Here is a 72089-nt window from a genome sequence, read left to right as displayed (position 1 = left end):
CTCTTTGCCATGAGTATGGACACTTTGAGAAAAGTTGTCCTAATGCTCAAGCAACTCAACCATTTTATATTCCAACTCCAACTTCTTAAAATAATGATGAGCAAGGATCATTGAAACAAGTTTCAAGAAAGAAAAAAAATAATGGTCTAGGAGGGCTCAACCTGAAATCAAGCCTAAGTCACACTTGCTTTCTCCCTCCAATAAGAGATTTAGACCCCTATAAATTATGGGGGAAGAAGATGAGGATTTAGAACCCTGACCTAGATCTCTTCTAGACCTATAATTTGACCTAATAACATTAGATCAAGTGAAAACAAAGAACATCAATCATCATAATGAGGAAGAGATATCATATGGGGAAAATCAAGAATCTTCACAAGATGAGGACCCAATTTTAGAAAAAGAGGAATGAAAAGATGAAAAGGAGAAAGAGGAGGAGGTCAATATTCCCTCTTCTTCTCCTTCCTTTATAGGTGTTTTAAAAAAAATCTTGTTCCTCCCCTCCATTAACAAGATTTAGGAAAGATTGTATAAAGAGATCTCCAAAATTTGGTACCCAACATTCTCTTGACTCCATTGGATCTAGTGGGGGTCAGTCTCACTCAAATCTTAGAAATGTTTTTTTTGCATCATTTTGTGCAAGCAATTTGTAAAAATCTACTTTTGTACTCAATAATTTGTAAGATCAAGTTATAGATGGTTTAGTGTTGGATCTCTCCCCTTTATCATTCTATCAGGAGGACTGTTTTGTTGTTTTGATGTCCTTTTCTTTTTAGAATCTCTTGAGAAAATATTCCTTTATCATTCTTCCCGATGTACCTCAACGACATGCTCCACAATTTTTTTATTAATATAAATTTCCCTATTATGGTTTTCAAAAAAAACTTTATAATACAATTTTTTGATTATTTTAATTATTTTACACAATATTTACTATTAATTTCTTCCTATTTCACAACATTTATTATTTTCACTTTATAAAGCTTAATCCCACCAATTTTTCTATTATTATTTTAGCTTTATGTGCCCTTGACTATGGGTGGAGTCTCTATTTGAAATGTTGGACATTCAAAATCTTGTACATAGTTAATCTCTAAAAAATTCAAGCATTATTATGACTAAATGTGAAAACCTACACTCTTTTTTCCTTTTTCCCTTTTTGTATAAGAGGATTTTAAATGAAGTTTTCTTCATCATGAAATTTATTGAAAAATATAGAAAAATGTTATAAATAAGAAAGTTGCTTTGGAAGTTAGAAAATCATTCAAAATTGGAAGATTAAATTAATGTTATTTAAAAAAAACCTTAATTTGGAGTGGTAGGTCTAGGACGGGTTATCACTAACCCTAGAGGAACAATTGAATATATCTATGCTTGGAATCTTGGAACATCTACTCATAACCTCACTAAAGCTTATGTGCATATATAAGGTTTGAGATTACTTAGCACCCTACATATTTAGTGTTTGGTTGTGGTAGGGAATTAAAGAATGTTATCCAACACATAGTTTTGGGTACAAACCCTTAGCACTTCATTTTAGATTCTATGTTTATAAAATCCAAAAAGCTATACCCTCATCCCTAGTGCTAAGTTCTATCACGTTCTCCGAGAAAATAATAAACTCACTAACAAGTATGCAAACAAGGCAACATTAGGAAAGAATAAAGCATTTCCATTAATGATAAGATCTACCATAAACTTATCCCAAGATCATGAATGTAAACTCATGCACGTTCAAATTGAATGGACACATGGGCCATAGCTTGGGTGATGAAACAAATGATATTCCCTTTGTGTGAAGCTACTACTCCCATGTCACTTGTTGACCCTCATCTCCATTTTAATTATGAATTGGTGCTCCAAATCCCACATGAATGTGGTGGGATAAAGGATTAAGTTATGGAGCTCACTCAATTATGACAACATCATTTTTTTTTCAGATCTAGTTCGTGGCCCTAATTTTGGCTCCTAAAATCATTGAATGGTGGTTTTTCTCTTATACCATCTCAAGTAAATGATCGTCCTCTTTAAAATCCACTTGTGTTATTGGAAAGAGTTAGGGGATGACTCTACCCTTTTGTCTTAAATCTATTTTGGTTGTATTGAGGATTTAGGTTAACCTTTGGGACGTTCCTTTTCCCATTTTGTATTTTTGGTTTGGTTAACATAGGCCTAGCTTTTTCTAGATTTATGGTCACTTGGGCTATTTATAATAGTATTGATTTGATTGTGGGGGATGTTGTTACTTTAACCACCTCTCGTTGTAAGAGAGGAAGAGGGTTCCTGCTTCAAATTTGTTCTTTATCTTCGTTCCACTCAGTTCGAGTGCACTGTTGTTCATGGTCTTATCTCTTTCGTTCTATCATGGCATCATGTGATCCAGGTGAAAATGATTACCGCAGTTAATAATTATTTTCTACAAACAATTGTTAAAACGATAGATAATGCATGACAATAAACAAAATAAATTATAATATCAAAGTGAGAGTCTAATCACATTATGATTTCAATTTTACCATCATAATTATGATACTCACCCATTGTATTCACCCATGGATTTTGTAAACCATGGTATTTATCCATGGTATTTTGAAATGTAAAAGGGAATAATTCTCAGTGGAAAGACACTCGTAAAAATTATAAATGAGCAAAGCATGTTTTTTTCTCATAATTTAGTCTCATGGGATATTATCAATTTAATAAATATTTGAGTTTGTTTTTATTGCTTGTGCATGTGCCATATAATGTCAATATTTCTTTTACGCATTGTGTCATATTCTCAATTATTTTTATAATGCTTTTCTACAATATTTATCTCACGCATTATGACATATTCCTTTGTCACTCATGAAGTTGCATTTCTTAAACAACTTGGATCATGTCAACATTAATGTATCTGATTGGATGAGAACTTTGCAGTTAATCGCACTCAAAGAAGAGTAGTATTGAGTTTTAGTTCTTATTATTTTGTCACTTTCCTTGGTCTTATTCCTCCAATGATCTGAATCATCGGGGGAGGACAGTCAATGAATGCTTTGAAGGTATGAAGGTCAGATAGAAGGTTATAGTACCTTAATTCAAACAGTGTCTAAGCAAATTCAATAACATGAGTCTAATGTATCAACTCAATTGGAAATTATCATGGGGATATTGATGCAACAATGGAGGCATATTAGAGCACTAGAAAAAGAATGTGTGCCTCTATGCGACATCATAATACATTTGTCTCAAGGGAAGCAAGTTTCCCCTTTATTTTAGATGCTATTCGTGAAGTGGAATGATGGTAAATACATGGAAATTTTAGTACATCAAGTTCCAGATTTGAATATGCAGTTGTAGAAGTTTGACAAAGAAAAAACTTGAGATACCATTAGTAATAATGTGTTTGGTTAAGTTTATATGTATTTCAAAATTGTAAGGCTTTTAGGAAGCTCTTGTAGAAGCAATTTTGTCTAATATTTTTTTTTGAAACTTTGTATTTGAAATTACTTATACATTATACATGATAGCTCTAGTATTTTTTATTTATTTTTTTGTATTTGAAATTACTTGTACATGATAGCAATTGGTTGAACCAATATTATTTTTTTAATAGGATTCTAATAACACTAGTCTTTTGATGTAATCTTATTATAAGAACTTGTTACGGCCTTTTATTTAATACAAAATGCCTACCACTTATTGTTTAAATATTAAGAAAATGTTAAAATATAAAGCCAATTAGATTGAAGATAAATATAAGATTGGAGATCATTTTGAAATGGAGAAATGGATTATAACTAATCTAATAAAGTGGAAATAAGGTGAAGAACGAAAAAATAGTAATATATTTAAATTAAGAATTTAAAATTATAAAAGGAAAAAAATAGTAATAATGAAAGGAAATTTAGTGTAATTGGTTGTCATTAATGTTAATTTATATTTGGTTAGTTTTTTTGCTAATAGATCCCTAGTTTGAATCCTTCTAGGTGAAGTGCATTAGTTTATGACAATGTGCTTACTAGGTATTCCATTTAGGAATGTGGAGAAGCATTCCTTAGGTTTACCTGTTTGATTTTCCTTTGAAAGAAAGGTCAAATGGGTTAGCTCAAACAATTATTTCCATTGCTATTGAGAATTTGGTGAAATTCATATTAGCAGTTGCTTGAAAAAATTGATGATCTGCATGTCAACGAGTGCTTGATTTGAATCCCCATAAACTAAACATATTAATCTACATTAATGGATTTATTAGAGATGTTATCCATTGATGTGAAGAAACATCTTTTAAATTTCTCTAAAATTTTCTAAAAAAATAAATAGTGAAAGAAAAAAGTTTATATTTTTATTTTTATTTTAAAAACAATGTTAATCCCTACATTGAAACTAGGGAAAGGAAATTGGACTTAGGAGTATAAATGAAAAAATGAAATAAGGAATGGAGGAGAACATTATGAAAATAATAGAAAGAAACAAACATAAATTTAGGAGTATATGAAAGGAGAAATAAGGAATGGAGGGGAATAAAGTGAAAATAACAGAAAGAATTAAACATAAATTGAACCGAAACGATGAAATTATTAAAAAAAAAAAGAGAGGAGAAGTAGGGAAAATAAAAATATAGAGAAAGGACCACATAAAAGATAAAAAGATGAAGAATGCAATCAAATTAAAAAGTGGAGAGAATCAATAAAACAAAAACAAAAAACAATAGAAAATGGAATAAGAAGAAATTTGAGAAAAAGGAATCAAGTTTGAAATAACAAAGTAAGATGAAAAATAAACCCAAAGAGAAAGGAATTTGAGATTAGTAAATCCATAGGGAAGAGGAGAAAATAAGGAAGATAGAAGAAAATTATCAAAATTATTTTATGTTTTATTTCGATATATGTGTGTTTATTTTCATGTACAACATTTTAAACTTTTTTCATTTATCATAGTTAAAGTGTTTATTGGAAACCCTGAATTAAAAATATTTAGTTTATTGTAAATAAAATTATAATATAAAATAAATAATTTAAATATGTGACAATTTTAATTTTTCGAATAACTATTATGTATTTGGTCATGTAATTGTTGGTGAAAACACAAATTCTCATTACTTAAATTGTATTTTTAATACATAAATAGATTCAATGCCTAAAAAACCTTTAAAACATCTTAATTTTACAATTTCAATAACTTGTTTACAAAACCTTTTTTTTCTCTAAAAAAACCAATAAACTTTATATTAAAATACGAGAGATTGTTTACATTTTCATAATGCCACATTATATGCACCATAATTCATCATATAGAAAGAAAAGTAATTGTTCCTCAATCACCGATAATACAAATAACTATTCTAGCATAGCTCAAAAATTAAAAGCAAATTCTCATCATTAGTCTAATACCTATAGTACTAACAGTGAGGTAAACAAGAAAAAATAGCCCCATATACAACATTAGCAAAAAATAAGTAAATGGAAATTTCCCAGATCCTTTAAATCAACCATTGGCAAAGTAGGCATAGTTGATCTCCCTCGAGTTGAAAAGATGTCATATCTTTGATAATTTGTCTGCCATAACATTTTGCTCCCTATAAATGTGGGCAAAGTGTACATCATTGAAGTTGTTATCACTGAAAAGATTTCAACGGAAAAGGGTAACGTAAGGGAGAATTGGTCTTGGTTATTCTCATGCTCCTTTCATGCATAAGAAGCACATGGCAAAGCTCAGGTTCAACATACATCAGAGTTTTCCATTTAAACTCAAGTAAGGCAGTTAGCACTCAAGAAGAAGAATGTAGCTTTGAGGAAGTCAGAAAAGAAATTGATGTCTACCAACCTTGAGATTGCCCAATTCAAGGAAAAGGATTACTTACAAGGTATAAACATCAAGCAAAGGAGACAACATGATCAGCATAAGGATTCGAAGACAAGCATAAGAATGAAAAGCATAAAAAGGGGGAACTTTCTCTCCTTGTTTTTAACCAGTCAACTTCTAGGAGCGTTTCTGAGCAGTTAAAAAACTCATCTCTAAAAAGTGAAAGAGGTTTTCATTCCTAAGATACTTAAGTACAAAAACCTCTTCCACTTTCTCCAAATACATTATGATCTGAGAGAAATTAATGACCAAAGTTGCGCTACGAAACTGCTGTAGGTGCAGTTTTTCATCTCCTGTTTTACACCTGTTTTTCAAAGACACATTCTGGGCAGTAGGAAATATGTTTCAAAAAACCAAGAGAGGTTTTTGTTAAGCATGGATTGGTTCACAAAAGCCTCCTTCATTTTTTCCAAATACAGCTTTTATGAGAATATATGAACTCTGTCCCAAGACCTATGTTTCAGCCAGAACAGTTGCAATGTGGTTGCTATCAGTGATTGATTCCTTTAATAGTGAAAGTAAAGTGGCCATCATGGAAGCAGGGGAACACTTCTTGTGGTTGCAAATTCAGGAGCAGCTGGAGGTATATTACAATTTAAATCCTAATCGAAAAGGAAATACAAGAAATGAAGACATATACACGTGCTCAACCTTGCGCTGCGAAATCACTGAAGCAACGTTTTTCAGGAAAAAAACTGTTTTAGGTGGTTAAATTCCAGGAGGTCTCTAGAGAAACTGAAAGCATATTTTTGGAAATTGAAAGAGGTTTTTATTCCTAACACATTGAACTAGAAAAACCTCTTTCATTTTCTTCAAATTGATTATGAGCTGGGAGAAACGGGTGACTAAAACTTGCGCTACGAAACTGCTGTAGGTGCAAGTTTTTCACAGGCATATTTCTCTGTTTGACACAGGTTTTTCAAAGACACATTTTGGGAGGTAGGGAAGGTTTTTCAAAAACCCAAGAGAGGTTTTTGTTCAGCATGGATTGGTTCACAAAAGCCTCCTTCAGTTTTTCCAAATACATTTTGTACGAGAAGTTATGAGCTCTGTCCCAAGACCTATTTTTCAGCCAGAACAGAGCAAGGGACAGTCTCCTAGTTTCTAGGAACACCAAAAGGATGAGTCATCAAGGGCCAGCTGGAAGGTTATGGGCTTCATCAAATTCGACTTCATGGATTTTTGTTTGTCAAAAGGAGTGTTTAATTCTTAGATAAGGTTGTTGTAATCATGATAAGGAGATACACTCCTAGTTGTATTAGGTCTCTAGGACTGCTTGTTAGGTGTCATTTGCATTTAATAGTTAGTTTTGAGTGTCATTAGGTGTCAGGTCAAGTAGAATTCGAATTTTCCTCATCCTAGAAGAGGAATATAAGTGGTGTAAAGAGATCTATATATAGCAGAAGAGCTGATGTACAAGGGGTTGGAAAATGTTAGAGAAAAAGACTACTTTTGTAAATGATATGCAGGGATTGATATATACAGAAGCAGTTGGACTTTTCTGAAGCTAAGATTCTTAGTGTACTTCAGTGAGCTTCATCTTTTATCTTTGAAATGCTTTACTTCCATAGTCTTAATGCTTACTTCTCAGGATTCATGAAGGATTTTTTATGTTCAGAATATGTGATGTTGTCCTTTCCTTAATTCTTACAGTGGTATGGATGTATAATCACTCAGAATTCACTGAATGTGCTCTGACTTCCTGTATACATTCATAAACTGTGTGGTCCCATATGAGTTTATGTTCTGAATGTTTAAATGTTGAATGCCCTGACTTCCATGTAGGTATTAAACTCTGATCTATCACTTTAAATTCTTTCCTTTTGAATACCTTGATGTATCATTACTCAGAATTCATGCCCACATGCTCTGACTCCTATGAACTTCAAGTTATTGAGACTTTCTTGAATGTGTCACTCTTTCATTGAAGTATATACAAGCCTCAGTTTTATAAGAAGAGCTATTTGTTATCCTTATCTCTGTCACTGACTCCATAGCCCAATGGTAGCAAGTCTCCATCTTCCAATCTACAAACATATAAAATCACAAACCATAGAGTTAGCCATCTATCCATATCTTTAATCAATATCATTAACCCTTTGAGAGAGCCCTCTCAGGCTAAGGAGGCTAAGCCTTAGCTAAAAGATTGGTTTGAAATAGTTACTTGAAGTCTTCCTGGTCTGCAGCCTTCCAGGGCCTGATTTTGAGATAACAGAAGTGTTCAACCAACTTCCTAATCCTCGACATCCAACATAAAAAAGAAGGAGGTTCAAATAAAGACTGCTTCAGTACCCAATTAATCGCCATTCTTGATTCACAAAAAATATCCAACTTCGTGAGAGAAATCCATCTAGCACAAAATAATATGCTCCATAATGCAATGACTTCAACCTTATAATTTGTACCACTGCCACTAAACTAGCTGAATTAGAAGTATTGAACAGGTCTAATGACGATGTAGGCCCCACATCCACAAAATTTATTGCTTGAAGCCCCATCAAAAAACTCCACAAGGTAACATCCCTAAATGTTCACATGATGGATGTTCTGCAAGGTACCTGAAATTGCCACACGACCAATTTCATTAAAATATGAACAAATTTTGATGCAAGTGTTATAGATATATGGTTTTTTATGATCAAAGATATATGCATTCCTGCATCTCCGAATTCCCCACGTGATGTAGAAAGGAAGAGCATAAAAAACCTTATTTTCCTTTTTTCAATCACATATGCAAGCTTCCAAAGACGTCTAATTCCAATTATTCATAAGTTTTAAAACGTTTAAAACACCATACCAAATTGAAATGGAAAAGGGACAAAAGAGAAATATATGAGACACATCCTCCTAAGCATGTAAACATAATATGCACCTATTAGGACCCATGTATCCACGTCTACATAAATTGTCCCATGTAAGTATTTTGTTCAGGCAAGCTAGCCAACCAAAACACGTCCATTTGAGGGGGAGATTCCATTGCCAAATTTTATGGAACCAACCCACACCCCCCACACAGGAAAACGACCTTGTGATAAATTTATATGCATCCTTAACCCAGATCTGATCCTGAACAATCTTCCCATCCCAAATAAAATTATCCCTATGATCATCTAGAGAAATACTAGTCATAATTAGATGTTAAATATATTGATCTGATTCCATAGCTAAAGCCTCATATAAACCTAGATCCCTTGAGCATATCCAAGTAGGATATCAACTATATGTACCAATGGCTATATGGATCTGAGTGATATAATAGATGCCAATATTATGAATATGTCAAATGAGAGTTGGAGACAAAAATGGCCATTGGTAAACCCAATAATAGGGTTCAAACCAATCTCCACACTAGAAGCATCCCCAACCAACCATTTCAGGTTGCCCATTAACCACTTCTTAATTGTCATCAACCCATTCAGATGTATGATGTCAAGACGAGGGACCTAGTCCCATCTTTAATCCATCATGATAGGGATTTTTTTTAAAGATATTTCTCCTTTATAATAGACTTCCATATACCAGCATTAGATAAATCCATCCACAGGCTTTTTACCCCCAAAGCCCAACCAAAATTTTCAATGTCCATAATAACCCAACCCCCGTCCTTAATGTGTTTAGAAATATCCTCTAGCCTGGTAAGATGTATTTTTAGTATCAGAAGAGCCAACCCAGATAAAACTAGAAATTATAGAATTGATGTGCTTGATAATGGAGCACAGTAATATGTACAGGCGCATCCAATATAGTGAAATGCTTTGAAGGACAGATTGAACCATAATCAATACACCACTAATGGATAACCACTTATGCGACCAGTTGTGCAATCTGCATTCAAACTTATCTTTTAACCAACACCAAACCCAAATACCATAGTTTGGTTTCAAAATGAATCCAAGATATTTGAAACTAGAATCCAAATGAACCACTTCAACATTAAAAGCAACAACAATCACTTGAACATCTACACACTTTTGTGTTGCATCAATGAGAATAGATTTTGCACAGTTCATGTATAAACTAGAAGCGAGGCCAAAAGAATAGATAATTTGGTGTAAATAGGTCCAATCAACACTCGATGCCTTACCAAGAATAAGAACATCATCCATGAAAATGAGATGGGAGGTGGACGTGGCCCTAATGATCTAGAGCCCATAAAAATGACCCAGTTGTTTAGCATTTTAGATCATCCGACTCATCCCATTGATAACTAGACAAATAATAAAGAGGATAAGGAACAACCCTGCCACAATCCCTTGGTGGCCCAAAAGAATTTTTTCGGAACCCCATTGATAATTATGACAAAATTTGCTAAATAAATACAAGCAATAATCTAGTCGACCACGTCCATCGTTAAACCAATTTTGTGTAAGATCAACCTCAGGAAACCCCAATCAACACAATCATAAGCCTTATGTAAGTCTAATTTCAACAAAAAAGCCTCTATATTCTTCGACTTGATTGTGTGAACACATTCATGGGAAATGGCAACAACATCCTAAATCTATTTGTTCTTCAAAAACCCAAATTATTTGAGAAAAATATGTCTCGACAGGTCATCCTTGATGCGGATGAAATAACTTTCGATATCATTTTATAAATGATATTACACATTGAGATAGGCCTAAAACCTACAAAATATTTAGCCTGGGAGACTTTAGGTATCAAAGTAATAAATGTGGCGTTGAGGGCACTAGATATTTGATAGTTCTTCCTTGATTATTCAACAACTTGTAATAGATCCATCATTAGAGAAATTTTGAGGTCTAAAATGGGCACATAAGGAATATTATAAAATAACAGTGGGAATAATAAAATAGAATTAGATTACCTCATCAAGTTTTGGAGGGAAAAATTAAGAACTATTTTTTCAACTCGTATTTTCAACTTATCTCCCGATGATTTTACTCAAATTTTGAGCAAGAGCACTCATTGGATATAGAATTTAATTTTGTATCCAAGGAGTACCCATGTTGCATACTTTTGATGGACCCTACTACAAGAAAAATGTGAAATACATGAAAAAAACACATGTTTTCATGTATTTCACATTTTTCATGTAGTAGGGTCCATAAAAATATGCAACATAGGTTCTCCTTCAATGCAAAATTAAATTTGTATCCAACAAGTGCTCTCGCTTGAAATTTGAGTAAAATCATAGGGAGATAAGTTGAAAATACAAATTGAGAAAGTAACTTTTTTTTTTTTACTCCAAAAATGGTGGATCATCCCTCATTGTTGACATCATCATATTGAATCTTATTGGTTCTTATAAATTTGGTTTTTGTTGTACATTTTGTTTTGAGGACCATTTTTTACCTCAAAATTTCTCTAATGCCTCATAAGATCCATAAAATGTATGAACATTTCAACAACCCAACCATCTAAGCCAAGACTTTTATCTTTGATGAAATATTTAAGAACCAATGTCAATTCCTCATAAGTGATCGACCTCCCAATTTTATCATTATCATCAGCATATAACATGTTAGGATATGAATGAATAATATGTAATTGATTGTCAATGTCAATCCCCTCACACACCCTATACAAGTCGCCAAAATGTTTCATGGTTGACTCATGCAAATCTTACAATGTACGATATGGTGACCCTCTATATCCTCCAAGTCCCAAATCATGTTTTCACACCTCCGATGAGAAGCAGAATTATGAAAGAATTTTGGCATTTTTATCATTGGTTAGGATCCAAATGGCGCAGATTTTGAGCCGACATTCGTCTTCTCGATGTTTGAGAATCAACCTTTTGCGACCTTCCAACTCTAAAACCCATTGCTTTAAATGTTCGGAGAAGTAGTCCAGCCAATTGGGATCTGCATAGTCCCCAAGTTCCCAATCAATATCCTTTAGTTCAATGAGATGACTTCTCTTTTTCTTCTTGACCCATCATCGGACCAACATTTTAAGCTTACTAAGCTTCCAGCTAATCCCTTCCATATAGGAAACCTCCTTATGAATTGTTAATTTTGGCCAAAAATTCCTAACCATTCGATCCAATTCAAGATTTTTTTATCCATGAATGGTTGAGTTTAAAAGGGATACCTATCCGCACATTTAAACCCCTCCATTGTAAGAAAATAAGGACATGATCAAACATATTCACAAAGGATACCGAAGAGCACATCATGCCTTGCTCTTCCAACATATTTTCGTGGACCATAAATTGATCTAGTCTTTTGGCAATGCATTCATTACCCGAACGCCCATTACACCAGGTGGGGAGAATTGGATTCGGCTTAACATCCACCAAATTATTCAACCCAAACATGTCTTTGAAATATGATCCCATATTATCCATTTTGCCTTTCACCCCCAAATTTCATCTGTTTCCATCGTCAAGTTTAAGTCCCCAGTTAAAATGAGGGATATGATCTTAGGAATTCTGCATCTACTTAGTCGGTCCCAAAAATCCATTCTAGCATCATATGGAGAATATACATTAAGGATATGAAAATGATGTGTAGTTCCCCTAACGTAACCTGTGAGGAATATACAAGCAAAAGTTTTAAAAACCTAGAATTTAACAATAGGGGATCCCATAGTGCCACCAGACCCCCGATTGACCAATGGCATTGATCGAGCAGAACATCCAACCCATACAAGAAAATATTTCTTCACTTTATCCCCACAGGCCATTATCTCCTAAATAAGTATAATAGAAAGCCCATGTATCTAAATAAAATGTTGAAGGGAAATCCATTTTAGAGTGATTTCCCAGCTCCCTCATATTGAATGACCTAATAATCATGAGGACAATACATGACAAGGCATTTCATCTCTAAGAGCTTGAGAATCAGAATTATTACTCAACAATATTTTAAAAAACCACAAATTTAATTACATTAATTTAAAAGTCATACATATAAAATAGAACATATATTTTTAGTTTTTAACTAAATAGTATCAATTTTTTTCTATTTACCTAAAACATAGTCTTTTGTGTAAAGTAAAAGTAATATTGTAAATGTTGACTTAAAATCACACTATTATAAAAAAACAAAAGGTGATTGTATTTAAAATGTAACAAAAAGAGGTCATCAAATTATAATATAAATATAACATTACAAAATTGTGTGGAAGTAAGAGAGGCCATCAACCTTCTAGTACTTCATTTTTAATTAATTGAATAATGGAGAAGTGGACTTAACATTATAACATATTTAAATTCTAAAGTCATAGATATGTAGGTGAAAAGTGGGGGAACATTGCCACATGTCCATCAGAAGAATAAAGGGATCAAGAAGGGGGACAAACATGCTTAGAGCAAGGCAATGTACAATCTGGCAATGTTGGCCCATCCCATCCCATTTTGCTTTGGTTGCATAAACCAAGAAGTTGTTAACGAAATAAATTAGCAGCATGGGCCCACCATAACTGAGGCCGAAGAAACCAAGAAGTTGTCCAAGAAAATAAATTAGTGGCCAATGGGGCCAGTTGCGTCCTTAAGCCTATAGAAACCCACAATTGTGGGGTATAGGCATGGGGCATCTAAAGAGAAGAAACAGAGCATGAGCTATATATATGTTGAAGTTTGGATAAAAGATTATATTGGCCTGCCAGAAAGATGCTTTTAAGAAACCTCATCAAAGCCCACTTAGGCAGGAGATGATTAAATATAGATTACACTTTTCTATAAGAAAGTGAGAATGGCATATGGGTGGGGGAATACTTTTGTGCCCACTGAATATATATTCTATCTTCGTTATATAAAATATGTATATATATTAAGGTTTTGGGTTCTCCACCTTCAATTCTTTATTCATGTCCCCCTATGTCAAAGGCATCTCCCCTTCCCCAGACATGGTCCCTATGGGGGCACAAGCATAAGGCAATATAGCGTTTGACATAGCGTAAAATGAAAGCAGGTGGCCATGTTTTTAGGATGAATTCATAACATGGTCATGGCATCATACAATACCATGTTGTCATGGTCACAATGACTTAGGTCTACACATTTAAAAAAATTCATTCCCAGTGCCATGGAATATTAGCGAGACATTGCTATCATACACCAAATATCTTTCGTGAATTCAATCTACAAAGAATCACGCTAACTGCAACAAAGTGTAGGGCAATGAATATAAGCCACAACCTTGTCAAAATCGGCCACCATATGAATATATTCTCTTGTTGCCAGGGAATTCCTCACATGTAAGTATCTCCGAATTCGATGCTCATATGTTTGACCTACAATTATTATACCATTTTTTTTATTTTTAAGTTTACCTAAACTTTTGGTATTGGATATCACTACGGTAAATAAAGTTGTGTTTGATAATATCGGGGTAAGTGATTAATTTCCATTGAAATTTGGATTAATTTTCATTGAGATTTGGGTTAGACCATAGGATTTTCTATTAATAGGATATGTATTATTTGTATTAATATATGATGGTCCATTAGAAGTGGTGAGAGTATTAGGAAAATTTTAAATTTGTTAATATAATTGGTTTTGGATAGTGTTATTTTGTATAGTAACATAAATTTGTAATTTTTTTTTAATAAAGAGAAGATAATCAAAAATCTAAAAATGTTAAGAGTCAGTGTGATTTAAATTTGTTGTAATTCTGAGTGGTTTTCATTGCTCAAATGTTTTTAAATTATAATTCATGAGCTAGTCTCACAAGTTACCAAAGCCCTAGCTCAATAAACTTAAACTTTCCAAATATATTTAAAAATAAACTATCATATATTATGATAAAATTCATTGAATTCATTACGATGAAATCACTTTATTTACTTTAATACTAACCATTAACATCTAACTGTACCATTTGAATAATGGCTAAATGAAAATATACTATTTGAATAATGGATAAATGAAAATAATGAAATTATTTTGAAATTGACATCTAAATGTACTATTTGAATAATGGTTAAATGAAAATATCCCATTTGAATAATGAGTAAATGAAAATAGTGAAAGTATTATGGAATTTCAAAATATGTTTTAGAAAAACAAGTTATGTATTAGATGGAATTTATTCAATTCGTTTTCATAGAGTCACTTTGATACCTAAATATATTATTCAATTGATTTTGATATTTTAAAAAATGTATTGGATGATTATCAAATGAAGGTTGTGAAAATAATGTAAAATTTTTCAATGTAAAAAATATATATAATTATTTTTGAATAATAGGTAAATGAAAATAGTGGAAGTATTATGAAATTTCAAAATATGTTTTAGAAAAACAAGTTATGTATTAGAGTGGAATTCATTGAATTTGTTTTCATAGAGTCACTTTGATACTAAAGATATTATTCAATTGACTTTGATATCTTAAAAAAGTATTGGATGATTATCAAATGAAGGTTGTGAAAATAATGTAAAATTTTTTAATATAAAAAATATATATAACTATTTTGTTTATTTATAAGTAAAAATATTATTTAATTTATATTTATTGAAATGAATATTATTATAATAATAATAATAATTTAATTTTAATACTATAATTAAGTGAGATATTATATTGGTGTATGAAACCTATTGTTTATAGGAGAAATGACCCATCTCTATTTCTACACATTGATTTGACTATTAAATTTTAGAAATGTATACATATTCTATCTCTTTGAGTTTGAACATGTAAACTTACAAAATTATATACTCTTAACCATTAAAAATGCTTAAATAAAATTATTATATATATATATATATATGAAAAATAATTTATATATAAATTTTCTTTTGAGCTACTTTATTTATTTTATTATTTAAAAACTAATCATATGGTTTCGTGTTTCGGTTTGGCAATGATTAGGTTTGGTTCGAGTTCGAATATTTTGATGAGGTTTGCCATTAGGTTCGTCTATATATATTTTCTATATATATACATATATTATTTTTAAAATGAAATATAGGATAAAGTAGTAAGATATCAACATCAGTAAACATAAAAAATGTTATCACAAACATGGAAATTGCAAGGATTGATTACAAACTTGAGTTATGACATGAGCTTATGAATTTTGATCCATGGACTTGGTTAATGGCTATGAAGTTCGTTGAGATTTGCCAAACCTCAAATTATTTTTAAGATTCACCAAAATTCGAACCTCAAAGTTGAAGTTCAACGAACCTTGTGACATAGTTTAAAAATATTGTTTTATATATTTTGCTTACTTGTATTTAAAGATACCATTTAATTTATTCTAATATCTAAAGATCCCATGGCTAAATAAAAGTAGCAAGAATGTGATAAAGTTTTTACATATAATTCGAATATAGGTAGTGACAGTATTATGAAAAATTCCAATTCATTCTAAAAGACAATTTATAATACAATTTATTAATTTTTTAAATAAATTTGTTTAATTTAATTTGATAATTAAAAAATAAATTTTACAAACATGTAGATGTTGATATGGATTGGTGATGAAAATGAAGATATGTATTTATGTCAAATAAAAATATTGTGAAGATTATATATATATATATATATGTAAAATTGGTGTGTTATATGAAATTTATACAATTTATTTTTATGAAATTATTTAATTTAATTTGATAACTAAAAATATCACTTAATTTACTTAAAGTAAAATAAAAGTAATATTTTAATTAGAGTGTTTTTCTAAGTGAAGATGTACATTTATATATACCACGAATTGGCCTTTGAAAATGAAACTATACATTTATGTCACAAATAAGATGACTATCCTATTATAAAGATTTCCAATGTGTTTTTACAAAACAACTTATGTATTCTAGTGAAATTCATTGAATTATTTTTGGTGGAGTCATTTAATTTGCTTTTATATTTAAGGATATTGTTTAATCTACTTTGAACATAGCATTTTGATAAAAGTTTGTGTTTTATTTTTATTTATTTTTAAGTGAAGATGTATGTCATATATAAATGTATTGGCATTTATTGGTGATGAGAATGAAGGTATATATTTGTGTTAAAAGTAGAAATAATGAGTGTATATTGGAGATTTTAAATATATTTAAAAAAAAAAAAAAAAAACAAATTTGAAATTTATTTTTATGGAACTTTTTATTTATTTGGATAACTAAAGATATTATTTTGATAAAAATATGAATTTTCTTGTAAAAGTGAAGATGTGTATTTGTATATGTTTCACATATAAGAATATTGATGTTTGTTAGCGAATCTAGTAAAAGTATACATTTGTGTTGAAGTAGATGTGATGAGTGTATTATAAACATTTCAAATATATTTTTATAAAACATTTTATGTAGATTTTATTGAATTTATTTTTGTGAAGTGATTTTATTTATTTTAATACGTAAAGATATTATTTGATTTATTTTGATATCTAAAGATATCATTTTAATAAACTTTGCAAATTTTGTAAAAGTGAAGATGTATGCCACATACATAAATATATTAGCATCAATTGGCTATGAGAATGAAGATATACATTTGTGTTAAAAGAAGAGGTGATGAGTGCATTATGAATATTTCAAATACTTTTTTACCAAACAAATTATGTATTATGGTATAATTTATTGGAGCCACTTTACTTATTTTGATAGCTAAAAATATTATTTGATTTACTTTGAGATGTAAAGATGTTATTTTGATTCAAGTATTTTTTGTAAAGTGAAAATGTGCATTTATATATGGTACATATATAAATGTTTTATTATTAGTTAGTAATGAAAATGAAAGCATACATTTAGACCGAACATAGAGATAATAAGTATATAAGGAAGATTCCATATATGTTTTTTTTAAAACAAGAATTTATGTATTTGTAGTGGAATTCATTCAAATCATTTTCGTGGAGCCACTTTATTTACTTTGATAGTCAAAGATACTACTTGATTTACTTAGATGAGTAAAGATGCTTTTTTTATAAAGGTGTGCAATTTGTGTAAAGAAGAAGGGATATATTTATGCATGTTGCATACATGAATGCATTGGTTGGCGGTAAGGGTGAAGATAATATACATTTGCATGAGTGAAGGTGGTAAGATTTTTATTATTCTTCTTGTTCTTTCCCACCTAGGTTGAGCCTAGGTCAAGACTATTCCCAATGTTGAAAGCAAGTATGGTTTGTCCACTTGTGGGATGTTGTAACAAGAATTGTGTGAGTCTTGGTTGAGCCTTGATGCCCCATGTGGAAATTTTTATCCCCCATAGATGGCTCCCACCCTTAATCCCTCCCCATGAGATTTGAACCAATGACTTGATGGGGACTAAACCCCACACAAACTAATTTATCTACAATGCATGGGTGTGAAGATAATAAGCATATCTTGAAAATTCAAATATATTTTTATGAAACTATTTATGTATTATTTTGGAATTCAATCAATTCATTTTGTGGATCTTTAATAAATAACGATACCACTCAATTTATTTTGACAATTAAAGACACAAGTTAAAAAAAGGTGTACACTTTCTATAAAGATATACAGGTACATTTACGAATGTAATATGCACAAATGTATTGATTGGTAGTGAGAGTGGAGGTATACATTTGTGTTGAAGTTGTGTGTTTGTATATTGAGTGAATGTGTACATTTCTATTGCACTATATAATATTCATCTCATGTACAAATGCAAACCTTCACCCTACATTCTAATGAATGGAGGTATGAATATAAGATATAGTCTAGTGGTTAACCCAATTGATTTGAATGTATTATTTCAAACTAGAGTTTGTCTAGAGGCCTCTTATTCTAATTCAACTAAGGTTATTGCCCAACCAAATTTGGTTGGCTTACTAAATATTACCATGATTGATCATTCCACCATCCTCTATTCGAGGAAAAGAAGAAGATATCACAATGTTTTTCTTGGAAAGAAATATGAAATTTTCATTCAAGAAAAAATATGAATCCTAATCAAATGAAAACTTCACTATTTTCATATTCAGTTTATTCTAAAAGTTATTACTTATTTAAAAATTATGAATAAAATACTACATTTTTACTTCATTATCACAAAAGGTTTTATTTTTAATGTTATTTCTATTGTAAGATTTATTTTTGATTTAGATATCCTCATATTTTGAGAGATTTGATCACTATAAAGATTATAAATGTATTGTGTATTGGCTCGTTTTTTTGTTTTTTTACATACACATTTTATATTAAGTATGCTTTAGTTTAATTTATAAATATTACAATACAATAAATATAATCAACTTATTATTTTTTTCCACTTGTTATATAATTAATGTTGTAAATATTTTGTTGGTGAAAATATTATATGGTTCAGAAAGGAAATTATTAACAACGTTGAGAAAATATCATAAAATGTCTTTAAATATTGACAAAATTAAAAAAAAAATACAGAAAATATTGCTAGCGAGCGACATTTTTTATTGTTTCACAATGATATCATGATATTTTTTAGGATGAAAATATAGTGATATGTTTTATCAATATTATCATTGTGATGAAATTATTTAAAAAATCACAATAATATAGCAATGTTTGCACCACTACTTATAATAAGTGTGTTCCATTTTAATTATATATATATATATATATATATATCATTGTGATGATTTTTTTTTTAAATCACAATAATATAGCAATGTTTGCAACACTACTCATAATAAGTGTGTTTCATTTTAATCTAAAAATATTACAATTATATATATATATATATATATATATATATATATATATATATATATATATATATCAAAACTATTATTGAAGTCCGAGGGGGCAACTCAATTGGTGATCAAAGTAATGTGAGCCTTGAGAAAATTGAGAGATCCAAGGTTCAAATCCCCTAGTTGTGAACCGGTTTACGGAGAGAAGGGCAGGTCGTAGACCCCTAGAGGCTTACTGGTAGCTACATGTCAAGCGAGATGTTGGGTTCCTTTGGGATAAAAGAAAAATAAAATAAAATAAATTTTTGATGAAGAAAGGTTTTAGTTATGTTGAACAACATTAATACAAGCAAAATTGTACGTCTTCAAAAGTTAAACAATAAGAACAAATCCAAACCAAAATAGAGAGTTTATATATGTTTGCTGGAAAACATTCTCAATATTTACTACCATTGTAAATTTTATAAAAGTTATCTAATATGTAAATAATTTTAAAAGACATAGTCTAGTCAAAAGATGTGTTGATTGGTGGCCTCTTCCAAGTCCATATTAGTAGGCACTGGCTCTTTTTCTCTTATCTCCATGTCTTCAAAGAATGGGTGGACTTTATCCTCCTCTTTTACTTCTCGCTATCCATACTAACATCCTTTGATTTTAAGCCCATGAATAAGCATCTTTGTTTCAATGGACAATCAAATTTCTTAGCATAACACATTCTACCTTAATATTTGAAATTTTCTACTTTAATTGAACTTGAGTTACCATAATAGAAACTACTTGGGAGACTATCTACATATCATTTTCATGTTCCATGGTTGTAACAGTGAAAATGGAAGACCTATTACCTTGAATCATTTCCTCTCAAGACCTTAAGATCATACTCATTTCTTGTTCATCTCTATAATCCATATTTACAATGGTAATTTCAAGGAATCTCTGTGAAATAAATAATTGGAACCAACTAAGCAAGCAAAGATGTATTGGGAACCCTAAAATATCCTCTAAATAATAAATAGAGTGCTAGGTCCATTTAACCATATTTAGAGTGCTAGGTATATAGACTTCAAATGAAAATTTAGTGTTCCATAAGGGATAAAAAACATGACCCTAGAATGTATCTAAGTTAGAAAAAACAAAACAACATACACAAATAATCTACAAAATTTTGAATCCACAAACCATAAACAACTCAATTGAGAGTTTTGGATCCACCAATCTAGTAGTAATGTCACACTTAGAGAGAATTCCCAACGATTGGTGATGATGAGGAGAGATATCTAACAAGACCCCATGTTTTCTCCACTATGGATTGCCATTATCTCACCTAAATTGAGGTTTAAAACCAACACCAATTCAAAATCATAATTTCACATTAGGATGAGCATGTGCAAAGAGGGAGAAATTCTCATGTGTTTATGGCCAATATTGGGTTGTTGGGTCATTGTCTGATCAACATGTGTCTCATAAAGTTGATGGCACTTTCCATTAAGTGGATGGAATTTCTTAAGTATGCTTAGATAGACTAATAATCTATTAACCTTTAAAACCCCAACCACATAGCTTCATCAATAAGTAAATTAACATCAATATTGTTCTCCCTTAGGACTTGAAATAAATTTATTTTTTTGAACCTTAAAACTTCTTGTGAAATATGAGCCAATATTGAGATAAATTTGTAATCATCTGGAAGGAGATTTTTGTACATCCACTAAATGATGACATTAAAGTCACCTACCATTATGAAAAAAATTATATGATGATTTAATGTCAGACTCAATCTTTGCAATAACATAAGTCTTTGTTATGAAACCAACTCACAAAAAGATAGAAACGAAAGATCAACGCCTTAGAAATCAGCCTCTTCGAGGGGGCAACCTCCTTTACATTACACAAATGAACAATTCTTGGATGATACAAATGACAAAACCTCCTTTCTATATATAGGAGTCAAGGGGTCACAATATAATCAAAGTCGACATAACAATAATAATATAAGGGCACAACAATAACAATAAGGGCTACAATGACAATAGTAATGGGGGAATAACAAGTATTATAGGGACCTAACATGCCCTCTCCTAAAAAAAAGTGTTGTCCTCAATGCTTGAGTAGTTATGGATGCTTCTATATAAAATTCTCATCCTCCCATGTGGAATCTTCCACGGGTAAGTTCTTCCACTTGATAAGATACTCTGAAATTGATCGATTTCGCAGCTGTCGAGTTCTTGTTTCTGTGACTGCTTCAGGTTCCAATATGATTTTTCCTTCCTCGTCAAGTTCTGGCAATATTGTTTGAACTGGGAGCTTGTCACTAATAACCTTCTCTAAGCATGAAACATGGAAAATTGGGTGCACTCGGGAAGCTGCAAGAAGCTCTAATTTGTATTCCATAGTACCAATCTTTTGCAACACCTTGTACGAACCATAATACTTTGGTGATAATTTATTATCCTTCTTGGCTTGCTTGAGGGACATTTGTTTATATGGTTGTAGCCGTAGAAATACCTAGTCACCTATATCAAAACTTCTTTCGCTACGATGTTGATATGCCTGTTGTTTCATTCTATTTTGTGCCAAAGTTAGGTTATCCTTTAAGAGTTGGAGAACTTGTTGTTGATGCTAGATGTGATCTTCCAGTGCTTGAACCTTAGAATTTTCTCTTAAATATGATGTGATGGACGGTGGGTGATATCCATAAAGTGCCATAAAAATCCCTGTGGTAAGTTTTTAAAAATCCCGAGTGCCCTCCTGAGGGAGAGGCGTGCAATTCCATAAGAATCTTTTGTTTGAGTTGGGAATTATGACATAGTTATAAGTGATCTTTGTACCATAACAAATCATTTTTCCAGCTAAATGTATCAGATGTACTGGGATCTTGTTGTATCTTTTGAATGAATGCCCACACTTCTTTGTCATTCTTCTATTCATCCTTTGCTTTGTTATCCAATCTGGTTGGATAATATAAATGGCACTGTTATCACTTGGATTGAACCTCAGGCTGAAGGAAGGCAAGCCAGGGTAACCACAAACCACGCTTAGCCAAGTAGCTAGCCCTACTAGGCCAAGAGAGGGCTCTCTCCGTAAGGATCTCAATCAATATGACTGGATCAGGTAAAGGATTTTAGGCTAGGTATAGTAGCTTGAAAGGTTTTGATTGAATTTGTTGGTGTTTTGTTGGATCAGATGGAGTTGGGCAGTTTAGGTTTGGGAAATTAGGTCAGAAATACAGGGTGTTCTATGGGGCAAGGTAGGCATAGGCATTTAGCACTTTAGGCTTAATGGTGTGAGGTGTTTAAGACTGATGAGGAGCTGAGGAGGGCATGTAACAATCATGGGTCCTTCTCAAACAATAGAAAACATGAAATATTGAATGATTTCCAAAGGTAGAGCACTGTTACAATGGATTCTACCCATCAAACTTAATAACATTCAATAAGAAGCAAAGAAATGGATGATGGCATACATAAAACATGTAAACAAATGATTACAAAAGAAAAAATTGTGCTAAAACTCCATACCACAGGAATCCATAAAAATAGCTGCAAATCGTATTAATCTCCTTGCCAAACTGCTTACAATGATGTACAATCAAGCTCTGAGCATCCAAGTGAGTCCAACCTTTTCAAATAACTAAGAAAACACATGATATAGGCATCAAATCAACTCATCCTAGCCTCAGGGGTCGAATTCATGAAAAGAGGATCTGTTTCAACAAACTCTAAACAAGGAACTGGAATCTAGGCCACTAAACAACTTGCCTCTAAAAGAGGGGAAACTGATTCATTGCCCTCAAAACAATCTTTAATCTAATGAATCTACCCTCTATCACTATTTACCTACCATAATTACATGCCAAATCATCATTTACAATAGTAGATCATCCACCATGAGAGAGAATCCATGATCATAGTCGAAATCTAGAAAAATTGGCCTTCTGAGTAAAATTTGTCCTACGCGCAGCGCCACTGGCTCAACGTGTAGCGCCACTTTCAGGCCACTTTTGGAGGCCTTCCCATCATCCAAATTGAGCCCATGATAGTTCATTGGAAAACTCTTTGTGTCTAGTTATCATTTGACTCATCACGAAAGTCATTTGGTCATCCTAGGTAGGAGAACTCTTGATTTTCCCAAGGTCACTCTAGAAGTGCATTAACTCTCTTGAGGCAAATGATGTTTTGAACATTTCTCCCAAACCATGAGACCTGTGTAAAAATGGAAGGAGGTTTTTCTTCTTGGGTCAATGATGGACAAAAACCTCTCTCACTTTTGTCAAATTCATCTTCTATTTCTTAGAAACATCATTTGAATAAAACCTATCCTGATATGTGGAACAGGGGATTTGTAGAAATGAAGGGGATGAGGGGCTTCTAAATTCTTGAGAAAATTTTTGGAAGTAGGGAGGGATGTTAGGAAGTAGGGGAAAGTGGAATTTCAAATATTGAGTGAGGGGAAGGGGTCCAAAAGGGCAAAACACAAGCCTAACCTAGAAAAGTGTCAAATTGTAGGAAGAGGCTAGGGTTTGTGGGAAAAATGATGAATTTGAGGGATATCAATGATGGAAAATGTTTAAGAATGTATATTAAGGATAGGGGAAGGTGTATCGGCATCAGGATACAAGTTTTGTTGACGATTTTACCATCCAAGAAAAATTACCTTCAAAACCCTAGGAGAGGGAAATGAGCCTTACCTAAGCACAACTGAAGCACAAACAAGGTGTAAAATGACCCATTGGAGCCTAAAACGATGATGAAAACTCTTTGAATGATAGTACACTCAGCCGAATGGTGACATGAACCAATACTTGAAAGACTTTGGAAGGAGTGAGCACAAATCCTAGACCTAATACCTAGTGACCAAATTTTACTTGAAGACTCACTGAAATGACAAAAATTTGACTTTGACACCCCAATACCACTTTATAAGAGAATTTTTGATCACTGGTGGAAGGCTGCAAAGACTGACACTAACAGGCACAAAGCAATGCTTCCACATCCTCATCCTTTCTTGAGAGTATATCTCCCACAACATTTTGCTTCCCTTTTTTGTATATGATTTCAAAGTCATTACCCAACATCTTTGTGACCCATTTTTGTTGCTCTTCTAAAGATAATCTTTGTTCTAAAAATTATTTCAGACTATCATGATCCGTTTTTTCCTTGAAGTGTCTTCCCATTAGGTAGGGTCACCATTTCTTAAGTGCATGTAGTATCGCCAACATTTCCTTCTCATAAATAGCTTTGTGTAAATACTTTCCTTTGATTGGACGACTTTCAAAAGAAATTGGTCTTTCTTCTTGCATTAAAAAAACATCAATTCCATTTCATGAGGCATCACATTCCACAATAAAGGTTTTTGTGAAGTTTGGCATAGCTAAGACCGGTGCTTGGCACATTACCTCTTTAAAATGTTCAAAGGCCTTCGTTGCTTCCGGAGTCCATAAAAATGCATCTTTCTTCAATAATGTTGTTAGAGGTGCTGCTATTCTCCCATAATTCTTAACAAACTTGTGATAATACCCTATCAACCCGAGAAATCCTTGCAGATGCTTTATGGATGTGGGGATTTTCCATTCCTTAATGGCTTTAATTTTGCTAGGGTCTACCTTAACACCTTCATGAGATACAATATGACACAGATATTCCACCTCTTGTACTCCAAAGAAACATTTGGAGCTTTTTGCATATAATTGTTTCTCCTCCAATAGTTTGAGTAGCCTGTCAACATGTTGAACATGATCCTTCCAAGACTTGCTATAGATTAGTGTATCATCAAAAAATACTAACACAAATTTTATAGGGAAGGGTTTAAAAATGGAATTCATCAAACCTTGAAATGTAGAAGGTGTATTGGTAAGGCCAAAAGGCATGACCAAAAATTCATAATGACCCTCATGAGTTCTAAATGTTGTTTTTGAAATGTCTTCAGTCTTCATTCTAATTTGATGATATCCTTAACAAAAATCCAACTTGGTGAAGAAATTGATCCATGCAATTCATCCAATAGTTCATCAATGACAGGAACGGGAAATTTATCTTTAATAGTGAGCTTGTTGAGCTCCCTATAATCCAGACACATGCACCATGATCCATCCTTCTTGTGCACTAATACTACTGGAGAAGAGAAAGAACTTTGACTAGGTTGAATTATACCAAGCTCTAGCATTTCTGCAACCATACGTTCAATTTCACTCTTTTGGGCATAGGGATATCTGTAAGGCCTGATGTTTGGAGGAACACTTCCTGGAATCAAATGAATAGCATGATCATGATCACGAATAGGTGGGAGACCTTTGGGAGTCTCAAATACCTTGGAATGATTGTCCAAGATTTTTTGAGATCTAGAGAAATAGATGATTTTGATGTGGGAACCTCTAGCAAACATAATTGTGCAATTACGCTTCGTTGTTCTTTCTTTAGAAGATTTTTCATTCCATTAGAGTGGATTATCTTTCCTAGTTTCCCTGTGATACCTCTTAATTCTGCTTCCTTTCCTTTCAAAGAAAATTTCATGAAAACTTATTGAAAATTAAAAGCTTTTGTAGTCAAGGATTGTAACCATTGGACTCCTAGTACAACATCAACACCGCCCATTGGAATTGAAAGAATTGGGTTATTCAATACATATTCTCCCATGGATAGCTTGATATTGTGGCACTTTACAGAGCAATTTATGGTTCCTCCACTTGCAACCATCACTTGACACTCTGGTGCTGGATATAGGAAGCAATTCAATTCCTAGGCTATCTTACAATGAATAAAATTATGGGTACTGCCCAAATCAATCAACACTATTACCTTTTTCTTCTTGATATGTCCTTCTATCTTAATAGTTTAAGGAGTGGTAATTCCGGCTAATGCATTACAAGATATGGTTGGATTCATTTCTTCTTTCTCTAGGGTTTTTTCCTCGTGTATATCCTCTTCTTTTGACTTTTCTTGTTCCTTTTCTTCCTCCTCTTCACAATCTATGTAAAATAATTTCTTCTCAGCACACTTATGACCTTTAGTGTATTTTCTATCACAAATGTAACAAAGCCCTTTTGCTCTTTTTTTTTTTCCAATTTTTGGGGTTTCAACCTTGTAGGTTATGGAAGGCTAGGGGAAACAACACTTCCATCCTTATAGTTGTGAGTGGTAAGTTCCTTGTTGCCATAATTTTGATTTCCATTTTTCTTGCCAACCTGAATGCCTTCTCCAATGAGTTAGGTTCCCAAAGGCGAACCTCATGTTGGATGTTATCCTTTAAAGTCCCTATGAACACATCAATCCAATGCTCCTCTGGAATATCTTTTACCCTTATATTCAATTTGTTGAAGTCCTCAATGTGCTCCATCATTGAACCCTTTTGTTTGAGGTTTATCAATTGGCTAAAAAAGGTGTTTCTTTTTGTATCCTCATAATGTGATATCATTTCTTCCATAAAAATTGCCCAAGTGATAATTTTTTTACAAGAGGAAAGCCATCGATACCATACAAATTGATTTGGTACCAAATATAAAGTTGCGATGCGTACCTTTTGTGTGTTTTGCACATTATGGAGATCGAAATATTGCTCCATTTGTAGTATCCATGTTACGGGATCCTTGCCATCAAACTTCCTCATATCGATCTTTGGAACATGGTGGGTCTTCAATCCAAAATTAGAGTCTATGAAATCACGATTAACATTTATTTTGTTCTCATCATGAGTTTCCTTTACTACTCTTTCACCATTAGTAAGTGTTTCTTGTAGCAACTTAGTCAAATCTATCTTCAAATCTTCCATCTTAGCGTCCATGCCATTCATATTAGCTTCCATGCCATCCATCTTAGCTTCCACGCCATCCATCTTAACTTGCACACCATTCATATTAGCTTCCATGCCATTCATCTTAGCTTCCACGTCTTTCTTTAAACCATCAATCTTAGCTTCTGTTACCTTTTGTGAGAGTGAAATTTGTTGCACTTGGTCTCGTAATGTGGATATATCATGTTGCATTTCTTCCTCTTTTTCATGAGTCATGCCAAAGATTTTAGGTTGCTTACTAGGTGTTTCCATTTTCTTTCTTCGGGGCATCAACTAATGATAATTATGCTTCACTATTCCCTTTGAACTTCAACCTAGTTTTTCAACCCAAACTTATACAAAATTTTAAAAAGACTACACACCTTTTTTCGCTTTGTAGAAGTTCGATATTGAATCTGTTGTATCTTTGTAATTTTGTTTCTCCAAGGTTTTAAATTGCTTCCTGCGGTAGCCCTCTGAGTCCTCTTTCCAATGCCACTAGTCTGATCAAAATTGGATTCTCCAAGAAAGAGTTGTGCCCAATCTCCCAAGATGACCTTGATTATATAATTTTTCAGTAGAGAAAATTTGTATGACATGCCACGTGTCATTGTTTCGACCTTCAGATCTAAAAAGGATACATAGAAAACTATAGTCTGTCATCTTTCTGTAACTTCTTATGAAATTTCAATCTGATACTCAGAGAGAAAGTTATGACGATTTTCCCAAGGTCACCTGTTTGGAATGTACTTCGAGAGTCTACAAAAAACCTAACTTCCTCAGATCATATCTCCGAAGATATAGCAAGAAAAGACATGAAATTCAGGCCCGAGGTTCAGAACGATTTCGGCTCAAATAGGTTTTTTCTTTTTTAGCTTCTGAAACATCGCAGAAAAAAAGCTATAGTGAAAATGCCATGATGACCTGTTTAGAGCAGCGAACCTAGAATCCAAAGCTCTAATACCAAATGTTATGAAACCAGCGCACAAAAAGATAGAAAAGAAAGATCAACGCCTTAGAAATCAGCCTCTTCAAGGGGGAAACCTCCTTTAAATTACACAAATGAACAATTCTTGAATGATACAAATGACAAAACCCCCTTTCTATATATAGGAGTCTAAGAGGTCACAATATAATCAAAGCCGACATAACAATAATAATATAAGGGCACAACAATAACAATAAGGGCTACAATGACAATAGTAATGGGGGAATCACTAGTATTATAGGGATCTAATAGCCTTTTCCTAGTTATTAGTAAAGATTCGGAGTCCCCTAACATAAGATAGGTCTAATTTTCCTTTAGTGTCAAAGAGGAACCCTACATCTACCACCTCTGTTTAAGAAGATATTTTTAACTAAAAATAAAAAATAAAAAATAAAAAAATATTAACCAACCAATAATAAAGAAAACCTTATACTTTACTCCAATCATTCAAAATGGTTCTCAATGAGAGAAATTCATGGTTTATAATAATAAAAAACATATGGTTTATAATGTAACTAAATTTTGATTAACAATTTTTTTTGTAAGTTGGGCAACTTGTATTTTACTCAAATCAAAGAGATACAAAACCAATATGTTTTTTTGTGTCTACTGGTCTTCCACAAGGGAAGCTAGACTAGTAACACAACATGGTCTTCTCGGGCCATTCAAAAACTTCATACCGAGTAACATATCCTATTAGATACAAAAAATAATCGATATAAAGTTTATGCCTACTATTTGAAGCTTGTAAGCCTGCCATATCTAGCTTCATATCAAAAACATAAAAATGACTAAAAGTTAACATTAAAAACAGATTTACTAGCATCTAAATTCTAGGGGAATCCACCTATATGGTTTTTGGTGGATCAACATCCTCCCTAGAGTCTAAGAACACAATGTTAGACAGTTTCTTCACCAACATCGTCTAATTGTGATCCAATTTCCCAATCTATCTCTACAATTCATCCATAATTAATATGATCTCTACAATTTGTATTACTAATGTCTGAAATCCAACTTTCCCATTTGTTCCATTACATCCTCATCAGGAACAAACTAATGTTCTAGTTGAGCACTCTCCTTTGCATCCTTTTCCTTGCAGACCTAAGATGGGGCATTTTTTCGTAGCCTACTAAACTTGGGAGGAAGGAGGATCCCAAGAACATATAACCATTAACCCATGTATAAAACTTAAATATTTGCATTGTTATTAGCAGAATGCCCCTGGTTTACTACTTTATTAAAAAAATGGGAAAAACACATAAATCTTATCAACTCCTAAGATATCACTTAACATGGATTCTCTTTTACGCTTTAGAGTTAATATTTTTTTTGTCGGTCAATTTTTTTCTATTAATTCTTAAAAATGTCACATTGGATCATTGTGAAGGTCATTGCTCTCCTGGCCTCACTCTGACTAGATTTGTTGGGTAGAAGAGAAATGCAAAAACTAAGGATAAACTGTCAAGCTTTACATAATAATCAAAAGCAAAAAGACCAGATAGCCAACAAAACATGGAGAATAAGAAGACAACCAATAGTCATCATAGAGCATGGGGGAAATCCGGTGAATGACCAGCACTAGGAGCAACATGAGGTCCTGGATCCCAATGGGCATGGAATTCCAAGTGAGCTAGATGCGCCGCCATCTCATCTAGGTGGTCGTTGATGCGCCTTTGGCTTCTTCACATAGACGCCAAGTGGTTGAGAATATCCCAATGGTTTTATTGTAAATCATTCAGGAATGTGATGACTTCATTACAGTCATCGTGTCTCTGTTGTCTCATTTTCTCCAAAACTACCATTATTTTTTGCATCTTTAGGTCTAGGGATTCCATGGATGCTGGTTGGTCCACACAACTTGGTGACGTAACTCGGTCCTAGGCCAATTCCCCCACCAACTCAGTGCCCATAGCCCCCTCATCATCTATTGCTCCTGCATGTCCATCTCAACCCATTGGCTAGCCATGAGGCCCCATCTCCCCTACGAGCCTGACCTTTCTGTCTCATCATCTTTGTAATTACAACAAGCTATGAGAAACAAAGCCCAACTATGAATCGAGTGCTATGCCCACTCTAGCCTACGCCATGGGCACAACACACATTGAGGAGAATTATGATACCAACCCACCCAGGCTTCCCATCTACACAAAAAAACTATCGGCTCGACCCCCGCCCTTCTGGAACACCAGTGCCACAATCCACTAGAGAGGGTCTCATCTAGAGTATACCATTGCAACTAGCCAAAACACAATTTCCCACCTCATGGCCCCCAGGAAGCCAATGTCAATACTGCCTTGATTTAATTAATATCTCAACACCCCTCTAATGGAGAACATAGAAAAGGTACAAGTAACGCACCACTAGAATTAGAGCGAAGGAAAAACACTTCCAGACAAAGGTCCTCAAGAAGAAACTGACCAAAACCTCATCGAGTTTTCCAGAGGTTGGTTGTCGATAGGTCCATGCAAACTTGACCATTAAGACATCGTTCCCTACCAACATGAAATATAAGTAATTCAAACACCCATAAACCCTTTCCTTAGGATCCCATATTGTGCGGTTGGGCTTCCAAAAAGGAACACTCTGCAAATCAAACTGACCAACAACAAAAAAATAGCCTGAATTCACCAAACAAATGAGAATGCAGAGGTTGGTGGTTTATTCATACTCAACATTACTTACACCCCTCACTCTATCTTGCATAGCCTGAGACCGCAAAAAGCGTATCCAAATTGTCTCTAGGTTTTTAAACCTTCGACGCCATTTATCCTGGCTTACTTCTATATGTTTGAATCCTGTCATCCACATGGGTCCCATCCACATCAGGCCTCGCTACTTATACCATGATCGTCCACCGCCTTTGAGGTCTTCATGTCTTTGTTTATGATGCTTCTTAGTTGATCTACCCAATTGGAGGAGGAAGACGAGGGCCAATTATGGGTGACAGAAAGACTCTCATCATGGTTCTTCCAATTAGCAAGCAAATCTACAACTTTATTCCCTTTTCTCAGTTAATGAGTTTTTACGACACAAGGGAAGGAAAGCACTAGGGATTGGATTCTTTGTACCATAAGATCTAATCACCAACATTTGATGACTTTCTAAACTAATGAATCGTTAAGAAATTTCTTTATTATCGATACTGCCAATAGTGAGTCCCCATCTATCTGCAACCATTGATATCCCTTCTCTTGGGTGATGGTAAAAGCATGAGCCAAGGCGATGAATTCTACCACGTTGTTACTCATATTTCCACAATGTCCCGCATGAAAACTCGTGGGTATGTGGTCTAAAATTAAAATTGAAGGTTTAATCTAAAGTTTTGCAAGCTAGTTTATGTCTTATGGGAAATGGATCGAAATTGCAAAAGCACATAAACTAATTAAAAATTTGCAGATTTAAATAGTGAAAAAATAGACAACATGCAACATCACAAAATATCAATTTGATGACGGAGTTCACCCCTCTCGTGCTACATCTCTGGTCCAACTTCCAAAGTTGGCCCTTTAAATTGTATGCTTAAATGTCAATTTACATCAACATATAATGCTCAAATAACAAAAATAGCATTGCCATTGTGTCCATAACACCCCAAAACCCCTTATGTAGGCTCTTCTTGGGCTCAAAAAGGCTGAAAAATGGCCAAGTTAGGCCTCTTTCTTCATTACCTTGCTAACTGTTCTACAAAATCGACCTTCTCTCAAAACTGACAATGAATTCTGCTTTGGCGGCCTTGCACAACGACAATTTCACGAGGGTTCAGCCACAAATCTGCTGATAATGGTGTATATTTTTAGACAATTGGTTTGAAACCTGCAACCTATTTCTCTGCCCCCAGGTCGGTTGTATGGCACCCATGTGACCGGGGAGCATTGGTTGGAGGCTACGCACCCCGCCAACCCCACTTTTGGTCACATGAGGTGTCATATGGTCGCGGATAAGGTCTCACACGCCTGCGCCTCTATGCACCTATCATCATCAATTATGTGGTGACCATAGGGCCCAAGGCTAGGGCCACATGCCTCGCCCCTCTTTTCTTTGTGCTCGATCACACAACATATCATATGACTCGAGGTTGGGCCGGTCAGGTGAGCTCGCTAGTCCGCCTCCCCCTCCCCCTCCCCCCTTCCCCAAACTGTCAATTGTTACACAATAAAAAAATATGTGCCCCACTATGTATAACAAGGAACAACACATGGTGTAGTGGTAAGGCAGAGGTTTGTATTGTCAGAGGTCATGAGGTCGAACCCCGCCAAGGTCTGTTCGTCCATAACCAAATTTTTCACAAACTTCGAGGGCCACATGGTGCCCTTTGATTGGCCAAAACTAAAACTTGTCAACCAATAAAAACACACCAACTACCCTCGTATGATCATGCCATGTGTCCTCACAGGATTGGCCCGTCTGACACACATATTGCACAATCAACCTGTTGACATCAGTGCCACATCAGCATATGGTTGGGCGTTTGCCTAATCATTTGCCTAGTCAACCTTACAAGTTGACTTTTTAGTTGTTTGTTAACAACTTCATAACACAATAACTTTCTCATATGGTGTCAGATTGAGACAATTCAACCATTGTTGGAATCATAATGACAAGATATATGATTTGGCACTGGTTTCAGAAGATTTTAAGCACTTTGATTTTTGAGCATATTTTTTATCCCCTGGATCATTCCTCCCTACTGGAAGCTTTTGGACCACCAAAAGTATACGTTTACTCGGCAAGTAACTGAGGGTACAACTCCCTCATGTTACCGACCTCAATCCACCTTTCTTTACTTGGATTTTTACCTTTTAGTCCCACTTGAAGATACTCTACATTGCCTCTACGTGAAGTCCTGATCCTCTTGTCAAGAATTGAGTCTTCCTACAACTCATTTAAATATTCAGGGGAAAAATATTCTATAGATGGAATCTGAACACTATCTTCATCAATCATTGGAGGCTCATACAATCTCAATTTTTCCACATTCACAACAGAATAAATTTTCATGTAAGGTGGAAAATTTAATCGGAAAGCATTTTTGCCCATCTTCTCCAAGATTTTGAAAGGACCATATCTGATTGACTTGAGTTTTTTACCTTTGCCTTGTAGTATTTCCTTGTTGATGTGTAACCAAACTTGATCTCCCACTTGGAGATCATGATAAACCCGATGCTTGTCATGTCTTACTTTGTACTTGGTTTTTCTTTTCTCTAGTTGTTATTGTACTCTTTGATGCACTAGCTGAATTTGTTGAATGAAACGCTTGGCCTTGTCGACATCACTATGTCCATCTACTGCAATATATTTACCAAAGATGAAATCCAAAAGAGACTTTGGAAAATAACCCAAACAAGATTCAAATGGATATACTTGTGTAGATGAATTCTTGAAACTATTGTAGGCATTCTAGATGTAATGCAAATGATCATCCCAAAGTTTAGGATGCTTACCACAATATCTTTGACGGAGATGCACTATTGTTTTGTTCACTACTTTTGTCTGGCTGTTAGTTTGTGGATGAAATGCAGTGCTCTTCTTCAACTTTGTGTCCATGAGATACCACAAACTTGAACAAAAATTCTTGACAATCGAGAATCTCGATCAGAAATAATAGAAGTGGGTAACCTAAAGTGAACCCATACATTTTGGCAAAACATCTTTGTGATCTGTTCAACTGTACCTTATTTCTTACATGGCGTCAACACTCACTTTTTTTTTAAACGATCCACAACAACATATGGATAATCATGACCTTTCCTAGACATTGGGATTCCCCCTACAAAATCCATAGAAATACTTTCCAAGGACGAGAAGGAATAGGAAGTGGAGTGTACAAACCCAATTTCCTATTACTAGGCTTGTTAATAGCACACATGGAACATCCTCTCACATATTTTGAAATCGTGTCATTCATGCAAGGCCAATAATAATACCTTTGAATTTGTGCAACTATTTTGCCTACACCAAAGTGACCAACAATAAGAGAAGCGCAGGATTCCCTTATGAAATTGACTATTTCACCATGTGGAACACATAAATTGCCAAGATGATACAATAACTTGTCATGAACATGATAAACCAACTCTTCAACATGACTGCCTTGACTGAAAGTTGCATAAACATCTTTAAAATCTTCACCTTGGGCATATTGTTTAGTATAAATTTCATGTATGATTGAGTTATGCTTAAGAATGACAAATGCGTTAACAACAGGCCTTGATAACATATCTGCAAATTTGTTGTATATACATTTCTTATACCCGATTACCAAATGAAATTGTTGTAGGAATCCCATCCACCTGAAATATCTAACTTCTTATATCTTAGTTTGCGATTGTAAATATTGCAAAAGTTGATGGTTAGTATGAATAATCATTTCTTTACCCATTAAATAATGCTTCCAATTCTTCATGTTTTGTACCAAAGCATACAACTCTTTATCATAAGTTGGATAGTTAATTACTGCATTGGTAAATGTTTCAGAATGATAACAAATTGGATTACCATGTTGCACCAAAACTGCTCCTGTAGCATATTCACTTGCATCAGTTTGAATTTCAAATGGATGCTTAAGATCTAGAAGTGCTAGAACTGGTGTTATACCGATTTTCTCTTTCAATGTGTCGAAGGCTTTTTGTTGCTTTCCTCCCCATTGAAAGAATTGTTTCACACTTGTCAAAGCATGTAATGGTGTTGCAATGGGTGAGAATTTAGTGATAATTATTCTCCAATATTGGGTTGCTCCCAAAAAGCTCCTAACTTTTGTTACATTGTTGGGTTTAGGCCAATTCACAATAACATCAACTTTTGAGGGATCAATCTTCAATTCACCCCCTCCTACAATATGACCCAAATAAACCAAAGAGGTTTTCCCATATTCACATTTGGACATATTCAAGTAGAACTTCTCCTTTTTCAAGACATCTAGAACTTGTTTCACATGCCTGACATGCTCTTCACGAGTCTTACTGAAAATCACAATATCATCTAAGTAGACTATGAAATTCTTACTAGCATTTACAAGCCTTTTCATCTAACCAACATTTACAAGAGATAAGTTCATCTTCCTGTGTTGTGCTCTAACAATATACTCAACTCCATCTTTAAAAAGATCATGTTTGTTCTCATGATGATAGAATATGGCTTTTCGTTCATAGAAGTATGGACTCTCTAAAACAATTCCGCAAGTATTAATTGGTACAACATCAAGCTCTACCTCATCTATAAAATTTGTAGTGATAACAAATTTGAGTTTACACTTTCTTGTCACTTGTAATTTGGCATCATCACATACCCAACCCAAAGGGTAAGGTTTAATATGAGGTGTAGTTTCTAGATTAAGTTTATTAACAATTGGTTTAGAGATAAGATTGACTTGGGATCCATTATCAAACAATGTATTAACTTTTGTATGTTTTGTAATGACCTTGATATGAAAAAACTCACTTCTTTCTTTATCATTTTGAGATTCAATAGACTTACTAGAAGAACTAGTACTTGCATTAGAAGTTATACCTTTTATTCCCATGGTTGTGATTTTGGTTTCATCACCTAAATCAGATCCTAGATCTTGTTGAGTTGTAGCAACAATCTTTTGTTTCCCCTTGTTATTAAACTTCTTTGGTCTCATTTCTAGATGTAATTTCCAATAGTGGTCTCATCATGGCCTTCTTTTGAACAATGTTTACAAGTAAGTTTCTCTCCCTCTTTCTTGACTGTAGCATTTTTTTTCCTTTTCCCTTAAACTTCCCCTTTCCTTTGTCTCCAGATTTGAATGATTTCTTGCTAGTCTCTTAAGGAACATTCTTTCCTCTTGATTCTAAATGAATTGGTTGAGCACATACTTCATCTAGATTGGTGGGATTAAACATAAGTATAGTATGTCTCAAATAATTATGTAATCTACCTATGTATTTAAAGAGAGTATATTGTGAAGACAAATCAACACCCAAGATTAAAGCTCTTCTTCTAAATTCTTGTGTGTAACTTTGGACACTCTGACCTTTAGTTTGTCTAAAAATTTTCCAATCCACAATTGCTTTTTGCATGTAAGCTTATTATAACAACCCTAGTTGATTGTCTGTGTAAAAAAATAAATAAGACCAAGGTCATTGGACACATATTCCAAGCTAAATGGTGGGAAAAACATCCTAGTGGGTGTTCATTTCGGCTTATTATGGTTAAGGAAATTAGCAAAGACAAAGAGGCATTAATTGACATTTATTTACGAAAATAAAAGAAAATAGGAGAAAAGGAAGGTGAAAGGTCACAGGTTGCATGTGAGGAGGAAATTGAAGGAAAAATAGAGGAAAATGAAGAAAATAGAGGCCTCAAAGATAAAAATGCTTTAGAGGATCAATTCATAGGTTTTTGTCAGTTTTAGCTTGAATCTCTCTAATCTATTCTCTCTCTCATACCCTTGCATGCTTGGAGTTTTCTTGGATCACTCTTGGAGTATTGTGGCATATTTGGGGTTTGGAGAAAGAAGGAAAGGAAAACCAGGAAAGCACAAGGGGACATTGGGATCAACAACTACAACAGGTTTGCTTTTCAAGTATCGAGTTGCATGTATGGTCTCCTTGCTAGTTTTGACATGCATGGCATATGGATGTGGTTATTTGGTTATGATTTGTCATTGGTATGGAGGATTGCCTGGATTGAAAATAGTTTTTCCTAGCCTTTCCATTTCCTGGATAGCCATGGTGTTGTGGGTTTTCACATTTATTTTCTGGTTAGTGATCATGTTCCTTATGTATGTGGGTTGAGTTACTAGTTCCTGGAGCCTTGGTTGGACAAACGCTATGGAAGCCCTTGAACAACTTGGGTTGAGTTAGTAGCCATGGAAGCCTTGGTTGGAAAAGTGCTCTAGAGATCGACAACAGCTGTGGGTTGAGTTACTAGTCCTGGAAGCCTTGATTGGAACACACACTCTGGAACCCTAGACAACTTGGGTAGAGACCAATTTGGTGATGGTTAGTAATTTCTCACCGTGAGGTGGAATCACTAGTTGAGGGTTAAGGTGGTTTGGCCTTTGGAAGCCCTAGTTTGGTTTTTTTTAGTTATTACATCCCACATTCATGCTTGGAATATGGTATGGGGGTGGCTGGATGAAAGAAAGATTTGGTTCAACCCTGTCTATGGTCGAATGGTACGTGGAAGTACCTGATTTGGTTGGAATTTTCATATGTTAATAAGAGGTATTTTCTATTGTGATCTATGAGCATATGTATTCAATTATGATGGTGATATTATGGTTGAGTTGCCATGGTTCATATGTTGGTTGTTTGCTAGTTTCTATGGTGCTTATTAACTAGTTATATGATGTATAATGTCTATACATCAACCCATCAACCATGCAAGTTGACTTTTTAGTTGTTTGTCAAAAACTTCTGAACATGATAACTTTCTCATGCGGTGTCGGATTGAGACAATTCAAGTGTCGTTGGAATCAGAACGACGAGATCTATGATTTGGCGCTAGTTTTGAAAGATTTTGAGTACTTTGGTTTTTGAGCATATTTTTAATCCCCTCGATTAGCATGCTTCTGTCATCTCTGAAAATTCCTCCATACCCCACTAGCCCCGGGTTCCCTTTAGATGCTCCATCAAAGTTCAACTTTATGAAGCCATTGGGAGGAAGGAAAAGACTGAGGGATACTTCCTTAGTCCATCCACCTGCCTAGCAGAGCAATAAGCTACGAGGTTTTGGGAGATCTCCACACACACACACATATTCACTACAAAAATAATAATTTTTCCTCTATACGAAGTAATATTATACATAACATTTATTCCTTGATCAAAATTTAATGTTTTCTATTTTATATTTTTAAAATATTTCTAAATTTAACTAATTAAATAATTATTTTAATATAATGAGAAAACAAATTATAATTTATTTGTGAAATCAATAATAAAATGATTATTATTGATTCAACTCATCACCATTTAAAATTACTTGTTTTTTAATCTTTCCGACCAATTTATGGTTACTCCTCTAGAGAATCCTGGAGAAAGATTGAGCAAATCCAGAAGCGCTTTATAACGTATAACCTGAAAATTAAAAGCAATACACCCTACCTTATTCTCCTTATAGAAGTAGGTCTTTCCCCTATTGAGAGCCTAGCTATGACTAGGCCTCTGTTGTACAAGCACAAGCTCAATAACATAGGAGATCATAGACTTCCTAAGCTAGTTTTAAATTCCAGCCAATACCAACTAAGGCTCAAATGGGGGTGGTATAAAGACACGAGGGCCTGGTTAAACCATTGGGAGATCAACGAGAATGATGCATTCCAAAACATTAATAACATTAAAAATATTGTTACTTCTAAGTTCAAAGAAAAAATGTGGTGTGAGAAAGATTTAGCAGCTAAAAGAAAATTAAGCTATTATAAGAAGGTCATCAACCCCACCCTAGAAGATCAAAAGTATCTCTCTGTTTTAACTAGCTCAAAGAAGAAAATTAATATAGCCAAGATTAGAACCAACTCTCATGAGCTGCATATTGAAACGGGTCATTGGGCAGTTCCTAAAACACCATGGATGGAAAGGTTCTGCCATCTCTGTGAGAATACGAACATCGAGAATGAAAATCACTTTCTCTTAGAGTGCCCTGCGTACAACCACATTAGATCTCAGTTTCAAAATCTTTGTTGCAATACTAACCTTCCTAGCCTTTTACGATGTTAAAATTACAATGAGCTAGGGAGGCTTCTCTCCAAGCTTTTTGAACATAGGAATAAAATCTTAAATCATACTAAATAATTCGTTTCTTTAGGTCCAATAAACCAAAGTTTAGTCTCAGTAGACGTTAACCACCACCACCATCATCATCATAAACACAAAATGATTAATAATAAAATTTAGTAATTCATAAATATTAATATTAAATAATTTAATTAAATAAATATAAAACACAAAATGATTAATATTAAAATTTAATGATTGATAAATATTAATATTAATATTAAATAATTAAATTAAATTAGATAAAAATTACATGATTTTATCTTTTTCCATTTATTGTAACTTAAATAATAGGAAAATTTAATATTATATTTTATGTTTTTGCAATTTAGTATAACTTAAATTATAAATATGAAGAAATAATTTTTATTAAGCTATTTATGTTTTTGCAATTTATTATAACTTAAATTATAAATATGATGAGATAATTTTTATTAAAATTATAATTGTGGTTGTAAAAAGGGAATTATTTTATAATTATTTTATGTAATTAAATTGTTTGATGTTATCATTTTCATCAATTTAAAATAACAAATTTCATTTTCCATTATAAATATTTTAATAATAAAATAAAATTAATTCATAATATATTTACTATATTATTAAAATATAAACTTCTAAAATCATTTTTTTAAACAAAAAAATATTATTTTTAATTCAAATTTGAATAAATCTAAAACTAGACCGCAATTTTAATAAATTAAAATCTATTTCTTTATATAAAAATAATATTAGCGAATTATATTATATTATCATCTTCTTTGATCGGTTTGATATAAACTGTCTAACGTATGATGTATATCTATCCTAACTTATAATATAATTATAATTTAAAAAAGAGTCGTCTAGAAGCTTGAGTTAAAATTTATTTAAATCTTTATATTAGACCATTTAAAAGTAATTCTTTTTATTATTTTTTGATCGCGTAGAGTAATGGTGAAATATATATATATATATATATATATATATATTTTATTTTTTTAGATTTTGTTTGAAATTTGATTAAATTTTTTTTGAAATCATAAATTTGAATTTTGAAATCTCGGAATTTTTTGAAATCATAAATTTGAATTTGGAAATCTCCATCTAGTGATTTTTGAAAATATATTTTAATTTTAGTGAAAATTCTCATCCCACTATAAAAACGATTTATTTTTTATTTTTTATTTTTAAATATATTTTTATAATTAAATTAAGTAGTCTATAAGATTTGATATAAAGAAGCGTGTTTTGTTAACACATTCTTTAATGTGAAATTAATAATTGAATTTCTTATGCCAATCTATTGAAAATAATAAAAATATAGTCCCAACAAACTTAAAAAAAATTAAACTAGCGAACAAACCTTACTGTCAATAATAAATAAATTTTATTATCACCGCCCTTTGTGAAAAAAATGTGATACTGCTTCTGACAAATACGACCATACCAGTCTGCATAAATTCCAAGCTACCCAAAAGCAAAATAATATCCTTCGATCAATGCTATTACAGTTTAAATTGAAACCTAAATGCACGAAATAAACAAGGGTAATGGCATGATGGATGGATGAATGATGAGAGATATACATACATCCACTATCCATACATGGTGAACAAGCAACGTATGCCGCCAGACTTTTGCCGGGCAGCTTTCTTAAAACCCGGCAGGCATATGGGGCTGAACACCTACAAAGCTGCCACGCCCCGTCGTCGTTCCTTTCTCCACCCTCAGCGTCTCCTTGCACACACAATTCAATCAATCCCCTCGCCACGCCACCGCGTTCGCCTGTTCTTCCTCCTCTGGATCAACCCATTCCCACAGTCCTACTTCGCTCAATCCAACGGCTAATTTTTGCGAAATCTCTGTCTCTTTCTCTTATTACCGGTTTCTGATCAGAAACTGGCAAAAACAGAGGATTTAGCAGTACCCAACTGGGGAACAGAGCGTTCCGAATGATGGGTATTGTTGTTTCCTGTTGTCTGGTATCTCGCATGCGAGCTCTCTGGAGAAGTAGCTTCTTTCGCCACAAAATTCACATATCTCTGGGCAACTACTGGTTTTGCTAGCGATTCTGAGGTGGGCATATGCTCAGCTTTTAATGCTACTGGAGGACACCGTTTGAAGGAGTTTTTCTCTAAGGAGATGATGATGTCTGGTGGGAGAATGTATGGTGGGCCGAACGTCCTTGTCATGGGCAACGAGAACATTTCCCGCTCTGCAGATGCACTGGAAGCTCTGCTTTCTTCTCCTGTTTTCAATGGTAAGCTTTTGAATTCTGTGCAATTAGACGTAATCCTTGTTATTTATATGAGCATCATTTATTTTAAGCCTATTCAGTTTACACAGATGGTGTTTTGCGGAGGGTCAATGAATATTTTCTTTGTGCAATTCTCTGTAATCCTTGTACAGTTTCAATGACATGGGCATAATTTATTGTAAGCCTGTTGACTTCAGACAAATGATGTTTTCCTTCAGGGTCAATGAGTATTCTCCTTGTTTGCTTTTATGGGATTTTGGTACTCTATCAGATATCCTGGGCTATTGAATATTTGTTTGTTTTATTTTGTTTTTCCTTCATCAATTTGAGCTAGCAAAGCTCAGGTATCAAATATAGCACGATGTTTATTGGGTACCTATATTTTCCTGCAGTGAACTTGGGGGACCTGCACTGGTGGCTTATGAATTTCCAGTTATCACTGTATATCCGATTGATATTCGTCTCCTCTATGACCTGGATCATTGATGATCCAATAAAGCTGCTTCAAAAGGGTTTTAGGGCGATGAATAAAAGACCATTAGTATCCCTCTGCTAGCTGCCTTACACTAACATAAGTCTGAAGGTCACCCAAACAGTGTTCTGCTTCAATGGATGATGGGTGTTTTCTTTCATTCATTGAGGGGAAGTGTAGTCACCACTCTTTTGGGATTTTAGTTTTATATCATCATCCATGGAACTCTATATATGTTTAGTTCATTGTAATGGGTCGTGCTATGTATTATATTGTTTTGGTTTTGCTGTCAAAAACTGTTAGCTCCATGGATTTTGCAGTGCTTGGGTTATGTGTTTTAAGGGTATGTGGCTTAATTGATTTGTTTGCATATGCTGATGTAAAAAATTGAGCGATAATGTAATACTATCTGGTAGAGGATTTTGTTAATTTAACAGAAATATTACATGGCTTACCCCAGTGAAAAAGAGAGGCCATAAGAAAACTTCTATCCCTCTGTTTAACTAGACTGATGCAACCAACCCATCCATTGATGCAAGTGCCTTGCTCTTAGTGCATCGACCCTTACCGTCAAGACAATAGATGGGTCATCCAATGGATATGCCTTCCCCACTATAACAGATTGCTAAGGTTTTGCATATTGCTGTTCTCAATGATCCAACTGTAGGTTCACCGATAGTAACCTTGTTACAACTTCTCCTTCCTCTAAACCCTGTTCCTGCTTCCAACGACTTTGATTACATCTATACTTCCCCTTATGAAATAATTCACTGGCTGAACAGATGGATCTCTACTTTTAAAACTATATTTCTTTCTAATCTGATTGATGCGTTTGTAACTTTGTTCAAATTCACTGAAGTGAAGTTAAGCAATAGCTATGGCTTCTTCTGATAACTTTTTTTGATGTTGTTGGCTCTCTTGCAGGTTCAAGATCTGTGGCTAATTTGGAGGAAGTGATAGGTAATGTGTCAAAAAGACCATTTTACAATTCCTTTGACCAGGAAGAAACTGGAGATGAAGACCTTGATGATTGTATCCATCCACCGGAGAAGAAGAGAAGGCTGACTGCTGACCAAGTGCAGTTCCTCGAACGAAGCTTTGAGATCGAAAACAAGTTGGAACCTGAGCGCAAGATACAGCTAGCCAAGGAGTTGGGCCTCCAACCTAGGCAAGTTGCAGTTTGGTTTCAAAACCGGCGGGCAAGGTGGAAAACTAAGCAGTTGGAAAGGGATTATGATATTCTGAAATCACGCTATGAGAATTTGAGAGTTGATTATGATAGCCTGCTCAAAGAAAAGGATAAATTAAGAGCTGAGGTGTGATATGCTGATCTCGATGCAAGAGTTTAATTTTTAATAAAATTGTATTTGAGAAACCATTTAATCTTTCATTAGGTTTTACAGTAGGAATTTTTTTGTGAATTTCCCTGCAAATGCATGAGAATTTTATCAAATTTAGTGAATTGTTTAGGTTATCACAGTTTTAGCTTTTGCCATGTCTTTTGTGCACTTTTGAAGATTTTTTATTGGATTTTATTTAGCAACTAAAAATGCAACATATTTAGATCATTGCGTGTAGCTTGTAATCTCCTAAGCTCAGGGATTCCCAACAGTTCCCAACAGGACTGTGTGTTGAAAGATCTGTAGATGTAAATTTTAATATCTTCTTCTAAGTTGCTTTCTTGCCCAGCCCTTATTATGGAACACAAGATCTAGATAACTTGTTACTGGCTATAATATTATGGCTTCTCATGCCAGGGTATCTTATGGGTTGGTTCTGTCATATCAGGTTACCTTCCTTACAGACAAGCTACACGACAGTGACCATGAAGCCCTCACAAAGGATTCTGAGTCTGTTGACAAGAAAGTCTATCCCCAGCCTGCCTCCCACTCTGACTGTGTTGGGAACCCTGAAAGAAGTACTGCTGCCAAGGATACACCAGCAGGTTGTAAACACGAAGATCTTCTGAGCTCTGGAACAGATAGCAGTGGGGTCCTGGATGAAGATAGTCCTCACCATGTTGACTGTGGTCATTCATCCTTGGACCATGTGAACTCTCATCTTTTTGAAGCAGATCAGTCAGACCTCTCACATGCTGAAGAAGAAGAAGAAGAAGAAGGCATGAGTGAAAAACTGCTTCCTCAGACATACACATATCATCTCCTCAAAGTGGAAGACGGTGCTTACCCAGATGCTTCAATTGCGTACAATGACATGTTTGTTTTGGAGGATCAAGTACAGCTTCCCTGGTGGGACTAGCCATAATTATGCTGCTGTTTAAAAAATGTTTATCTGTTCATTCCCCTTGCCCAGAATAAGAGCAGAATGATGTAATAGCATATGAGAGTTAACTCTCAAAAGAAAGTAGAGTACTATTGACAGGGTTTAGTTTTACTTGAAACTGTAAGTGTTAAGAAGATTTTGAAGGGTGGCTGCATAAACATTCTCTTCACTCATGATGTATAGCAATTTCTAGTGGTTTTCAGGTTTTCTCTTATGTATGTTCATGGTAGAGGTGAAAGAGTGAATGCAAGCCTACTTTGTTTATTTCCCTTGTTGATGAGTAACAGAGCATTTTTGTTCTGTAATAACATGTCAGATGCATATTTTCAATCTAGATAAATGCATGATGACCTAAAAGTATTTTAAAAGAAATTACAAGAGCAATATATATTGATTAATCTTTTAGGACGTTTAAAGTATATGTTATAATCTCTATATGGATTTTAAAATGCTAATTGATAAAATGCATTGATGGCCGAAATAAGATCAGGCTCACCTCCATTTCATTATACTCTCAGGATTATATTAACAAGTAACTACACTCCTGTTGAATTTTACAAGTATTAATGGAGGGATTGCAATGATGATTTAAAAGATTGCTTGATCGCTATCAAAATTATATATAAAAAATCTCTGAGGAATCATGAAATTGAACTAGTTGCCGAGATTAAATTATAACTGATAAGCATTGAGAAATATGTTTGAAAACAGCATGTTACTATATAATGAATATCGATCCTTAGCCGAAGCACACACATGTTGTGTACCATGAACAGTTTCTGTACTGATTTAATGGTGAAAACATTCTTTCCTGCCATGGATCAATATCTCGTCTGTGCATTGTACAAGTTAATTGGAAGTTAGCCCATGAAATATGTTAGTTTTAGCTGCAGCACCTTAATATGTGTAATGATTTTATTCACACAATTGAAGGAAACTCCTAGCAGTCAAAATTTTGTTGTTTCGAAAGTGAAGCAATCATATAGATTATCCAGACTTTAGGACTTTTCACATAGAATTCTATGTTGGAGGTGATAAATTTTCTGATTTCAAGTTACTGCCATTTTCTATCGGGTCTCATCTTTTGGGAATTTTTGTGCAAGTCTTATGTTGTGTTATGGATGCAACGCAATTATAATCTGTTAAACCGAAGAACTAATTTGAGTTTGAGCTGGTGAAAATTAGGATTATGGATGCAACACAATTATAACTTCTGTTAAAAGGGAGAAATAAGTTTATGTTGAGTTATGGATGCAACACAATTATAATTTCTGTTTAACTGAAGAAATAATTTATGAGTTTGAGCTGGTGAAAATTTAGGGTTATGAATGCAACACAATTATAGCTTTTGCTAAACCGAAGAAATAAGTTTATGAGTTTGAACGGCTGAAAGGTTTTATGAGTTTAACCCGGTGAAAGTTGGGGCTTCAATGCAAATGCAATATCACATGGTTTGGGTTCAAATTCAGGTTCAATAATGATTAGGTTTGAATGTAAATGCAATATCACATGGTTCGGGTTCGAATTGCAAATGCAATATCACATGGTTTGGGTTCGAATTCAGGTTCAATAATGATTAGGTTTGAATGTAAATGCAATATCACATGGTTCGTGTTTGAATTCGGGTTCAACAATGATTAGGTTTGGTTTGAATTCGAATTTTTTGATGGGGTTCGGATAAGGTTCGTTTATATACATTTTCTATATGTATAGATATATTAACTTGAAATGAAATATAGGATAAAATTGTAAGGAATCAACATCAATAAAATAAAAATAAAATGCTATCATGAACATGGAAACTGCAAAGATAGATCACAAATTTGAGTTATGACATGAGGTAATGAGTTTTGATCTATGGACTGGGTTAATGGCCATGCAAAACCTCAAAATCTTTTTAAAATTAGCCAAAATTTAAACCTCAAAATTGAAGTTCGCCAAACCTTGTGACATAGAGTGCATGTTGACATAGAGTGCATGTTTATTAGGTGCTTGTGTTCTTACTCTGGTCTGTGACGTCCTCATCAGCGACTTATGACTGGTCAATCGTATTCGAATTTTTTGAAATCATTATTAGAGTATTGTACAGAACTGGCCCAGTGCAAAGTGTTCAATATGTGTGAAGTTCCTTTTGAAATTGGTGTACTCTTTTCTTTTGAAGTTTTTTTTGGTTGGAATGGGGGTGAAAAAATTAATGTTCAGTGCAAAGTGTTCAATATGTGTGAAGTTCCTTTTGAAATTGGTGTACTCTTTTCTTTTGAAGTTTTTTTTGGTTGAAATGGGGTGAAAAAATTAATGTTCCGAGTTTTTTGGTTGGAATTGGGTGAAAGAAATTTTTTGTGAGCTTGTAAGTTTTTGTTATTTAAAATGTGTTTGAACATATAAATAGATTTAGTACTTTGAAAAACTGTTAAAATTCTCGAATGATATAGATTACATATATCAAACTTATCATTCCAAAAAATCTTGATCAGATTTTAAACAAATTTATCATTCTAAAATATTCTTACAAAACTTTAAATAAATTCAACTAAAAAATATACCCAATTAATTTTTAAACATCAAATAATTAAACTAAGCTTTTGAAATTAATATCTAAGCTTTTGAAATTAATATCTAACATGGTCTGGAGACATTCAAAATACCATTTGGGGTCTGATGACGATACCCATCTCCAGAGAACTTCATACCTACATTGCCACCTGTCAAGGTAGAAAAATTGCTTATACTACTTAGGTGATAATCGATCGGTTTGGTTTTCTACATGATACATGTGATTCCAGAACAGAACTGGAGCTCTTGGACAAAATGTTACTTTAAGACGTTACTTTAATATATCCTATGCAGTTCCCCAGTACTAGTGGTGTAAAGGCTGCGGATGCTACAGAAGAGGGTTTTAAGGGAATATTTTTTCACACCTAGTTCGAGTCTGGGGACATGTACAATGGCTTTGGTTCTTAGAAAGGAAAATCGATGGCATCCTATTGCTAGTCAGGTAAATCCGGCCCCATGAAACTTTGTGCCAAGATTGTGATGTCTGGAATTCCACATGGTAGAGAATCCCTTTAAGAATCGCGCACTTTTTCAATATTGGGAGTCAGAAGAATTAAGTTCGGGATAAAATGGAGTGCAGTGTGTGGGGAAGGGGCGGTCACATGTTCAGGGAAAGTGATGACGAATCCTTTTGGTCAACATTGGAGTGTGGCGGGGGTGGGGTACTCGTAAGGATCACATCACATGAGATTTTGGACACATATGGACCACAAGGATTCCACAGTACATGTGGGAAATGAAACCTTCAAGAAAGACGACACAGAGGAGCTGTAGAGATTCACGATGTCGCTTTCGTATTCACATTAAGGCTCATACTCCGGGCCCATTTTTTATATTCAACTGTTTTCCTTCCTAATCTGACTGATGCGGTTGGCCAAATACACTGACGTAATAGATGTTTTAATGTTGTTGGCCGTGAGCACTCAAGCTCTATGGTTAATTTGTAGGAATTACTAGGGAATGTGTAGAAGAGACCATTTTACAGTTCCTTTGACGAGGAGGAAACCGGATAACCTTCATGATTGTATCCATCCACGGGATAAGAAGAGAAGGCTGACCGTTAACCAAGTGCAGTTTGTTAAAAGAAGCTTCGAGATCGAAAACAAATTGGAACATGAGCACAAGCTAGCCAAGGATTTGGGCATACAATCTAGGCAGGTTACAATGTGGTTTCAAAACCGGTGGGCAAGGGGGAAAACCAGGCAGTTGGAGAAGGATTATGATATTCTGAAATCGCGACACGAGAATTATAGGAATTGATTATGATAGCCCGCACATGGTAAGGGAGAAATCAAGGGCTGAGGTTTGTTATTCTCTTATGTAAATGTAATCATTTAATTTTGAACTAGAGTTATAATTGAGAAACCAATAAAAATTTCACAAGGTTTTAGAGGACTTTCCAAGAGGACTAGGGAATTCCGAAAGAGGTACTTATGGCGAAGAATTCACCACCGAGTTGCAAGCATGAAGATCTTTTGAGCTGTGGAACAGATTGCAGTGGGATCCTTGATGAAGAACATTGACTGTGGGCATTCATCCTTGACAGACCATGCGAATTCCTCCCATCTTTTTGAAACAGGTCAGTGAGACCTTTCAAATGTTCATGAAGAAGGAATGAGTGAAAAAATACTTCCTCAAAGATACATATCATGTCAAACTGGAAGTCGGCCTTTACTCAGCTGCATCAATTGCTTTCTACAGTTGAAATGCTTGCTACGGAGGATGAAGTACCCCCGGTCCTTGGTGGGACTGGCCATAATTTCGCTGCTGTTATGTTCATTTTGTTAAATATCTCCTTCGCCCCGAGGAAGATCAGAATGATGTAACAGCACACGAGAGACGACACTGAAAGAGAATAAAGAAATTCTGTTGGCAAGGTTTAGTTTGGCTTGCAATTGCAAGTCTTCACAAGATTTTGAAGGGTGGCTACAGGCTACAGCTACACAACATTCTATTCATCATGATGTTTCTAATGTTTTTAAGGCATTTTTGTTCTGTTATTATTTTCTCTTTCTCTCGCATTTTGTGGAGCTGTAACTCGGAGTCCAGGCAATTACTCAGCTGATTGATACACTCAACAAATACTGATTCAGGCCTCTTGTCATAGTGATTCAACTTATCTCATATACAAAATTTGTCTCGATATTGCTTAATGACCTAAAAATATTCTTCGTTTCAAATGAGAAGTGAAATCCATCCTCATTAAATTTTGAAGATGTTTAGGGAAATATTATAATATCTACACTGGATACTAAACCACTAATCCATTAGGGCATTGCTGGCCCAAAAGATGCTTTGGCTTATCTACATTTCATCCTTATTCTAATAATAATAATTTAATTTTTATAAAGTTTCTATTGAGTTAGATTTCAAGATATATATATAAAATATGTGAAACAAATAATTTATTGAAAAATATACACATAATTTTTTAAAATTTCTATCTTTTACTGGAACACATTCTTAACCATTATCAACAAACAAGTAACAATGAAACTCTTAGTGTAACCATTATCAACAAACAAGTGACGGTGAATCTCTTACTGAATTTTATTAATGGAGACAAATGATAAAACGTTTGCCTAACACCTATTAAAATCAAATATAAAAATGGCAAAGGGAATTGCAAAATTGAATTATGGTTATCAAAATCAGATATAAAAATGGCAAAGGGAATTGCAAAATTGAATTCTGGTTCACATTATTTGGAGAATCGTATCATATCAGGAATTCCAAGCTCCTAAACTAGGGTGAGAATCGTGAGTGCCTAACGAGCATGGAGTTTCGTTTGAGCTCTGAGCTTTAGGAGCCACAAAATCAAAATAAGGTTATGTAGCCATGTACAAGTAATTGAGATTAAATTTAAAATCGATGAGCTTTGAGAAACATGCTAGAAAAATGGATGTTAAGATATATGGCAAATGCATATCCTTAGGAAGTGCACAAAGATAATCCATACCATGGACAGCTTCTGTACCGATTTAATGGCGGCGTCATTCTACCTTGCCTATGAATCCATATCTTGTCTGCACATTTTGAAATTTAATTGGATGTCAGCCGATGGAATCTGTTAGTTTTACGATGCCGGGGCATCATCGGGGAATTGGAAGACCCAAACCCTAAGGAGGACAAAGACCAAGCAAGGTATCCTAAGCTTGAAGAAAGCATGAAGTCGCAATCATGAGGCGCCGTATGGCCAAGGTCGAGGCGAGACTGAAGTTGATACGGTCAACTTTGATGGCATCAAAAGGGACTTTCTACAGTAGAGGTAGATAACGAGATGTGTTATCTCTGTAATGCATACATGGTAGTTGTTTGTTAAAATAAAATAAAAGAAATTGTAACTAGTTTGTGTATGTATTTTAATGGTATAATATAAAGAATATTAAATTTTTGGAAGCCATATAAAAATTTGGAAAAAGAATTTTGCATTTTTATATAAATTTGATTCCCCTAATGTTTGGCTGAAATTGCATTTTTATGTAAATTTGATTCCTCTGATGTTTGGCTGATCAAGGATAACTAATAGCGCAAGAAACCTGGAAAACCTAAATGCTGAAGTAAGCGACCCAGGAAAATATTAGAAGTACCTAAAGGAAAAGAAATCTTTAAGAGAGGGATCTAGATAGTAGACTGATAATATTGAACACAAGGAACCTTAAAACCCCAAGCATGGCTATAAAAGGAAAATATTAGAGACAATTAAAGGAAAAGAATTCTGTCAGAAACGGAGCAAAGAACTGAAAAGATAAAATGTAAGCCTTTAGGGTTTTTGTGTGGTTGCCATGGCCTCTTCTTGGCGGCAAGAAAGAGACAATTCTGCTTGAATGAGGGAGCAGAAGGTTTTGTAACTGTCACAGCGTGCCCCTGAGTGTGATGGTGTGATGGACCAGAGCCATGTTTGATGAATGAAATTAGCTATGCACCATGAGATGTGTGTGTTTCAATTTGAAAAGAACAAAATTTGATGTTGATGGTGGTTCCGAAGCATGAGTGTGATGGCGTGTAATGATCAGGAGCCACATGTTTGATGAATGAAAATGGCTATGCACCGTGGATTATGTATCTTTCAATTTGAAAAGAATAAAAATTGATGTCCAGGGTGTCTTTTATGCTATCGAGGAATAAGATAATCGTGTTAAATACATTGGATTTTTGTTATTTGAGCTTCCTGAAAAGAAACTGTTCAATTTTTTATTTTTATTTTGATCAAACAAAACACCGAAAAGACTGGAATATAAATGCTTATTAGAAAGCGATGATCTCACTGTGATTTGAAAGCTATACATTAACGATTTACAATTTTTCGATCATTTTCAAAATTTCAAAGTAATTAAATTTTAACTGCATTCTTGATCCCATCAGTAGCGAACAGATTGTTCAATTCTGAGATCCCTTTCGAACTTATTATATAGCAAGCTCTGGAGATTTTTTCAGAGTGGTCTATAATGTGATTTTTTGGAGATTCGGGTGACGGAATCCAGCCGAAGAAATTGAGGTTAAATCTTGATTTAAAATGGTTTTTTAATTGCATATTTGGATTTAGCGTCCTGAAAAACCCCTGGGACGCTTTGATTGTGCAGAAACTAGCTATCAAACTTGTGATTAGAGCCTAAAGCAGTTTAAAGTAAGGAAGCAGTCAACATAGTCTACGGACATCAATCTCATCGGTTAGTTACCCATTACTCGATTCCGAGTTCTACCAGCGCCACATTTATCCGCAAAGGTCACGATTGGGGTTTTCCCCTTTTGAATCGAGTGGTCAGCCTCATCATTTTGGGTTTCTCGGTGATCAATTTGGGTGATTCGATCGCAGTGGGTACATCATATATAAGGGAAACACCATTTATCTCTCGTAAATTGATTGAGTAAAATGCACTCGAATATATGCCCGGAGAGGAGAAAGGTTAACGGTTAGAATGTTCGCGTTTCTAATATATTCTGGTTGGGTTTTCTGGACTAGGGTTGACTACACGAAAAAGGGGAAAGGTTCGAAAAGAGGAGCATCTCGGCCGCCCCTTCACTAAAGTGTCTTAATTATACAATGATGTCGCGGGAATTATTTACGAAAGAACTAGATGACTTAATTGAGGATCGGGATGCCAATGACATAGATCAGTTACTATCAAACTTGTGATTCCAATAAATTGCTGCCGGATTTTGACCAAAAAAACACGAAAGTCTTCCAAAAATCGCATTGTAGACAACTGCGATTTTTTCGGCAAAGCATTTGCGGTCTGACAACAATCGCTGTCTAGGAGAACTACATACCGTGCCACGTGTCAAGGTAGAAGAAGCTTTGATCATACTACTTGGGATTACCATGAGCATGTTTCTGTAGATGGGTACATAGGGTGACTCCATGAGAACAGAAGTGGATCTCTTGGACAAAATGCCCCTTTGAGAGACTACATTTTTTAACCGTGTGCAGGGGTCCAGTATTAACAGTCTGGACTCTGAGGGATATCAATGCTATAAAATTGAGTTTTAAGGTTTTTTCTTTCCATAAGCACACCTAGTGTGAGTACAAGGCATATCTGTATGTACAGAGGATTTGGTCCTGAAAAAGGAACACTGATGGCATCTCAGTACTGTTCAGTGGATCTGGCCTCATGAAGCTTTGTTCCAAGATTGTGCTGCCTGGAATTCCACATGGAAAGAGAATCTCTTTAAGAATAGTCCCCTTTTTTAATATTGGGAATCAGATAAGTATCAAGATTGGGATGAAATGGAGTGGACAGAAGGGGGAGAATGACGGTCACAGTTGCAGGGAAAGAGATGAGGATTCCTTTTGGTCAAAATTGGAGTGTTCCGGGGGTGGAGGCTGAGAGGGCCTACATCACAGATGATAATTTTGGACACATATATATGTTGGATGGTCATGGACCACAAGGATCCAACGGTACTTGGGGGCATTGGAAACCTTACAGAAAAACGGCAGACAGGAGCTGCAGTGGGTCAAGATATCTTATTCATGTTCATATTAAAGCTCATATTCCAGGACCATTTTCTGTATTCAAGTCTGAGGTGATGATTTAACATTAAAACGTTGTTTTATTTTTTTGTTTGAACTGTCACGTAGCCTTTCTGCTCAGATCTTATACGTACATTCATGTGTGGGAATATTTATATATGTCATATGATCTTGGTCTATGTTCAAGGCATCTCAGAGTGATTTGCATCTTTGACGAGCAGCATGTTCATCCATTGTCAACTCAGGAATACCATTTGTCCTTTACTTTTTAAAGCATATAATGATAATGGAATTTTGAAATTAAAATTTTATTAAGTAAAATTATGATGCAAGTTAGAAAATTCTTCAGTTATGTACAGTTTTGTCTAACGTTGTAGGAAGTGGTACTTGGTATTACTTACACTAAAATATTAACGTAGAGAGTTCTGTCTAACATGGTGAGGAGTGGTACTTGGATTACTTACACTAAAATATTAATGTAGAGGTCAGACTCATAATTTTGACGGAGTTAATATGTCTATGCGATACAAAAAGTTATTGGATTTGTATTATCACCATAGTGATATTTTGCTGATTTATTTATTTCAAATATTTCAAAAAATTTACATATTGGGTTAAATATTTTATAGTCTTTGTAGAATTAAATTAAATTTGTGTTATCAACATTGATTTCTTATTATATAAAATATTTTGTGTCAAATATTTTAAAAAATTTACATATTATAAAAGTATTGGGTTAAATATTTTATAGTCTTTGTAGAACTAAATTTAATTTGTGTTATCAACATTGATTTCTTATTATATAAGATATTTTATGTGTGATTGACACTTACATTCATATTGGAAATGCTTTGAGGCTGGTATTAAATCTCTTTATTACCGGCTCATTAGTAAACAGACTATGCAATGTTCCCACCATATCACAACTTAAAGACTTCTCATAAAGGATAGGTTGGATGATCAAAGTTAACTAGGTTAAGTTATGATATGTTTTAGTAATTAAATTTGACTTTTATGTGATTAAAGTTAATTAGGTCAAGTCATGATATGTGCTAGTAATTAAATTGGACTTTGAGGTGATCAAAGTTAATTAGGAGAAGTCATGATATGTGCTAGTAATTAAATTTGACCAAGTTAGTGGATGCCATGGTCAACTTAATTTTAGATAATAAAGCAATGGCCGCTCATCTTCATTGTGCAAAATACTAACCATTAGAAACTACTCTATTGCGGGTTTGGTCATCCAATTAGTATATAAATGTGTATTATCTACTCTTGTAAACTCTCTCAAAAGTCAAAGAAGTTCTTAATGAATTTTTTACATTTGTAAATTTGCAATATAACTAATATACCTTTCAACATCTTCCTCCTCCATGCCTTGAGAATATAGTGCTTTCCCTTGTAGTTTTACAATTTATACTTTAATTTTAGACTAGTTTGTATTAGCAATAAGATCAAGGGGTTGAGCAATTCTCATCGTTTATCTCATGATTATTCAGTCAATGTAATGATTTACTACCATAGCTCACATTTTCACAAATAAGTTTAATTGTCTATTTTTCCTTATGGTACCAAGTTTATTATGCCGATTGTGCTTATGCATCATTATTGTTTATTGTAAAAATTTTGCACAATGTGAATGGCTTAGCCTAGTTCAAAATATTGTGTAGTTTATTCCTTCCCTAAAAAATGCCATCTTTTTGTAGCACTACCCATATTTTACAAGCCACAAATCCCTTGCAATGGCTTGTTACATAGTTGAGCCAAATCCTTTCACTACCCAAATCTTGGTCATTAGTATCAAAGTAAGACTTTTTATTCTACAACTTCAATAGCCATTGCAAGTGATTGAACTAAACCAACATATCCAATCAAGTTGAATGCTATTTTAGACTAGATCTTAGTAATAGAAGCACATGGTTGATCCAACTCCTCCCTTAACCTTTTGGCACACATAATGTGATTTGACATGACAAGTAGCACCAATTCCATTAACTTGTGTAGCATTGATGCAAGCATTGTGTAATCGACAATTGATGAAACCCTTTGGAAACAAAAAAGGAAATTTACAATTAGTTGTGGAACTCTTGAGAAGAATCATAACCCAAGCCATGCTCAAAACATCCATGCAACATAGATTAGGCTTGTTTAGAAGAAAAAATCGGTCATGATGAAGATAAACCATAATATTTCCATGTTTAAAGGAAAAATCAAAACTAAGATGATTGATGCATGGTTTAATGCATTGTGTACCTATTGTTTTCATTAAACCTATCAATATGTAGGGAAAGTTTGTGTAGGAAATGCATGAGAAGTTGTACCTAGTAATATATTATGAAGATAAATACATGAAATGGAAATAACTAGATTAATTGCAATTAACTAGTGAATGATTTCACAAACTTGTTTCATACCTTCATGGCTCATTTGGATACCAAAGAGGAAGGGTCCAACCTTGTCTACTAGTCTTGGAATGGGTTAATGGGTTGTGTTTGGATGAAAAAAGAGAGAAGGATTGAATGGGACCACCAAAAAACCCTAAACTGGCATAAACCATAGGCACACCAAAAATAAAAAAGAAGATGGATTCAAGATCAAGAGGAACACACTATATGGTGCCCCTAGGCTAAGGAACCAATCACTATGTATTAATATGATAAGATAATGTGATTGAGAGTTTGAGTTGTGTATTTATACACAATTCTAGTGAGATGTCCCTTCAAGAAGGGAGACATCCCATAAAGAGGTGATTATAATTCCATAAACCAAGGGTACACAACTCAAGAGGGACAAGGCTAACCTAGTCAAATATAGAAAATACAATAAAGAAGGCATTTAGCAATGAATGACCACATGTGAATATTACCATCATTGCAACTTTCCTCTTAATATTAACATGGGGACATGAATAGGGATGATAAAGTATAAAAGTAGTGGGCATACCCAATTCAATAAAGGTACAACAATGGTTGAAAATATAAAAGAGAGTGGGTATGAGATTCTCCAACTCAAATACGAGCATGAATGGGTATATTAAGACCCGTCCATTATCATATAACTACTCAACTCCCAAGAAAATGCTCCTTTGAATTGTTCATCATTGGAGGAATATGATCCCAATCTACCCATTTGATAAAGGAGTGTGGAAAAGAGATAAATACAAGAGATACTGGGTATAAAAGAGAGTGAGCATAGACAACTCAATGTATAGGTGGCCACGATTGGAAGAAGAGAGAGTGGATTTGTGATGGTTCAACTTAATACGAAATTGGACTCAATAAACTAAAAGAATATGGCAACCAAATTGCTCATCCTCTAGAGAAAATTATATCTAACCTAGTCATTCGATGGAGGAGGGAAAGAAGACATATCTTTTCCATATTTCTTATTTATTGGGAGAATAGTACTACTAGATTATCCATATAAAGAGGTGTCTGAAGAGACATCCTATAGAGTAATGATGAACATAACCACCAATTGACTCAACTATTGGAAACAAATATCACTGACCTACTCATCTTCTGAAGGAGGGCAGTAAGATATATCATTTTCCATATTGTGTATCTAATGGAAGAGTGATATTGAACTACCCATATGAATATGTGCAAAGAAATGATTTGTAACAAAGAAGAGATAAGAGTACCCAACTCAAATAAGATCAATGGTCATCGAAGTGAGAGGGAGAAGATACAACTTCATATATTTGATAGAGCTTGAATACAATCAAGCATGTTCAAATACAAGTGTATAGGTTTATGAATACCTAAAACAAATGCACTTGAGAGAGCAACTTAGAAGGAATAAAATATAAGATGGGAATGGGTTTATGAATACCCAACTCCTCAAAAAGAGTGCTTATAGCCAAAATATCAAATATAGGTAGCTAAATTACAAGTGAGGGTTGTTGTGTAGATAACAAACTTCAAAATATGGTTGACCATGGTCAAAATAAAGTGAGAGAATTAATGAATACTCATCTCAACATAGTGAATATCTAAAAGAAGGAGCCATTAAATTTTGTTGCACACAGGATGTCCTATAAGGATAAATACCATACTGTGAAGGATAAAGATCCACACAATCACACCAACCCAATGAAATATGTTGATAATCATGCATAGACTCATGAGTTAAGTAGAGTGGGATAGATAATGCAAACATGTGAGTAGAACTACATCAAATGAGTCAAAGGGGGGGTTCTTCCTTTATAAACGTAAATTGTAAACTTGTTATGGTCACTATGAATCACCATTAAAAACTAAGGATTAGGGTTTGTGTCACCAATGACAATGTCCAATATAAAAGTACTAATATCTAGAAAATGAAAAGTATCTCTAAATAAGGAGGTTGTTAGGAGTCAATTGGATTTATCTTGGGTGGATGGGAGTAATGATTATTATCCTTCATTAAACGTAAAATGTAAACTTGTTATGGTCACTATGAATCACCATTAAAAGCTAAGGAGTATGGTTTGTGTCACCAATGACAATGTCCAATATAAAAGTACCAATCTCTAGAAAATGAAAAGTATCTCTAAATAAGGAGGTTGTTACGAGTTAATTGGATTTATCTTGGGTGGATGGGAGTAGTGATTGTTATATTCCCCACCTAGGTTCAATTCCCACAAGTGACATGTTGAACTCATGGCATTGAGCCTTGCTTTTGTATAACCTTGAGCCCTATATAATATCTTACCCTTGTTTATGGGTTAGAGGGTGAGGAGTTTTATTAGATGGAAAAAAAAGGAGAAGTTGTTTTAGACACTTAGCAAGTAATTAAGGTTAATTTCATCCAATTACATAGTTATCGACTTAATGAGAACACTAACCTCAAAACAAGAAATCTATCCCTAAAAACCCATATTTTAACACCAAAATCAACCTCCAAATCAAAAAGTAGTGCTACCAAAATCACTTTTTCTTTGAGGTGAAAACTACAACTTTTTGACACCATTGTTTTGAATCCTTATAAAGTTGCAATTAAAAACCTTAAAATTGACTCTCAAATCAAAAGGTGATGCTCTCAAAATATCTCCTATTTTAATTTATGGTTAAAATTACAACTTGTTTGAAATCATGGCCTTGATAAATAATATCATTGCAAATGAAAATAGTAAAGTTGACCCCTCAAACAAAATGAGGTACCCTAGTAGCACCCATTTTTTTCAGGGTTAAAATTATAACTCTTTGAAACTGTGGCCTTGACATTTAGTACCATTACAAACAAAAACTTTAAAATCAATCCTGGAATCAAAAAGTGGTACTACTACTAGCCTCATCTTTTATTTTCAGGTTAAAATTACGTGTTGTTTATAGTAGCCTTGATAATTGATGTTACTGCGAAGAAAAACTTCAAAATCAACACTTAGGTGTTATCAGCAACTCAATTTTTTTTTTTTTATATTTGGACCTAATTTTTTCTTTTTTGCAAGGAGAACACAATTCCTTTAATGAGAAAAAATAACGACAAACATTTTAAATTAAAAATAAAAATATCATTAATTTTAAGAAAAAAATTAAATTAAAAAATATTTCAAATGTTAGAAAGAATTAATGATGATGATGATGATGATTAACATCCTTTGAGACCTATATGGTCTATTAGAGCTTAAGAAGATAAAAGATTAACTTTTTATTTCTATATTTAAAAAGAAGTGAGAGAAGCATTCATAAATCATCATAGTTTTGCTAACTTAAAAAACCAAGAGGGTTGATAGTGTGAAAAATATTTTGAAAATTAGATTGAATATGAGTATAATATGGACAATCTAAGAGAAAGTGTTTTTCATCTTCAACCCTCTTAGGATGGCATATGTGATAGACTCTTCCATCCTATGATGTTTTGGGAATTGACTAATGTCCAGTTTCACTATGGAGCTCATGAGAATTAGTTCTTATATTGGAAATGCTCATTTTCATCATAACGCAAGTCAAGACAAAAAGATAATTTTGGTTTTCGAGATTGGGGTTGATCACTTCTTTATAATATTTTAGTTTCATTTTTTCCTCTAACCTTTTATCACCCCACAATTTCTCCTAAAACTTAGAAGTAATAATATTTTTAATATTATCTAGATTTTGTAAGATAATATCTTCCTTTATTTCCCAATGGTCCAACCAAAACTAGGCATCCTTATGCCACCCTCACTTGAGTCGAAGGGGGGATTTTGGCTAGAGTAGAAAAAAACCAAAAACCTTTGAACAACAAAATATATAATAATAATAATAATGTCAAATATTTTTAAAAGGGAAAATATTTATTTAAAAAAAATAATATAAAACCAAAAATTTACAAATCATTTAAAAAAATAAATAAATATTAAAAAAAACTAATGTAAAACACACTAAATAAAAAATGCTTAATATATAATAATAATAATAATAAAAGTTTAAAAATAATTAAAATACCTATTTAAAAAATTAATTAATTAAACATTTAAGAGAAAATAAAAACGAAAACCCCATCGCACTACTTCCCCCTACCCTCCCAACCACCCCCGCTTTGTTGGCCTACTACCACCCTCTCAATCCATATCTCATGTGAATCTTGTGGCCTACGCTTCTCAACTCTATCCACATGTGACCTCCAAGCAATGGGGTGTAAACTCATTGGTTAAACATACCACCACTTGGAGGCCATGGGATGTGCAGATAACACAAATGGCTATAGACCGAAGAGGTGAAGGAGGTGGAGGAGAAGCAATAGTAGCGTGTAGAGGGGGTTTATTGTACACATAAAGAAAGGGGGACGGTGATGCCCTACATTACCCTCCCCCTCTCCATACATATTTGCTATATGTTATTGGTATATAGGAAGACATCTCCCTCCCCTCCCATACATCTTTTTTATATGTTGTAAGCACATGAAGAGGGGAAAAAGGAAATGCTTGCATTTACCATCGCCCTCCCTTATGATACATCTTCCCCATGTGTTGTAAGCATATGGAGAGGGAGAGGGAGAGGGAGAGGGAGAGGGAGAGGGAGATGCTGACATTATCTTTCCCTCCCCATACATTGTTTTTGGTTTGTTGGATGAAAATGGGGAGGGGGAAGGCAATACTACATCACCCTCCGATTTTCTATATCTATTTTTTAAAATTGTGCTTGGTTTTTAACTAAATTGTTTTTATTATTTATTAAATTAATATGTATTTTTTAAGGTTATTTTATTTATTTTATTTTTTATTATTTTGTTTATATATATATATATATATATATATATATATAGTTTGATTTGAAATAGTAATATATCTGTGTGTGGGGAGTTTATTTTTATATGAATATGATTATAAAAGTATAGGTTTTTTTGTTTTGTTTTTGTTTTTTGTTTTTGTTTTTGTTTTTGTTTTTTGTTTTTGATTTTTGTTTTTTGTTTTTGTTTTTTGTTTTTTGTTCTTTTTTGTTTTTGTTCTTTTTTGTTTTTGTTCTTTTTGACAATGATTACTAATATCCACTAAGAATGAATTGATTTATCAAACTTAGAGGGTAAGAGAATCAAAGATTACTCAAAAAATTTCATAATTTTATTTCCAGGCTCGAATATCACTACAATTTTGTTAAGTTAAAAGGTTAAGAAGATTGGTGGTGTGACATTTTTTTTGAGATTTAGATCTAATGTGAGTATAAGCTAGACACTTTAAGAGAGTTTTTTCATCTTCAACCCTCTTAGTGTCACAAAGGTGATAGACTTTCAACCTAGTGTGTTTTGAGAATTAACCAATGCCCATTTTCACCATGGAGCTCATGAGAATGTTCTGATCCAGGTGGATATTGGTGGCCACCTGCCAAGTCCACCTGGACCCCCACCATTGTCTTTCTCAGCATTTTCAGTTTCCTTAATTGTAGCACAACTTACTATTTTTAGCAGTTTTTCGGGTCCTGAACTTCCGGAGCCGTTTTGAGGCCCTAAACGATGTTTTTTGGGGAATCCGGGGGCAACATGGGTCCATGGAATGGACCCATGTTGCCCGTTCCAACAATGGTAGTACTCGGATAGATCTTTCTAACGAGCTATTGTATGCGTCAAATGGAGATCATATGCCAAAGTTACAACCCCGGGAAGTTGATGTACCAATTTACCCCAAACGGGGCCCACAGTTTGGCGTTTCATCTCCTAGGGTTAGGTTTTGGAATGTTAAGGGTTTTTCATTGTTTCTCAACATTAAATAGGCCTTCGAGCCTCATTGTAACAAAGTTCAGAGGCATGTAGCCATCACATCTCTTCTCAGAGATAAGCTACCATCGCCCTAGCTGGTTTATTTCCATTTCTGGTTGTAAGCATATTTCAGTATTTTCCATTAATGAAATGAAGTATTATTTCTGCTGCATCTTTGTGTATATGGTTACCTCTGTAATTTGTTGCGTTCCTGTTTAAATCCGGATCAGTGGTATCAGAGCGGTCTGCTTTTTCTCTGTTTTTCTTTGCATGTCCCCAACAAGGTCGGGATATAAGGAGTTAGGGCTTGAACTGGTTGAACCTTTGCAAGACCAGCCTCGCGAATCCCGACGGCCTCCCATGGCGGACGAGAAGAAAGACGAGGGGGCAGGAGATCCCATCAAAATCTTGCTCGAAGAAGCCCTCGAGCGACAACGGAATGCGATGATGGACAGCTTTGCCCAGATCCTTCAGCGGCTACCCAGAAGCAACGCATCGGCTTCCAGCAACTACTCTGGAAATGCCACACCTTTTAAGGTACAAGTTAATTTTGAAATCCCCATATTCGAGGGTCAGATAGACGCAGATGCCGTAGGTAAATGGTTAAATCTGCTAGAGGGTTATTTTTCTGTTCATGAATTTTCGAGTCGGGAAAAGATTGTTTTTGCTCTCCTTAAAGCAGCCCCCCACGTCAAGGACTGGTGGGAAACCTACTGCGAGCAGAAGGATGAAAGTACTGGCTCACTATTTTCAGCCGCACCCACCTGGGATTTGTTCCGGGATGCCGTCAAGGAGCAGTACTACCCTGTTGGAAGCTATGAGGATGAATACATAAAGTGGACCACGCTGCGGCAGGGAAGGGACCAAGACGTGCTGGAGTTCACCAATCTTTTCCATACCCTTCGCACAAAGTTGGGTATCAAGGATTCGGAGCAACATTTGATACTCAAATACCGTGGCTGCCTGCACAAGTACATCCAGGAAGAAATACAATTCCTAAACATCCCCTCGCTCGGCGCAGCCTACCGATATGCCGTCAAGGTCGAGCAGAAGTTTAAACAAAAGAAGCGAGACTTTGGATCTGCGAATCCAAAGTAGGGGAAAGGTGCCCCGAAACCACATAACAAAGGACAAAGCCAAGGCGGGACAACCCAAGACAACCAGCCGAAGCTGCAAGCAAAGAACAACGCCGCGAAGCCGAGAAAGGACACTGGAAAATGGTGCGAGTTCCATAAGAGCTCCACTCACAACACAAGTGAGTGTCGGGCCAAGCAATCACTAGTGGCTGAGCTAAAGGTTTCAGAATCAGATGCATGTTGACTCTGAGTCAGAACCCGATAAGGGGTATGAAAAAGGGAAGCAGATCATTGATGCAGATCCCAGCGCCACTGTTGCTACTGCAAAGATCCAGAAAAATGAACCTGAAGATCCAGAGGAGGAGGAGCGTCTCTTCCACTCTCAGATGTGGGTAAAGGGCTCCCCGATACAGTTCATTGTTGATAGCGGGAGTCAAAAGAACCTCATTTCGGCAGAGGTCGTGAAGCGGTTGGGCTTACCGACCACGGCACATCCACAACCATACACAATTGGGTGGCTTCACCAAGGACGAGATCTTCGCGTGAGCCAGCAGTGTCGCCTTCCATACAACATCAAGCCCTTCACGGATGAGGTATTGTGTGACATTGCTCCCCTTGAAGTTTGTGATGTATTACTAGGACAACCATACTTGTGGAAGCGACATGCTGTGTATGAATCAAGGCCCCGTGCTGTTATTATTACATTGGGAAATAAGTTGTTCAGGATACCAGAGGTAGCACCACCTGCCGCCATCTCTTTGATTACTGCAAAACAATGCAGTAAGATCATTTCCAAAACCAGGAAATTTGTTTTCCTGATGATACGCCCTCAAGGAAAGAAGAAGACAGTGGTCGCGGCCTCCAGACGGGGTCCCTCTGCACGACAACTACAGATGGACAAGATTGTGGAGGAGTACGAGGACATCTTCACCTCCCCGGCAGGGGTTTCTCTGCACTGTCAAGTCAAGCACTCCATCGATCTGACCCCAGGTGCGCCGCTACCCAATGGACCAATTTATCGGCACTCCATTCTGGAGAACACTGAAATCAAGAGGCAGATTCAGGAGCTCCTGCAGAAAGGTCACATCCGTCCGAGTTCATCGCCCTGTGGGAGCCCGATCGTGTTGGTACAGAAGAAGGATGGGACGTGGAGACTTTGTATTGACTATCGGGCGCTGAACAAGATCACTGTCCGTAATAGGTACTCGATCCCGCGGATTGATGACCTCCTAGACCAACTAAAGGGGGCGAAATATTTCAGCAAGATCGATTTGAAGTCAGGATATCACCAGGTACCAATCGAACCCTCTGATGTGTGGAAGACGGCCTTCAAATCCAAGGAGGGCCTCTTCGAATGGTTGGTCATGCCTTTCGGATTGACGAATGCTCCTGCAACCTTTATGAGGCTAATGGATGACATCTTGCGGCCATTCACCAACTCCTTTGTAGTAGTATACTTGGATGACATTCTGATCTTCAGCCAGAGTTGGGAAGAGCACCTCCACCACATCCGACAGGTTCTCCAAACACTGCGGCAACACAAGCTATGTGCCAATTTGGAGAAATGCACTTTTGGCATGACCCAGGTTCAGTATCTGGGATACATCATTGATGAACAGGGGGTGCATGTCGATCCAGCCAAGATCCAAGTCATTCGGGATTGGCCCTCTCCAACCACTCTAACAGAGCTCTGCAGCTTTCTAGGTCTTGCCAACTTCTACCACAGGTTTGTGTTGGGGTTTTCTCATATTTCTTGGCCCTTGAGTCAGGTCACCAAGGGAGGGGCGAAAGCAAAATTCTTTTGGTCTGAATCTCAACAGAAGGCATTCATGGAGTTGAAGGATCGCCTCTGCACGGCACCAGTGCTCGCGTTACCAGATTTACAACAACCATTTGAGGTCGAGACAGATGCCTCTGACTATGCTATTGGGGCAGTCCTTACTCAACATGGACATCCAGTGGCATATCACAGTGAAACACTTTCAGACACAGTCCGGAAGTACCCCACTTATGATAAAGAGATGTATTCCATTGTACAGGCCTGCCGACAATGGAAGCATTACATTTTGGGGAAAGAAACGGTCATCCACACAGACCACCGACCCCTGCAGTTCATACAGACCCAAGGGAAATTGCAGAATGATCGCCATCAGAAGTGGTCTACATACCTGCAACAGTTCCACTTGAATATCAAGTATAAGAAGGGCAGCACCAATAATGTTGCAGATTGCCTCAGTCGACCACCGATCATGGCGTTAACCACCGTGCTCAACTCTTGTGGGCACGAGACTTCTGATTGGCCACTTCTCTACAAAAGCGACCCAGAATTCGGCCACACATACCAGACACTCTTGGAGGGTCGGCGTGTTGCAGATTTTCACCTCCAGGATGTCCTATTATGCCACCTCGGTCACCTTTGTGTTCCTTCAAGCGAGCGTGCCAAGATGATTTGGGAAGCACACTACAGTCGGGCTGCTGGGCATTTCGGGGTCGAGAAAACAGTGGCAGTACTGCAAAATTATTTCTATTGGCCGAATCTTCGACAGGACGTTGGGAAGTACATCAGATCATGTACTGCCTGTGCCATTGCCAAACCGACCATTAAGAAGCATGGCCTCTATACCCCGTTGCCTACCCCTAGTCGATCTTGGGAATCCATCTTCATGGATTACATGTCAGGCCTTCCTTCCACTAAGCATGGAAATTACTGTGTTTTTGTGGTCGTCAACAGGTTCTCGAAGATGGCCATTATGGTGGCCTGCAAGAAGAATATCACAGCAGAAGCCACTGCTAAACTCTTCTTTGAACGAGTGTGGGTGCACTTTGGGATCCCACAGTCTATCATCTCAGATCGGGACAGTTGGTTTCTTAGCGCATTTTGGTCCAGTCTCTGGTCAATGCTGGACACCAAACTCACGAAGTCCACAGCCTTCCATCCTCAAACTGATGGCCAGACAGAGGTTGTCAATAGGATGATTGTGCACATTCTGTGCATGTATAACTCAAAGCATCCACTCACATGGGACGAGAGCCTCCCCTATGTTCAACACAGCTACAACCGAGCTCTTCACAGCTCCACTGGCCATAGCCCTTTTCAGGTGGGTTTGGGATTCCAGCCACTATGCCCCATTGATGTGGCCATGCCACTTGCAGCTACTCACATGAATTCAGCTCATGTCCAGTCCAAAACAGATAAGGCCACCAGCTTCATTGAGCGCATCCAACATATTCGCCAGCAAGTCCATGACATTCTTGAGAAATCAAATGCCAAGTACAAGCAGCGACATGATCAACATCGGGTGCCACACAAGTTTCAGGTGGGCGACAAAGTCTGGTTGCATTTGCAAAAGGAACGCCTTACTGGAGCCTATCGGAAATTGAGACCACTCCGATATGGTCCTTACACCATTACTAAGGCTATGGGAGACAATGCATTTGAGCTCAGCATTCCCCCATTCCTTGGCCTGCACCCAGTGTTCAATGTGGACCGCCTTCGGCCATACTTTCCACCATTGCTAGACACATCCGACATTGCAGAACAGCTCAAACCCACAGAATTAAATCCAGATTGCATGGAACAAGCTGCAACTGATCGGATCATGGACACGCAGATCAAGAACACTCGCCAACAGAATATCCAACTGTATCGAGTTGTCAAAGCCGGCCAACTCCTTCAGCAGGGCAAGTGGCTCACCAGGGAACAGGTTCAGCAAAAGTTTCCTCATCTCATGGAGGAGCTCAACGCAATGGGGACCATTGCTTCCTAAGGGGGGAGGAATGATCCAGGTGGATATTGGTGGCCACTTGCCAAGTCCACCTGGACCCCCACCATTGTCTTTCTCAGCATTTTCAGTTTCCTTAATTGTAGCACAACTTACTATTTTTAGCAGTTTTTCGGGTCCTGAACTTCCAGAGCCGTTTTGAGGCCCTAAACGACGTTTTTTGGGGAATCTGGGGGCAACATGGGTCCATCCGTTCCAACAATGGTAGTACTCGGATAGATCTTTCTAACGAGCTATTGTATGCGTTAAACGGAGATCATATGCCAAAGTTACGACCCCGGGAAGTTGATGTACCAATTTACCCCAAACGGGGCCCACAGTTTGGCGTTTCATCTCCTAGGGTTAGGTTTTGGAATGTTAAGGGTTTTTCATTGTTTCTCAACATTAAATAGGCCTTCGAGCCTCATTGTAACAAAGTTCAGAGGCATGTAGCCATCACATCTCTTCTCAGAGATAAGCTACCATCGCCCTAGCTGGTTTATTTCCATTTCTGGTTGTAAGCATATTTCAGTATTTTCCATTAATGAAATGAAGTATTATTTCCGCTGCATCTTTGTGTATATGGTTACCTCTGTAATTTGTTGCGTTCCTGTTTAAATCCGGATCATGTTCTTATCTAGCAAATATTTATTTCTTCTTTACACTAACCAAGACACAGAAATATTTTTTATTTTTGAGTTTTGGGTTGATTGCCTCCTTATACTATCTTAATTTCCTTTACCCCTCTAACTCTTTATCGTCGCACAATTTCTCCTTAATTTTTTATGTAATAATATTTTTAATAGTATTCTTATCTTGCAAAATAATCTCCTCTTTTATTCCCCAATGGTCTAAGCATCTTTACGTCATCCCTACTTAAGTTGAAGATGGTGGTTTTGGGTAGAGGTAGAAACAATTTTAGGAAACCTCTTATCTTCCATGTTGTTGAACCTCTTCTTCTAAATAAGATATCTAGTCATAGCCATGCTTTTAATGGGGAAATACTTTTAGTGTTTTTATATTCGTTTTTTTGAATTACATTTTTTTAAAATAATATATATTTAGTTCCCATTAAAAAAAATTATATATATATATATATATATATATATATATATATATATATATATATATATATATATATATATATATATATATATATATATATATATATATATATATATAAACAAACTATTACTTTATAAATATTTTTAATTTTTACTTTTATTTTTTTAGTAATCATTTTTCTCTTTACTTTTTAAAAATTAAGTCCAAAACAAAAGAAAAAATGATGTAGATAGCACTATGTTTGATTTGAGTATTAATTTTGAAGTTTTGGTTCATAGTGTCAGGTTGGTGTGTTAAATAAGTTGTGATTTTAACCTTAGAAAAAATGGGTAGTAGTAGCAACACCACTTTTTTGTTTACAGTTTGATTTTAAATTTTTTGTTCATAATGGTACAAGTTGTCAAGGTCATGGTTTTAAAAGAATCATAATTTTAACTTTGAAAAAATAAGGGGTGATATTGAAAGCACCTATGTTTATTTTTGGGGTCAATTTCAAGGTTTTTATTTGCAACATTAGATATCATAGTTGCAAAATTTTGTAATTTTAATATTGAAAAATAAAATAAAATGAGGGTAAAAATAGCCATTGAATGAAACTTGTAAAAAAATTAGAACTTTGTAGGTCCTTAATAAGTTAATCACTATGTTTAATGTGTTTTTAGGTCAAGTGTGTTTCCTTAGTATGCATTTATACTTATGTAATCTCATGGTCACAATATGTTTTAGACGTAATGTGATTTGACGATTCATATTCTCCTTGATACTCAAAACTATATTAACTTATAACTTAACATGTAGCCAATCCATGGTCTATATTTTAATAGCATGGAGGGTCATTTTCCATTAATCAATTATGAGAAACATTTGTTGATTATTTATTGGGAGAAAATATTTTGTAACATTTTTCCTCTTGCATTAGTATCTTGGCTCAAGTGGTTCAACTAGCTAGGGCTATGGACTTTTTTTGAGCTTTAACCATGTAATAAATGAGTTCACTAATCCTTAATTTGTTTGTGTGACCAATTATTTAAGATGTTTGACCTATACAAAAATACCATATTTTTGAACATGGTATTAGTGTCTGTATGGAAACTCATTCCAGTGGTTAATCAAGATCCTAAACCTATGTCTTGCATGCATCAAATGATTTTTAGATTATACTATTTCTATGCATTTTTTGGTTGAGTTCGCAAGTTCATTACATCCAAAGTATTGTTTTTAGTTAAAACACTTTTTTTCACCTAAAAAAGTTTTCCATTTGCCCAATATACAACTATTTTTTCAAGTATTGATGTATAAAATTTCATTAATGCTTTTAAATTAAGCATGCTTGTGTGTTAATACTTTATATTTTTTGTTATATTCTTGGTTAAAAAAAAAAAGGGATCAGACATAGAGAGAAAACCTACATTTTCTGTTGGCATTATGATTCTGGTATGGCTCTATGTTACAGGTGTTGTACTTGATGGCAACTGTCTTAAGTGGCAATGCTCTGTTCAGGCTCTCAAAATGTTGGAAAATAAGAGGTACGCAGGTACACCGTACAAAAGCTGCGGACCCGCAGGAATATCATAGATAAAGTGCGTACATACCCGCAGGTTACTCGTTCATGAGGTGCGGACCCCAGTTCACTCACTTCAAGGCAGAGAAGCGCGCTCACGTGGGGTTTCTTATGTTTGGCCCGTGGTATTTAGCCCGCCGTTCTTGATTTTATTATGTTTGGCCCGTGGTATTTAGCTCGCCATTCTTGATTCTATGGTTTTGGCCCGTGGTATAGGATCTAATTTTGCCCCGGTTTGGATCCCTTGTATTGGTTATTGATGGTTTTGTCCCATGGTGTGAATAAGGGCTTGACTATAAATAGGGAAGGAAATCACTTGGCTAAAGTATCTTTTGAAAATTGAATATCTTAAGATCTGAAATATTGGGTTATCGGTTTAAAAGCTTGATCTATATAAAAGTGAAGTTGAAAGTGAATCTATGAAGTGTGATCTCTTGGGCGCATGATCAGATCTGGGCATTTGACTATTTGTGGTACACTGGTGGACTGCCAATTTTGCCCTAATCAGAGGTTCGCAGGTAATTAACTGTGCAAGTGCGGAGGTACGCACAGCAGAAGAAGGCGCAGTGCGTGGGTACGCAAAGCAGAAGAAGGCGCAGTGCGTGGGTACGCACAGCAGAAGAAGACGCAGTGCGTGGGTACGGAGCGCGATAGAAGGTTCAGGTGCGGAGGCACAATAAAGATACGTGGCGCGACAGAAGCCGCAGGTGCGGAGCTACAATAGAGGTACGCGGCGCGATAGAAGCCGCAGGTGCGGAGCTACAGTATATGTACGCGGCACGACAGAAGGTGCAGGTGCGTAGATACGCAGTGCAGCAAAAGGCTCTCTGCGGGTATACGCAGGGGAGCAGAAGGTGAAGTGCGGAGCCACGCAGGCTAGATAAAGAAAAACTGTGGATCTGTCTTAAGACTTTTGTTGGCTGAATTTTTCTGTTGATAAGGTGTTCTGGGTTTAGTTTATTGTTATTTTTGATCTGGTTACTGCACTTGACTGGGTGATTTACTTGTACTTGATGATCTCTTGATGTTTATGGATCCAGTTTGAAAATTTATGAAAAGTGGTCCTTGAAAGAAAAGAAGTAGGGGGTTGTAGCTCCCTTCCAGGAGAGACTGGAAAACGAGAGAGAGTTGTAGCTCTCTGCAGGTTGCAGCCTGCGTACTGGTAAAGGACTGCACCAGTACAAAACCATTGTAAAAGGAGTTTCTAATTTGAAAGAAGATAGAGACATATTGCAGCAGGTGGTTTTCACCCACATTGGGTTTCCACCTTATATCTGGTGTTCTTTGGTGTGACTATCTGTTTTTCTTGTTCATGCTCATTATTTTATGGTACTGACATGCAAAAATAATTCAAAGTATAAATAAGGAAGATTTATTAAAAGAACTTGATAATACTGATTCACCCCCCCCTCTCAGTATTATTTCCAACATTTTCTAGGTAAGCTAATCGATATATAACTTTGATATTTTTAAGTTTCATTTTTTAAATAATTTTTTTTGTTTTTCTAAGCAAAAGAAGTTTAAAAGACAAGGGTTTGGGGTAAGCACACACTTCAGGAAGGAAGTTAAAAAAGAAACCCCACTCCCTTTTCATAACATTTGAAATATATTTTGCATTAGTTCACCTAGTTGAAAGTTATTTAATTAAATAAGAGGTCTTGAGTTCAAATATTGTTTTCCTCTTCCAAAGGTGAAAAATTCTATCATAGTTCAGTTTTCAGCCAATAGGAGAACAACCATCGTTGAATGCTATCCATAAATATGCATTGACTCATCATTGGTATTCAATAAAAACTACAACACTTAAAATAAATCATGGATGGTCAGTAAGTGGGTAGAATTCCACTCTTATCAAATATCTTTGGATCTTAAGCCATTACCTATTTCTTTACATTTGAGGAAGTCAAACTCTTAGCTAATAAAAAATAATTTTAGGTCTTCAAGTCATTTTTTATAAAATTACCTTTGAAAAATTCATGCAACTTTAAGTTATCACATCTTTATTGTAAAATATATTCACTTAAAACATAAAAGTGAATGATGAGAAAGTAATCTTAATATTATTTTTTCTAAGTTACTTTTTTCATGCAAATTTAATTTTTAAAATAACATTATTGTAAAAGTAATTCTCACTTATTTTATTAAAGTAGGTCATTTTATGTAAAAGTGTAAAAGTTCGGAATATATAGGCAAAGTTAGAGAAAGAAGGAAAGCATTTTTTTTACTCAAGAATCTCATTGTGCATCCTGTACCATGTGAGCCAACCTCTCCCTACCATGTGGCACTTTAGTTATCTTCTATATATATTTTTTGTTTGTAAGCAAAACTTTTTCATTTCATAATAACCAAAATAAAATGCACATGAAGGCTTGCCCTAATCCGCCACTAGGGAAACCAGACGAGTGGCAATGCCAAAAGTTATTTCAGCATCCAAAAAATATTAATGTCATAAAAGTTTAATAATAAAATACTACTATCATGTGCCTTGAGGCTAACCAAAGCAACTATTAACCTTAAATTGAAATACCAAAAAGAAAAACGAGCAAAAGAATAGTGTATTGATTCCACCATCCAATCTTAGGGGAGTTTGATTCTTTCACTGCTATTGGTTCTTTGTTGCTATGTGGTGAGTAGTCTAATTTTGGGGAAAGACCTAGATGTGACTCTATATGCTACAATTATCAATCCAACCGCTATGTTGTGAGTTTAATTTCATCTAGAATCAACAAGATCTCCTCCCTCGTTGCATTATTATCCATTGGGACTTGTCCCATTAGCATTTTGAGGTGTCAGTATTTGCCAATCATGTGCATGAATTGATTGAATCTCCCTCTAATGTGATCAATATTTTAGATCTATTTTTCAATTCACTAGCTACTTCCATGTCAAAGAGGCATCTTCATTCTCCAACAATTTCTCACTCGACATGGGTAATTTCCTCCAGTATTTGTGACACAGTATTGTTTCTATATAGAATAGTCAAGGACTCTTCTCTTTGTTGGACTTGAGTGAGCCCTATTTCCCTATAGTAAGATGCTCCCCTTACTCTTGCACCCTATTTGGGCATTGTACTATTTAGCATTTCCCTTGGATCAGAACCTTGTTGTGATAAGAAGCTTACAAGAATGAGGAGAATGGGTTGAAGAGATGAAGTTTAGCTTAACCCTGAGGGTGAGCCTTGAGGCTTAAGCAAGTGTGAAGCCATGTGGAACAAAAGGGGTCAGGAGTCTAGAGAAAGCCAACTGTTTCATAGAGGAGAGGGGTGAATGAGACCATGGAGCTATAAAGGAAAACCATAGGATGGCCCAATGAGGGAGAGAGAGAAGTGAAAAAGAAGAAAAGTTTTAGAAAAATAAGGAGAAAATATTTCCTAATTAAAAGGAAACAACTTGGTAAATCCAACTCAAGCCTCACAACAAGGGATTTAATAATAAATCCATCACCTTCCATCCATGAAATTGTGGGAGGGATCCAAAAGCCATGAGTGGACGTGTTTGCCAATTAATTCAATGCATGTTCCTTGAATTCCCCCTCATCTTATGTAATGAAGCTTTACTGCTTGTACTTTACATTCTCTAGCTCGCACGGAGAGGCTTCCACACATAGCAATAAAATTGAAAGGACTTGTGACACCCCTCATACATTTTCCCATGATTTTTGGTAATGTGATAATACTCTGAATTATAAATGAGTATATTTTTATGTAATGGCTTGAATAATGGGACCACATATCCATGATCTAAGATGGAAGAGGAAAGATAAACCCAGGTGAGGTTATCTAGCACCTTTAATTAATTTTATGGTGCAAATAATAATAAAAATAAGAGAAAGAGTCCAAGAGGAGCATCAAGAGGCACCGTTGAGAAATTATAAAAAGGAATTTGCACAACAATATTGGGGTTGGACCTCCTCTTGGTGAAGCTCACGAGGAAATATGGAAAGAGATATGAGCTGAGGGAATGGGATTCCATGAAAGAGGAATTTGTAATGAGGAGTGCGGGAGGATTAATAGGAAATGTGAATGAGTGCTTGGCAAGGACTGGTTGATA

General features: G+C 35.0%; 1 protein-coding gene and 1 pseudogene across 1 annotated transcript; both read left to right on the top strand.

Annotated features, from left to right (window-relative positions):
- Positions 1–40559: 40559 nt before the first annotated feature.
- On the top strand, positions 40560–44160 carry LOC149229408 (homeobox-leucine zipper protein HAT5-like). The gene is made up of 3 exons (XM_089378627.1): positions 40560–41144; positions 42538–42929; positions 43402–44160. The coding sequence occupies exons 1-3, from the start codon at positions 41027–41029 to the stop codon at positions 43870–43872; spliced, it is 981 nt and encodes a 326-aa protein (XP_089234753.1). The 5' UTR covers positions 40560–41026; the 3' UTR covers positions 43873–44160.
- A 3221-nt stretch (positions 44161–47381) lies between these two features.
- Positions 47382–48378, top strand: LOC149229407 (homeobox-leucine zipper protein HAT5-like; annotated as a pseudogene).
- Positions 48379–72089: the final 23711 nt, after the last annotated feature.

Source organism: Pinus tabuliformis, chromosome J (genome assembly GCF_031772625.1).
Source record: "Pinus tabuliformis cultivar Carrire ecotype Pingquan chromosome J, CPIR1, whole genome shotgun sequence".
Taxonomy (NCBI): domain Eukaryota; kingdom Viridiplantae; phylum Streptophyta; class Pinopsida; order Pinales; family Pinaceae; genus Pinus; species Pinus tabuliformis.
Note: the sequence above shows the minus strand (reverse complement) of the source record. Positions and strands in the feature narration are given on the sequence as shown.

Coding starts and splice junctions, on each gene's coding strand:
- LOC149229408 (XM_089378627.1), top strand. CDS start 41,027: ATGATGATGTCTGGTGGGAGAATGTATGGTGGGCCGAACGTCCTTGTC. Junction 41,145..42,537: donor TTCTTCTCCTGTTTTCAATG/GTAAGCTTTTGA, acceptor GCTCTCTTGCAG/GTTCAAGATCTGTGGCTAAT. Junction 42,930..43,401: donor AGGATAAATTAAGAGCTGAG/GTGTGATATGCT, acceptor CTGTCATATCAG/GTTACCTTCCTTACAGACAA.